General features: G+C 42.3%; 3 protein-coding genes across 13 annotated transcripts; 2 read left to right on the plus strand and 1 right to left on the minus strand.

Annotated features, from left to right (window-relative positions):
- The first annotated feature begins 1,016 nt into the window (after positions 1-1,016).
- On the plus strand, positions 1,017-8,492 carry ZNF140 (zinc finger protein 140). 7 transcript variants are annotated; one of them, XM_069497407.1, is made up of 4 exons: positions 1,017-1,963; positions 3,553-3,679; positions 3,954-4,049; positions 6,589-8,492. In XM_069497407.1, exons 1-4 carry the CDS (start codon positions 1,955-1,957, stop codon positions 7,728-7,730), a joined length of 1,374 nt encoding a protein of 457 aa, XP_069353508.1. In that variant the 5' UTR covers positions 1,017-1,954; the 3' UTR covers positions 7,731-8,492. The 7 variants fall into 7 exon arrangements, with proteins under 7 accessions (XP_069353508.1, XP_069353511.1, XP_069353505.1 ...); XM_069497410.1 differs by having other exon boundaries at positions 6,704-8,492; XM_069497404.1 differs by having other exon boundaries at positions 3,475-3,679; positions 3,951-4,049; positions 6,589-8,302.
- Positions 8,493-12,214: 3,722 nt separating this feature from the next.
- ZNF891 (zinc finger protein 891) lies at positions 12,215-13,855 on the minus strand. The gene is given in 1 exon segment (XM_069497402.1): positions 12,215-13,855. A coding segment is annotated over 1 exon segment (1,641 nt).
- Positions 13,856-17,352: 3,497 nt separating this feature from the next.
- ZNF10 (zinc finger protein 10) lies at positions 17,353-58,381 on the plus strand. 5 transcript variants are annotated; one of them, XM_069497401.1, is made up of 11 exons: positions 17,353-17,469; positions 21,258-21,415; positions 22,186-22,277; positions 27,843-27,969; positions 28,345-28,440; positions 28,993-29,179; positions 39,316-39,400; positions 46,429-46,629; positions 49,603-49,729; positions 50,021-50,116; positions 50,664-50,745. In XM_069497401.1, exons 2-11 carry the CDS (start codon positions 21,349-21,351, stop codon positions 50,732-50,734), a joined length of 1,149 nt encoding a protein of 382 aa, XP_069353502.1. In that variant the 5' UTR covers positions 17,353-17,469; positions 21,258-21,348; the 3' UTR covers positions 50,735-50,745. The 5 variants fall into 5 exon arrangements, with proteins under 5 accessions (XP_069353502.1, XP_069353501.1, XP_069353497.1 ...); XM_069497400.1 differs by lacking the exons at positions 39,316-39,400; positions 46,429-46,629; positions 49,603-49,729; positions 50,021-50,116; positions 50,664-50,745 and having other exon boundaries at positions 28,993-30,556; XM_069497396.1 differs by lacking the exons at positions 17,353-17,469; positions 21,258-21,415; positions 22,186-22,277; ... (2 more) ...; positions 28,993-29,179; positions 50,664-50,745 and adding exons at positions 38,907-39,042; positions 55,323-58,381.
- The last annotated feature ends 3,581 nt before the right edge of the window (positions 58,382-61,962 follow it).

The following is a 61,962-nucleotide window of genomic DNA, read 5'->3' on the forward strand; positions in this document are numbered from 1 at the left end:
CCATCCCACGTTTGGGGCCCGCGGTGGTCTCTCAGAAGTGTGACCTGAAACCGGCGCTCTGCGTGTAGCGAGGCCAAGGGCGGGGCCGCGTTGCACCCTGGGAGTCGTAGTAGCGGAGGGAAACGATCCCACACAGGTACCCCGCGGTGGGTTTTGGGAAATGTCATTGTCGGAGGCTCGCGTTGGTTCCACTTGGCGCTGTGGGCGCCGCCGCGTTGCACTCGAGAGGCGTGGCTGGGGAGGGAAACCCTCTATCCCACGCACGGAGCCGGCGGTGGGCTCCTGGAAGCGCTGTGCGAGACCGGGGTTCTGGCTGTCTAGGCCCCGTGGTCGCGGCCGCGTTGTATTCTGGGATTCGTAGTAGGGAAGGGAGACCCTGTAGTTCCCACATTGAGCCTGCGGTGGGCTCTGGGAAGTGTAGTTGTCTGAGGCCCGCGTTGGTACCACTTGGCGCCCTGGGTCCCACGATGTTGCCCTTTTGGAGGCGTAGCAGGGAAGGGAAAACCTCTATCCCATGTTCGGAGCCCGCGGTGGGCTCTCGGAAGTGCAGTGTGAGAGCGGGCTTGTGGCTGTCTGGCCGCCCTGGGCGCGGCAGCGTTGCATTCTGGGAGTCGTAGTAGGGAAGGGAAACCCTCCATTCCACACATGGAGCGCGCGGTGCACTGTGGGAAGTGTAGTTGTCTGGGGCCCGAGTTGGTGCCCATTGGCGCCGTGGGCCCTACCATGTTGCACTTTTGGAGGCTTAGTCGGGAAGGGAAACCCTTTATCCCACGTTCGGAGCCCACGCTGGGCTCTCGGAAGTGCACTGTGAGACCGGGGATGTGCCTGTAGAGGTGCCGTGGGCCCAGCCGCGTTGCATTCTGGGAATCGTAGTACGGGAGGGAGACCCTCTATTCCACACATGGCGCCCACAGTGGACTCTAGGAAGTGTAGTTGTCTTGGGCCAGAGTTGCTACCCCTTGGCGCTGTGGGCCCCACCAAGTTGCACTTTAGGAGGCATAGTAGGAGAGGTAAACCCTCCATCCCACGTTTGGGGCCCGCGGTGGTCTCTCAGAAGCGTGACCTGAAACCGGCGCTCTGCGTGTAGCGAGGCCAAGGGCGGGGCCGCGTTGCACCCTGGGAGTCGTGGTAGGGGAGGGAAAGGATCCCACACAGGTACCCCGCGGTGGGTTTTGGGAAATGTCATTGTCGGAGGCTCGCCTTGGTTTCACTCGGCGCTGTGGGCGCCGCCGCGTTGCACTTCGAGAGGCGTGGCTGGGGAGGGAAACCCTCTATCCCACGCACGGAGCCGGCGGTGGGCTCTTGGAAGCGCTGTGCGAGACCGGGGTTCTGGCTGTGTAGGCCCCGAGGGCGCGGCCGCGTTGCCTTCTGGGAGTCGTAGTAGGGAAGGGCAAGCGTGTATCCCACACACGGAGGCCGTGGTGGTTCTTGGGAAGTGTAGTCGCCTGAGGCCTGCGGCCTGTTGGGTTTGGCCCCTGGCGTTCTGGAAGGCGCAGTTCCGGCGACTCCCGCGGCGGAGTCCTCGGGGGCGGAGCCGAGTGTCTAGCCACGGTGGACCGCAGGCAGGTAAAGGGTCCCGCCCTGTGTAACGGGAGCCTGGCCGGATGACCAGTGGCTGCGATTCCGTCCGGAGCCCGGAAACACTTCGCGAAAAGCACAGAAGAAACATCCCTGCCCCGGCCACGGTTAAGTGAGGAGGTGCTGGGGATGCAGGGCAGGTTTACGGTCCCCGGAGCCCAGGCTGTGGCCGGAAGGGAAGGGTCTCTCACAGGCGCCCCGGGCACTCTGGGCCCCTGTCTGTCGCGAGGCAGGGGAGCGGGAGAAGACGGCACTCCCTAGCTGGGGGCCAGTGACTGCGGCTCGGCCCGGCCGCCTTCTTCGCTCAGGGCTCCTTTCTGTCCCCGCCAGGTCTGCCGTTTCGCACTGTCGATCTCCGCGATCCCGTCTGTGAGCCATGCCTCAGGTATGCTGATGTTCTCTCTTTTCTTACTGAAGCGTAGCAGTATTTCTCAGCATTTGGAGACTTAGGCTTTCTTTCTCCTGAAACTACGTGCTTGACAGAACCCCAGGCCCCTACCCCCATTGTTCCTCTTTAGGGGTTTCTTATGTTTTATGGTGAGCGGATAGGGTGTCAGCCGTTCCATTGCCCCCTCTGTTCTCCAGTTGTTAGAAAGAAGAGTGTTTTACTCTATGTTGCTCGCTCTAGCCGCCCTTCAATCCTGTATTCAGCGTATTATTTTTTTACTGAGCACTTATTTTCAGCACCCATATCAGTGGTGCTTACAGTGTGAAGATTCTTGAGCCCTACCTCACTCAGATCTCCTGAGTCAGAAACTTTGGGTCTGTGGCCTAGCAAGCAGTCTGGGCTTTCCGAGTCTGTCCAAGTGATTCTAACACATGACGCATCCTCTGTCTTGGGATTCAGCAGTGAGCACAACAAAATCTCTGAACTCACTTTTCAGACTTAACATTAAATTCCTATGGCAAGGAACACTGATTAGTTTTACTGTGATTAGTGTTAAATGCTTGGCTGGTAATTGTGCTTCACAGAGGTAGGGATAACAAGGCCGACCATTCCAAATGAGTCTCTCATTTTTAGCTCCATTTCTTTGTCCTACTTCCTTTGTCATTCATACTTGTCTCCAAATCCAGGGGCTGAGGTTTGCTGGGAAATCCAATTTCCATCTCTGCCGCAGATCTCACTGTATACCGTAGGAAAGAGTTGAGTTTATTAGTCAACAGTCTCCTGTCAATTTTTTTTTTTTTTTTTTTTAACTTGAAAACCGTGAACTATGACTCTGCCATACGTATGGGGCTGCCACTAGTTTGGGATCTTTTAAATTCCCATGCATGCCTTATGTTAATGGTCATGTCCATCACTCCAGTGGTGTGAAACCAGGCTGCAAAGCAAGGACTTGTTTATTATTCCCCTTCACCCTAAGGGAAGAGCTTTGGGCTCCATCCTGGGAGGTATTGGATTCCCTTCTTGGGAGATCCATGTATTTTTATAGCTTATCCTTTTTGTCCTGTGACATTGCTAAAATTACCACTAAGTTTCACAGCTGTTTCTTCACGATTGGGGATGACTGACAAACTTGACAATGCATGCCCCTTTTGAAGGGTGCTACAGCAAGTTATCACCACGAAGAAATTTTAACCAACTCATATTAAAATAGGCTGGTATGGAGGAAAATATACATTGCTTATTAAACATGAAAGAATAGTCATCACCATTTGTCAAGTAAGATCTTAAGAATTTTTACAACCCAAGGCAAAAATCCATGTGCTGCACCTGTATCATCCTTTATCATGAACAAAACTGTAAATTTTCTCAGAACAAATCGTTTATATTTTTTCTCCTTTTCTCCAGTTGTATGACAAAATATGAAAGCTAGCTCTTAGTTATATAATAATTACTCAGAATTCTGAAAACTCCCATTGCCCCTGCTTATACACATTGTCCTTCCTCCACAGTGAGATTCATTTCACTTCTTGATCAGGGCCTTTGAGGGCATGGGTGCTAGTTGTGCAGATACCTGTTTGCCGTTTCAGGGGTCAGTGACATTCAGAGATGTGGCCATAGACTTCTCCCAGGAGGAGTGGAAACGGCTTCAGCCTGCTCAAAGAGATTTGTACAGATGTGTAATGTTGGAGAACTATGGCCATCTGGTCTCACTGGGTAAGTATTCCTCCTCATCTCTGTCGAGTCAGAATTTGACCTTTATAATTGCTGTTGTAAATCTTGATTATCTGGCTGAATAATGCCAAGGGAAGGATGGCGGGGTGTTTTTTTTGTTTTTGTTGTTTTTTTAAATTAGTTTTAAAGATGGGGCTTGTAACTGCATCTAATCTTCAGACATCTTTCATACTTACTTCTGACATTTCTTTTCATGACCCTTCTTTTCTTAGGATTCAAGGACTGATTTTGAATTTATTTCATTTTCTGCAAGCAGGTCTTTCCATTTCTAAGCCAGATGTGGTTTCCTTATTGGAGCAAGGGAAAGAGCCTTGGCTCGGGAAAAGGGATGTGAGAAGAGATCTGTTTTCAGGTGAGTGAGTTAGAAGCTGGTAGGGAAAATTTTAAAAACCACCCAGTTAGTCAATTAGAAACCAGTAGCCCTTTTTTTTCCGTATGTTGGTTGAAATTTTTTTCCTTAAGATACCAGAGAAGTGGAGACCATAAGTCTTACCCACAAATCCATAAGGGACCACTTCAAACCCAATTCACGTCTTATACCTTCTCCACTTTCTCACAGATAGATATGTCTTTCTTACTTTCCATTGTTAGGTCTCTCTGGTCTCTGAATTTTGTTTCCTCCCTTTCTTCAAATTGGCATATGTTTCTATTGTCTAAATAAAAGGTATCTGTACTTTTTATGGTGCTGTTTTATTTCATCATCTTGGAAAGATTAACTCATTACTCTTTGATTAATCGATTTATTCATTGATTTACATATTGCATTCATAAGATTTACTAAAATTTTAATTTTGTCAGACTTCCTCTTAGATGCTACAGAGTCGACAGGGCATACGAAAGTTCAATAACTGTCGAGGGATTTTTGTCCTAGTGATGTGTCTATAAATAACTTGTGTTAGATGTGTTCAAATTAGCAGTTCAGTGGTGAGAGAAAAGGAATTTCTAGTTGATGTTTTAGGCCTAGATAATTTGGATAGGTATAGCAGTAATAGAAACATAAAACACAAGAAAAGGGTCAGTTTTGGAAAACAGGTGATGACTTAGTTTGAGACGTGTAAATGTATAGGTTCATTTGATGTATTTCAGTTCCCAGCTAGTTGGTTTGATGAAGCATTTCTAGATGAAACCTTTCTTAATCTGTTGCAATGGATTTTTATATCTTGTCCCTGGTCTTATGTAAGGCCAGAGTAAAAGACCAGAGAAAGTAAAAGAAGCTTTCTTATGTTTTATGTCATTAACTAACGTTTCCTGTGTTCTCTTTCTCCCTGTTTCTAGTCTCATCTCCTGAAGAGAATTACTCAGTTTATATCCCTAGATATTCAGTAGGTATGGAATTAATTTACAGAAGAGGCAGGAAAGGAATTTAATATTTCCCTGTTATTGAGATCATGATTTTAACAGAACAGCTATTTCACTGCATCCTTAATCCTATTCTCTCATGTATTTTTGTGTCCCTACCATATGGGTATACATCTTGATTCATTACTGAGCTGGGTACTAAAGAAATATGAGGTCTATTCACTTCTCCTTAATAGCTTACGGTCAGAGTGATAATAACAGATGGCGTTTCCCACTTAAGAAAATAAGTGTCGGCCCCTGTAATCCTAGCACTCTGGGAGGCCGAGGCGGGTGGATGGCTCGAGCTCAGGAGTTCGAGACCAGCCTGAGCAAGAGCGAGACCCCGTCTCTACTAAAAATAGAAAGAAATTATCTGGGCAACTAAGATATATATAGAAAAAGTAGCCGGGCATGGTGGCGCATGCCTGTAGTCCCAGCTACTCGGGAGGCTGAGGCAGTAGGATCCCGTAAGCCCAGGAGTTTGAGGTTGCTGTGAGCTAGGCTGACGCCACGGCACTCACTCTAGCCCGGGCAACAAAGCAAGACTCTGTCTCAAAAAAAAAAAAAAAAAAAAGAAAGAAAGAAAAGAAAAGAAAAGAAGTGTCAAAGTGTTTAGAGAAAAACACATTTTTAGATGTCATTGGGAAATGATTTTAGAATTACATAAATGTTGCAAGAATAGTACAAAGAATACCGACATGCCTTATACCCACATTCACCTTTGCTAACAATTTACCCCCATTTGCCTTATCATCTGGTATATGACTTTTCTTCTGAAACATCTGAGAATAAGTTGTGTACATCATGACCTTTTAGGCCTCAATTCATAAGTGTTCATTTCCTAAGAATAAGAACATGAATGTGTTTCTTAAAAAATACCTCATCCTGTGAAATGCTGTTCCAATTTAAAAGTGATGAAATCTGTTTCTGAAATTCACCCTGGAGAAAATCAGGACTTCTGTTTGTCAAAGGCATTTGATGGGAAGGTACTGTCGTACCAAAGATGAGCTTCATATCAGTTCAGAAGGTTCAGTTAGTGAGGATCATAGCAGTTTTCAGAGAAACGTTTTTTTCCCATTTAGAATAAATTATTGTAAGATGTTCCAAAGGCACTAAGTGAACGGAGCCAGACGTCTTTGTGGCACCTGAAGGACACCTGCTGCGTGTTTATTAGCAGCGTTGTGATATTGCCATTTTCAGATAGTTCTGGCAGTAAAAACCATTTAAATGGAGGTGAGAAAGACTAATGACCTATACTTCACAGTTACTTTTCTTCCTGAGTGTTCCACTTTTCCCTCTCCTTCAGTTACTAATATTTAATCTTTTTATTTAATCCACCCATATCTCTATTGATTTCTTCTGAATTTTGGGGCACACTTCTGAAATCAATATAAATCTTGATCTCACAGTCGTATATGACCGCTATGAATGCCATGCAATTGATGATTTTTTTTTTTCTCTACTTAATTCTCTCGTTATGGGAGGAACGGCTTTATTTTACTCTGCAAAGAAAGAAAAAAGAAACAATTGCTTTGTTTTTTGTTGTCTTTCAGTTTCACAGTCAAATGATGAGATCAAAGAGTTTTCTCCAAAAAATGTTGTTTATGATGACTCATCCCAGTATTTGATAATGGAAAGAATTCTAAGCCAAGGCCCTGTGTATTCCAGTTTCAGAGGAGGGTGGAAATGCGAGGAGGATACTGAGATGCTGCAAGGAAATCAGGGATGTGTCAGGCAAGTGGCAGTCTCTCATCAGGAAGCCTTGGCTCAGCATGTGAGTGTCAACAGTGTGGAGAGGCCCTATGGATGCCACGAGTGTGGAAAATCTTTCAGTAGGCGCTTTTCCCTCGTGTTGCACCAGAGAACTCACACGGGAGAGAAACCCTATGTATGTAAGGAATGCGGCAAAACCTTTAGCCAGATCTCAAACCTTGTGAAACATCAGATGATACATACTGGAAAGAAACCCCATGAGTGTAAGGACTGTAATAAAACATTCAGTTATCTTTCATTCCTCATTGAACACCAGAGAACACATACAGGGGAGAAACCTTATGAATGTGCTGAGTGTGGAAAGGCCTTTAGCCGTGCCTCAAACCTCACTCGACATCAGAGAATTCACATAGGAAAGAAACAGTATATCTGTAGGAAATGTGGAAAAGCCTTCAGCAGTGGCTCAGAACTCATCCGCCACCAGATTACACATACTGGAGAGAAACCTTATGAATGCATTGAATGTGGGAAGGCGTTTCGCCGTTTCTCACACCTTACTCGACATCAAAGCATCCATACAACCAAAACCCCATATGAATGTAAGGAATGTAGGAAAGCCTTCCGTTGCCACTCATTCCTTACTAAACATCAAAGAATTCACGCTGGAGAAAAACTCTATGAATGTGATGAATGTGGTAAAGTTTTCACTTGGCATGCATCCCTTATTCAGCATATGAAAATTCATACTGGAGAGAAACCCTATGCATGTGCTGAGTGTGACAAAGCCTTCAGTCGGAGCTTTTCCCTCATTCTACATCAGAGAACTCACACTGGGGAGAAACCTTATGTATGTAAGGTATGCAACAAATCCTTCAGCTGGAGCTCAAACCTTGCTAAACATCAGAGAACACACACTCTAGAGAACCCCTATGAATATGAAAATTCATTTAATTACCACTCATTCCTTACTGAACACCAGTGAATTGACACTACAGAGAAAACTTAAAGTGTATGGGATATTAGAAAACATAATGCCTTACCTTTCCTTCAGAGAACTCTTGGAAAGAAGCCTTATATGAATATGATGAATGTGAAGAAATGTGTCCCATATCTTCTCTAACATCTTGGAGAAAACCCCCAGGAATCCGTGAGAAAGCCTCGTAGCTGCTCATTCTTTTTGCAGTAATGCAAGATGGAATCAATACTGAGAAGATTCTTATCAGGTAATATTGAAAGGATTTCATGTGATAGGATTCCCTTACTCTACATTTGTAAATTCCTCTGAGGAAAGAGCACCTGTACAATAGGTGTGAGAAAGCCAGAGATCAGCCCTCATTCTGCCATCTGTCAGCTCACCCAGGACAGATGCATGAGTAAGGAATGAACTTTGCAAAGATGTACTTTGGACATCAGAAAATTCGTATGTAAGCAAAGTGATACAAACATGGTAATTGGGCAATGCCTTTATGATGTAACACTTATTACATTTTTAAATACTCTTTTAGTAGGGAAAGCAATTCTATAAGTGAATGGAGGGTAACTTTCTACACTATTTCAAACCCATGTTAGAGAATTATGCTAGGGGACAACTACCATTGTAATGAATGTAGCAAAACCTTAGATACCTGAGAAGTCATACTGGATGGAATCTGTGGGAAGAGGTCTTATTTTGGAGGAGGGGGAATTGTTTTTTAAGTGAATTCAGAAAAGAAAGTTATGAATAAATCTTTTGATGTATGATAAATTAATCTTGTATTTGCTGATTTTTTTCCCACAGCATATAATTCTGAAAATGTAACTACCACACTATCGACATCAACAATGAAGAGTAGTGTGCTTTTGTAGAAACAATATAGAAACGTAATTATAGAAGCACTTTTAGGTATCAAGGTTTTAACTTTGAGATAGTTTGGATTTAAGGTTATGCTAACTCACAGTTATCCTTCAATTTGACCATAGCCATTACTTATACAGTCTGAAATAAGTGTAAATACATTCGAGGAAAAAATGCCAAGGTAGATTTCCTTTTTTCTTCCATGTACAGTGAGAACAGGTCTTTTGAAAGCACATGTTTAAAAACTGTTCCGGCATTATCAGCTGCCCAGCTGGCAAAGCTCACATGATTGGAGCAAGTTTGTTTTGACCAGGAAGGTAAGTAATTTTATTTTATATAAAGGAAAATACAGAACATGAGTAGGAGTGACTTCACTGAGCATGACTGTCGTGGCCGCATTGAGGGCACATCTGTGGAAGGTATTACTAGATAAATATCATTTAACGAGTCATTTTGTAGGAGGTGGGATTTATTTAATAGAAGAGTTTTAATTCCAGTCAAAGGCCTTACTTACATGTACTAGAGTACTAAATACGTTATCAGAAGTGTATTTCCTCAAACCTGCCATCAGGTATGCCATTTTTGTACATACACTTTGAAGTGTTCCAGTTTTCCATAAGAGTTGTTTAGGAGTGGTTGACTTATCTTAAAATAGTGTACAATCTGGCTCAAACACTGATAAGCATACCTTCATATGCATCTAGTATCTTATTTGGTTTCCTAAGGTAACAGTGGTCTGTCTCAGGGTGAAAGTCAGGTTACCGTGAGCTGTCGGCAATGTTAGGACATGAAAAACTCCTTATTGATTTAAATTGATATTTTATTTCTTCAAGAATATACTGTATATCTTCAACTTTCTGCTCCCTGTCTGCTCTCCACTCTTCTCTGTAGTCTATGGGATTTCACCTGTTTGAACTATATCACAGGTCCTCAGTCTACAGCCCGTTGGCCAGGTATTCATTGACATAGTGTTTATGGCTGCTTATCTACTACAGCAGCAGAGCTGAGTATGTTGTCATATTGCCATCAGGCTAAAATTTACTGTCAAGCCCTTTATAGAAAAAGAGTTTGGCAAGTCCTGACTGCATAAAATCTTTGCCCTCTAGCTTTTGGTGGGGTGCTACCAGTGTGAGAACATTTACTTTATTTAGAAAGAGATGTGAATATCAGAATGGATCTATCATATGCATTGTGCTCAGCTGTCCTCTAGCCTAGGAAAGGCCAAAAGACACTCCCTTCAAGGAATTAAGAAGTAGGCTGGGTGTGGTTACTCCCCTTTAATTCCAGCACTTTGGGAGGCCAAGGTGGGAAGATCTCTTGTGGCCAGGAGTTTGAGACCAGCCTGGGCAATATGGTGAGACCCAGTCTCTACAAAAAGTAAAGAAAAGAATAGCTGCATGTATTGGTATGTACCTGCAGTCCCAGGTACTTGGGAGGCTGAGGCAAGAGAATTGCTTGAGCCCAGGAGTTCACAGCTGCAGTGAGCTATGACCATGCCACTGCACTCCAGCCTGGGTGACAAAGCAAGACCCTGTCTCTGAAAATAAATAAATATACAAACAAATAAATAAATATTTTAAAAATTCTAGAGGCAAAATAGATTAAATACATTATGGTACAGCCATATAATCAAACACTAAGCTATTAAGAATGAAATAGAACTATGTGCATTGACATGGAGAGATAGATACATTTAAAAAAAGGCTGTAGAATGAAAGGTATTCATTCCATTTTTACAGAAGGAAAACATGTTATATGTACATAAATTCCGACAGAATGTACACTTGTCTTCAAAATTAAATTTGTAAAGCACTAGAATCTGAGGAGGAAAGGCTTTCCTTTCTCCTGTATAGGGCAGAGGTTGTTTACATTTTTCCCATATGTATTAGTTTTATAATTAAAAATCACCAACAAAGTTTAAGAAACAATAGAAAGATACCATGGCAGTGGCATAGCATACATGCTGGAACACAGTAACATTCAAGCACAGGGAATCCTGTTATGAGGCTGTTGCAATAAAATCAGAAATGCTGATTGAGACCATGCCTGAATCTAGCTGCTGGTGTACTGGTTGAGTATCCCTTATCCAAAATGCTTGAGACCAGAAGTGTTTCACATTTCAGATTTTGGAATATTTGCATTATACTTAAGCAGTTGAGCATCCCAAATCCAAAAATCCCAAATCCAAAATGTCCAATGAGCATTTCCTTTGAGCATCAGGTTAATGCACAAAACGTTTTGGACTTTGGAGCATTCTAAATTTCACATTTTCAAATTTGGGATGCCCAACCTGTACCAAGATCATTTGGCCAAGATTAGTATATATTCCAATTCCAACCAAGCAAAGGACAACCCCTTGCTGAGTACCACTTAAGATGATCTCCACACTCAAGGACCAGATGCATTTGGGATCATTTTTAAACTGCTGACTGCTACTGCTGTACCCAGCAGGGCTGCTAACAACTAAAAAGTTAAGGAATACTTGGCTTCCCAGCATGATTGCAGATTTTCCATTCCAAGCTACATATAAACCCTAATTAGACCTAATTATCCATCAACTTCTTAGACACTGATGGGATTTAATCTATCTTCACTCTAAATTTTCTTTTCAGTAGTCATGGCTCAAAGTCTCAGCCCATTCCCCAGATCTCATCTTATTTTCTCTATCAATATTGTTGTTACAATCTTCTGTATTCCTTATGCCACACCTACAAAACCTAAAGTCCTGTCCTTCTGGAAACTGTTTTTGATGGTACTTCCTGAGATTCTCGAGTGATGAAGAAACTCCCTTAATATCTCAAACTACTTCTGTTAACATTCTGTTCATTTCTTTGCATTAACTTAAACTTGGCTGTCTGCTGAGAAGAAGAAAAAAAACTTGACAATAATCACATCAAAGAGGGGCTTATTCCCATATATGCCACGTATCTGTAGGTTGGAAAGTAGGAACAATGTCTTCCTTACTCCTTAATATCGTTTATAATCATTGCAGCCTTGTAAAGGCCACTCCTTCTTTGGGCTCACACCATCTAGTTATATCACCTTCTCTGTCTCTTCCTGGCTACTATTTTCTATTCAAATGAACTCTCCTTCTAATTCACTTAGACTTTGCTACTTGCTGTCTTCTTCACCGAAGGCCCTACTGATACCATGGGAGGACTCTCACACATGTAAGACCTTCACTGAAATCTCTGGCCAGTATTTCATCCACCTTACTCTTAGCAGACAATCTTACCATGAAACCTATAATCGTCTGTCTATATTTTATCAGCCAGGAACAGGGGAAATGATATCTCTTGGCTACAAGGAGGCTGGGATAAGGAGTTTTGTAATTGGATACAAAGAAGCAAAACTGAAGTTCCATTAATAAAGGAGAAGGAGGAAATATAAAGGCTAGCAACTAGCAATGTTTGCCACAATGGGCCAGAAAGTAGCTCTTCGGAAACACCAAACAGCATCATATAGTTCAAATATTCTGAAACAAACATACAACAAAGAGTGTTATATAGCTAAAGAGCTGTTCTGAGGGCCATTTATGGCCTTAAATGCTTATTTTAGAGAACAAAGACTGAAATAATGAACTTGGGCTCCACCTTAAGAAAATGAGAAAGGCAATTCCACATTCAAAACACTTACAGGGGTTCTTTCCCAGCGTGAACTTTCTTGTGTCCAATAAGTGAAGAGCTCTGACTGAAGGCTTTTCCACACTGGATACATTCATAGGGTTTTTCTCCGGTGTGAATTCTCACATGTCTTCTTAGGGAAGAGGAAACACTGAAGGCTTTCCTACATTTTTCACATTCATAGGGTTTCTCTCCAGTGTGTGTTCTCACATGCATTCTCAGGGATGAGAGACCACTACAAACTTTCCCACAGTCATTGCATTCATAAAGGTTCTCTCCTGTGTGTATTTTCTTGTGAACCTTAAGGTGAGAGCTTGTGTTGAAGGCTTTTCCACAGTCACTGCATTCATAGAGTTTTACTCCAGTGTGTATTCTCTTGTGCACTATAAAGTAAGAGCTTGTGCCAAAGGATTTTCCACACTGACTACATTCATAAGGTTTCTCTCCAGTGTGAATTCTCTCGTGAGCCTTAAGGGATGTTTTTTGACTGAATGCTTTTCCACACTGATTGCATTCATAGGGTTTCTCTCCAGTGTGAGTTCTTACGTGTCTCCTTAAGGTTGAGGAATCACGGAACACTTTCCCACATTGTTTACATTCATATTGTTTCTCACCCATGTGACTCTTCCTATGCAAAATTAGATTAGAAATCCTTTTGAAGGCTTTTCCACATTGATTACATTCATAGTGCTTCTCTCCATTATGAGCTGGCCCTTGCTGCTTAAGGGATGAAAGATTACAAAAGGTTTTGTTCTTATTAAATTTATAGGAATTCTCTGCCACAGGAAAATTGTTACGTATAGGAAACATATTATGTTTGAAGTGCATACCATCCTTGGAGCATGTGTATTCCTTTTGTGCTGTTTCAGTTCTCTCAAGATGCCATAGAGCTCTGTCACATTCATGACTTTCACAGAGGTTCTCACTTACAGAGTTCTTCTGAAAATTATTTAAGATTAAATTATGTTTCAAACATTCAATCTCTGAGTAACATTTTTGGCAATGTTTACTGGTGGAAACTCTCTGTGAAAAAATAAGTTTAGATCTAAGTTTAGAGTTTTCCTCTAATTCATGGTAGTCACAGAATATCTCCTGAGACACTGCATTCTTTTGGGTATATGTCACTTGCCTCAAACTTCCCTCTGTAGTCTTGAGCTGTTTTCTGATCTTATAGCATTCCTTGTCTTCTCTTAATGTGTAGAACAAATTATCCACTGTGACTCTTATCATTTTCACTGCACTGGATGGTATCTCCCCAAAAATATTCTGCTTAGGAGTTAATTCTTTGTTTTTAAGTGGAATCTTCTGGTCTGGAAAGATGCCTTGGGGAATTCTCTTTTTCATAGTTTTTACCTCTTCTTGATCCAATGGGGAGATCACAGTAAGTCTGCATAATTGATATTCTACTGATGTGAGATTTCTATAGTTTTCCCGCATCACATCTCTGTACAGACTTCTCTGAGCAGAGTCCAGCAACAGCCACTCCTCCCGGGTGAAGTCCACAGCCACATCTCCAAAGGTCACTGGTTCTTGCAACCAGGTTATTGGAAACCCAGCAGCCATCTTTTCATCTTCAGTATTTCTCACACAGAAACAAGGAGAGTCCTACGCAAGCAGAGCCCATGCTGGGGAGAGGCCAATGACTGCCATCTTGTCAATTTGAAAGTGACATAAACCTGCAAAACAGAGAGATCAGGATGTTTCTCCTCTTGTTGCTCCAATCCAATCATGGGAGGCATGCATTCAACCAGCAGTCTTCCCTGTAGCCAAAAAGGCAGGTTCAGGAAATAGATGAGAGATAGAAAAAGGGCTCCACTGGGGGCAAGGCGAAAAAAATTATAGAACCTCCCCCACCTCTCAGCAAGGTCTAACCAGCTTAAAATCTTTACCAGGATTTGTACTGACATGCAATATAGTCATACTTGGCCTCTTCTAAAACTGCTATCCTGCTTATTTGTACTGGCTTCTCCTGCAGGCCTGGGTGGATCAAGCATGCATTATGTAAAAGAAAATAGAAGTTAAAGATAAAGAGACCCAGTCAAAAATGCATGGTCAATGAAATTTCATATATAATTTCTTACTTTTTTAGTTAAAATTTTGGGATTGAAAAATAATTTTCCTGTTAAACATGACTGTTTTAAGTAAATTTATTTGTTCTACATCTTGGTATTTATCTGAATAACCTTACATATAGTAATTAGGACTGATGATTTGGCTGCCATCTTACTAAGGTATTTTATTGCAGTTGTCAAAGGTACACATGTGACTTTGAAACAAATGTTCATTTGATTATCTCCAATTTAATCTCCCTCCTCAAAGTCCATATTTTTTTTTTTTTTTTTTGAGACAGAGTCTCACTCTGTTGCCCAGGCTAGAGTGAGTGCCGTGGCGTCAGCCTAGCTCACAGCAACCTCAAACTCCTGAGCTCAAGCGATCCTCCTGTCTCAGCCTCCCGAGTAGCTGGGACTACAGGCATGCACCACCATGCCCGGCTAATTTTTTCTATATATATTTTTAGCTGTCCGTATAATTTCTTTCTATTTTTAGTAGAGATGGGGTCTCGCTCTTGCTCAGGCTGGTCTCGAACTCCTGAGCTCAAACGATCCGGCCCAAAGTCCATATTTTTATTTATGATAATTTAATGTATCTAAAACTTGAATGGGATCAAAACACAAAGGAAGATGCATGAACTGCATTCCAAGCTTTGGGAGTGAGGCCCTAACAGTGATAATAACATCAGATATTGTACTTTCTTGAACAACATTTATAATGGCTTTAATACAAATAACAAAACACATAGTGTGATTACAAAAGATACATGTTGGGGACTTTAAGGATTACAACCAATTCCAAGATAATTTATCACAGTAGTAGGTTTTTTCTTTTTTTTTGAGACAGAGTCTCACTCTGTTGCCCAGGCTAGAGTGCCATGGCATCAGCCTAGCTCACAGCAACACAGTAGTATTTTTAAAGGTCTCACTTTTTGAAAATTAGGTGATAACCATCAAATTCAAGCCTTCTCTATAGTATTGAACTTCAAAAGAGTTCACTTTTAATGGGCAAAATTATAGAATTGGCATTTTTATTTAGACAAAGGTCTCTGACAGATAGAGTCTATGTCTCTAACCCAGAAGTACGTATAGGTCTGTCACTTGAATGGAAGTCAGATAGAAATAGATTTTTGTCTGATTTTTTATTGCTATATTCGTAGTACCTAGAAGAGTCCCCAGCACATGGCAGAAACTCAACAATTTATTGAATAAATGGAATGAAACTGTGGTAATTAAGGTTTTGTGTGGGGGGATATTTTTTCACACTCACACCCTTCCTTCAGAAGGAAAAGAAAATCAGAAAGCTAGGCTTCCTCTTCAAGAAAAGAAATCAGCTTGCCTTCTGGTTAAAGATGTTAAGCTAAGAATTGTGCTGTGAGTTTAATCCTCCATTACCCATGGTTTTCTTTTCTAGCTACAAAACTAATTAAAAACACTAAACAACTTTACCAAACAACCAAAAAAAATCTAAATAAGTGGAGAGATTCACTAGGTGAATCACCAAGGGATTTTGCATAATCTACATATTTAACAGGCATTTCCTGAAGTGTGATAAGTGCATTTTAAAAGTTTTATAGAAAAACAGTGGTACATGAAAAATCAAGGAAATTATTTTAAAAATGACTTATCCTGTTATATTTCAAAATGCATTATAAATCTCTAGTAACTTAAGCAGACTGATAATAGGGCAATAATAGAAAATGGAGTATTTTCAGAAAGAATTCCTGTGTAGCTATACATTTAGTACATGCAAAGGCAGCACTTTAAATCAGTGAGGGAAAGGATGAACTAGTCAATAAATGGTATCAGGACAAATGGCTATCTATTTAGGAAAAACATACATCTCACATTAACAAATTCCAGATGGATTAAAGACATAACTATGTGTCTAATAAGAATTCTAGAAGAGAATGATATAGGGAATAGAAAAGAAGCAATATGAGATATAATGATTGTTTTTATCCCAAGCTGAAAGAAAACAACATCATCACATTCAAGCAGGGTTTAACCAGGAATACAAGAATAGTTTAGAAGCAGAACTATGCCTGTGATTCAACTCAGTAAATCATTAGGAAGTTAAAACGGAGTGAGGCAAAGCTGGTGGATAAAATGAAAAGCATTTGCAGGACAGCCGTGCCCCCGCGCTCGCACAAAGAGAAACGGGTTGCCCGGGCCCGCCCCGCTCAGCCTCGTCCCGCCGCCGGCGGCAGACCCGCCCGGCCGGCGCCGGCCCCGCACTGGTGGGCAGGCCTTCCGCTTCCAGCCCCAATTCCCGGGCTCCGTGGAAGGCAGGGCCCTCCCGGCACGCGAGGACCCGCCCCGCTGCCGCTCGCCCTCCGGGCGCTCCGGCGCGCTCACCGCCCTAGGGCTTCCGCTTCCCGCGGCCGCGGCCTGAAAGCGGCGGATCGGACTACACTTCCCAGGAGCCCTCGCGCCGTCGCGGCCGCCGTTCACAGCGCAGAGTCCGCGGTGGCAGCGGTGGAGCGGCTACTGGGGAGTGGGCTGGTCGCTAGGGCAACAGCTGCTCGCGCCCCAGGGGCCGGGTGCCAGGGCGTGGCTGGCGGGGGCGGGACGCGTGCGCGTGAGTGACGGCCCGGGTAGCGGTGCGGCGGCGGGGCGTGGCCTGAGAGCCAGGGGCCGGGGCGCGTGCTCAATGGGGCGGAGGCGGGGCTTGTGTGCGTACGCGGGGGCAGGGGCGGGGCGCCGCGTGAGCAACAGTGGCCGGGAGAGCGTGGGTAACGGGCCAGGGGCGGGGCGCGTACGGGAGCGCGGGAGGCAGGGGCGGGGCGCAGCGTGTGCGCCGCTGGGGAGCGGGAGAACGCACGGCGTGTGGGGCAGGGGCCAGGGAGCGTACGTAACGGACCGGGCGCTGGACTTGTACGTTAGCCAGGGCGGTGGGGCGCGGCGCGTGCACGAGGTGCTGGGGCGCATGCGTCACAGCTGAGGGCGGGCGCGTCCGTGAGCGTCCGTGCTTCCGTGAGCGCGGGCGGCGGGGCGGGGCGCGACGTGTGCGAGGGGCCGGGCGCGTCTGTGACGTCAGGCCGGGAGGAGCCCGCGGCGAGGTGGGGCGGCCCGCAGCTGTGGCGGCTGCGGCTGAGGTGCGCTGAGTGGTGCTTACTAGCCCAGTGGGGCCGCTCCGTTGATTTTGCTGTTGCTGCTGCCTTTGTGAGGTGATGACTTTCTCCCGTCGAACCTTCTAGTTGCTTATTGCAGGTATATACGAACCGTTCAATTTTGTGTATGTGATTCGTGGCCAGACGCATTGATCCTTTTAGTAATAGTGCAGTATATTAAGTTCAGTTTTGTAGGCAGACGGTAATTTCATCAATAAATAATTTTGTCTTAACGGCGATTTTTACCCCTTGCATGAATATGTTCCCTGCGTGTGGTATTTGGATTCACGTCCTGGCGTTAATAACAAACGTTCTTGTGAAGAACAACCAGTGATCCGAGTTACTGAACGGGGTGGGGGCGGTGGTGGTGAGGTTGAGTCAGATACTCGGAGCAATACAAAATGAGGTTTTTAATATTCCTAGCATTTTGTTCCCAACGGGGAATAGATGATTAAAATTTTGCATGTGGCGTTTCTACCATTTGTTAAATGACCATGTTCTTCTCTGTTAGCGTAGGAAATTTCTTAATAGTAAACGTCTCAGGTTCCTGGAGAAATCCAACGTGGTCACACTGGTTTTAAAAATAGACACTACTGTATTCTTTTCATAGCTATGTGCTGCTTTCATTGATGAAATAGGTCTCCTGCTAGCTTTGTGGCAGAAGGGGCAGGATAGATTTCTATTTCTTGATGTGATCTGAAAATATTCCTTTTAAAAAAGCTTTTGCCTTATAAATACAGTTTATTTGGTTCAAGGTTTTTTTTTTTTTTTTTTTTTTTTTTTTGAGACAGAGTCTTGCTCTGTTGCCCAGGGTAGAGTAAGTGCCTTGGCGTCAGCCTAGCTCGCAGCAACCTCAAACTCCTGGACTGGAGCAATTCTCCTGCCTCAGCCTCCCGGGTAGCTGGGATTACAGGCATGCGCCACCATGCCCTGCTGATTTTTTCTATATATTTTAGTTGGATAATTTCTTTCTATTTTTAGTAGAGACGGGGTCTCGCTCTTGCTCAGGCTGGTCTCGAACTCCTGAGCTCAAACGATCCACCCGCCTCGGCCTCCCAGAGTGCTAGGATTACAGGCGTGAGCCACCGCGCCCAGCCTGGTTCAAGTTTGAGGACTAATCCAGGATCATAGATTCAAGTTGCCCTGAATATACACCCCCCAAAATCTTTCTTCCTTCTTGTTGTAGTTATTTTGGCAGTATTTTGTGCAAAATTTCCCTTCTCATTAATATTTTCAGTTAAGGTCAAGCAGCTTTGTGTGTGGTCTTTCAAAAACAAATTCTTTATCTCTATTCCTAGCTTCCTCATCTTCAGATTAACTGGAGTATGTGTGTGTATTTAACCTACTTTTTAAATTTTGGGGTACAGTTCATATGTTTGATTATTTTTATTTTCTCTTGATGCTAGATTTGTTAAATTAGCATTAAAATTATATATACTATCGAACATCTAGAATAAGCATCAAAGATAAGGTTAACCCCAATTTGGCATATGTAGATTCCTCCGTAAGTATATGGAGAAGGCAAAGAATTTCAACTTTAGCTATACATTAATAGCAGAAGAAGGCTATTTAAAAAATAAAAATAAAAGGAAGTAAAAGGGAAGGGAGAATGTCACCCAGAATGCCAGCCAACAAGTGGTAGGTTAGAGTGGCTGGCTGCAGTTAACTGAGAACTACGTAGCACAACTCCTCCTTAACCCCTTTTTAAACCACCTCATCACTACACTCACTTTTCTCTATGATGTAACTAATCTTTTGTTTCATCAAAAATTATCCGTCAGTCTTGCAAAGCCTCCTGGATGGTGAGTTGAACACATTCCTGTCTCTTTTTGAAAATTATTCATTTGTTATTTCATTACTTTTCTCAGCACATATTTCTTGATTTCTTAGCATCTGCCAGTCACAAGGGCAGGGATTTGAGATATACATCATAATTAAATGAGGCTGTGTGCTTATCAGTATTTTACATAAGCATTGTCTGGAAATTCTGCTTAGGACAATATTTAAGTAGATATGGGGCTTACCATCTAGAAAAAAAGATTACAAATTATCCTTATTAATTAATTAACAAATTAAGTTCCCAAAATATAGGGAAGACTCAATTACCATGCAGGATCTTTGCCTTTTGTGTCTTTAAATATATCTTTGCCATCTCTGTTGGCTACGGGGTTTTAACTTCGTGGCTGCTAAGTTCTTTTTGCTGATCATTCCTTACCCTTTCAGATGCCATTTACTGGTAAACTTACTCAGAATTTGAAGTGAATCTGTTCTCTTTTTATGAAGAACATACACTCCAGCTGGGCACAGTGGCTCACGCATGTAATCCTAGTACTCGGGGAGGCCAAGGTGGAAGGATTGCTTGAGCTCAGGAGTTTGAAACCAGCCTGAGCAAAAGGGAGACCTGTTTCTCCTAAAAATAGAAAAATTAGCCAGGCATTGTGGTACGGGCCTGTAGTCCCAGCTACTAGGGAGGCTGAGGCAGGAGGATCGCTTGAGCCCAGGAGTTTGAGGTTGCAGTGAGCTATGATGATGTCACTGCACTCTACCTGTGGTGACAGAGTGAGACTCTGTCTCAAAAAAAAAAAAAAAAAAAACACCAAAAAACAAACAAACAAACCTATATACTCCATATCCCTTTCCCTGACTAGGTCTTACCCGTCATGTGGGTGCTGGGTAAGTATTGACAAATGCCAGAGTGAATGAACATGGTGTGCAAAGTACTATCTTTCTAGGATTTAGAAAGATTTTCAAGTGGTTTGTTATCTCCTGAGGGAGACAAGCAAATAAATAATGGTAGTGTAAGGTAGTGTTGAAGTGCTAGAATAGAGCATGGGCAGAGTGCTCCATGATTACTGGTAGGGGAACTATTGATTATCTCTGGGACAACAGAAGGGCTTTAAAACAGAGGTGGCATTTAAGTGAGGCCAGAGAGTATGGGGCAAATAAATGGGAATTAAGTTGAGAATGTAGACAGTTGTGAAGCCTGTATACTGAGTGATTTGATCAGAGCTGTGTTATAGAACCCCTTGTGCCTCAGGTAGTAACTTTTGTAGCCTTCTTTCTGATAATTTGAAGCTTCTTTCAGCCCTTCTCTGCCCCTGTGATAGGCAGAATGGTAGCTCTTCCAAAGTTATCCACAGAACCTGTGAATATTTTATTAATACCTTATATTGCAAAAGAATTTGCAAATATGATTCAACTAAGGACTTCAAGATGGGAGAAATTACACTGGATTGTTCTGATGGGCCTAGTGTAATCCAAAGGGTCCTTAAAAATGGGAGAGGGAGGCAGAAGGGTGAGAGTCGGGGAAATATGACTGTGGAAGATAGAAACAGCGATGTGTCATTGCTGGCTTTGCAGATGGAGGAAGAGTCAAGAGCCAGGGAATAGGTGGCCTCTAGAAGGAATTGGAATCTTCCATGGAGTCTCTACGAGGATTATAGTTCAGGCAACACCTTAATCTGAGCTCATGGAGACCTGTGTCAGAATTCTGACCTACAGAACTATTAGATAATTTGTGGTGTTTGAAGCCACAAAAACTGTGATAATCTACAGCAATAGAAATTCTTAAATTTTTAAGAGTTTACCAAAGCAAAAATGATCTCCCTTTCTCTTCTCTGGCATTATATTCTGACTTTGCCTCAGGAGAAAAGCAGAATGATTGTAAACTAAATGTTGTTTTCTTTTGTAGCCACATCTGGTAGAAAACTTTATTGTAACATTCATGTTCACATACTGAATTATCATTTTTGTTTCCAAGGAGATTTTACCATTTGGAAGTGGTAAAAACAAAAATCTTCTCTTTGCAAATATGAAGCTCATGCTGTGGAATGGCTTTGCTGTGCTTTCTCACTCCCAACATTAGACTTTTTCTCATCCTTTTTCCAGTTCCTCACTGCGCAGGAAGTCTTGAAGCTGAAAGAATATATCACCCCCCATTACAAGAAATGCTAAAGAATGTCCTTCCGGGAGAAAGGAAATGAAACCAAATGGAAATCTGGATCTACACAAAAGAATGAACAGCACTGGCAATGGTAACAGCATAGGTAACTATGCAGTATTTTTTCTTAGTATTTAAATTATCTTTAAAAAGTAATTGACTGTGTTAGTTTTCTCTTGCTGTGTAGCAGATCACCACAAACTGAGCAGCTTCGAACAGCGCTGACTTCATGGCTCACAGTTGCGTAGGTCAGAAGTCTCACACGCATGGCTGGCTTCTCTGCTCAGTGTCCAAAGGCTGAAATCAAGGTGTCAGCTGGACTGAATTCTCACCTGGAGGCTCTGGGGAAAACTTTTCTTGGAGCCTCACTCGTTTTCCTGGCAGCGTTCAGTTCCTCGTGGCTGCAGATTTGCTCCCTGGCTGTCCGAGGGTGCTCTTTGCTGTGGGGTCTCCCTCCTTCCACCTCCCCGCCAGTAACCGTGTGTCACGTTTTCCTTGTGCTTCAAATCTCTGACTTTTCTTCTGCAGCCACTTGGAGAAAACACTTATTTTCTTATCTGTAAATGAGAATATTAGATCAGGTCAGGTTTTATATTTTTAATGTTTTCCTCAAAAAAGAGGATTTGTAGTGATAGGTAGAACTAGTCAACTCCAAATGAAATGTACCGTGGAACCCCAGAGATTAAGGGGTGAAAATGCAATTTATGTAGCTTTTGTCTTCCGAACCTTGGGGAGTTTCTTTTGGAATATCTCTGATGTTCCTTTCTGTAGTGGGTATTTGTGTCCTACCCAGCTGGTCTGAGGGAGTTTAGGCTGACAATTTAGGGAGTCTCCCAGTCGTAGCAAACTTCCCTTATGTTTCTTTCTTTTCCTCAGCTTTGCCTTCTCAGTACTCTCCTGTTACTCAAGAAGGTACCATCGAGAGCAAGGACAGCATGGAAGCCAAGTCGCTAACTACCTGGTCCCAGGTAAGCTGGGCTGCTTTCTTCTTTGTTTTTCAGCTGGGAGTTCCTTTTTGCCTAAGTTCCGAAGTCCTTGCCCTGGAACTTCAGAAATTGTATCTTAGACACTCTCCTCCAGGAGATGAGGACTACATGGTTTGTTCACTTTATTTGTAGTTATAGTTTTATTTCCTTTAATACAAAAGAAACACAGCATAAGTTTAATAGTAATGTGGGTGGGAGTCAAGTGAGGTGACATCAGATTTCTTCCCTCAGCGGGGATGAGAGAACTGAGAATGTTGATGCCTCTCTGGGGATTCTCTGATCCCTGAGTGTCCTGGGTGTGGTGCTGGCTATGTTAGCTCCTCCTCTGGGAGCTCCTTTCTGGAGGAGCTCAGGGACACGTTATGTAATTATCAAAGGGTAACTGTCACCAAGGCACAAAGAGCTCTGAGGAGGACGGAACCTCTGGGAGCATCCAGAGTGAGAGACGGGCTCTTATGCCTGTTCAGCTTCTTCCTCAGGAGGGTCCTTCATGCAGGTCCGGACAGGTGATATGGGGAAGCAGAGTGAGGCTGGAGCTGAGGTTCCCTGGTCTGGAGGGCACAGCCCCACCCTGGAGTGCTCTGGACAGGTGTTTGGTGTGTGCATTTAACACGAGGTGATTTAAACAGTTTAAAGGTTCTGAAGAAAATGCTGAAATGACATTTATGCCAAGACATTAAGGATGACTTTTGATTGTCGGAATAAATATGAGAGAGCTGGATTTGTAAAGCCCCCGTTTTTGAGAGAGCATGTCCTGTTTGAAGAATTAGAAGCAGTTCCGTGTGCAGCCCAAACACAGAACCAAGGGGAGCATGTGGGCAGCGCAGGCCTTCTGGGCCTGTCTGGCTCTGACTGCGGCACGGATGCCGTGTTGGCAGGGGCTAGTGGGAGAGTGCACAGTGCAAGCAGGGCTGAGCAGAGCTGAAACAAACACAAAGAGATCACCGGTAAGGCTGGTAGAGCTGATGAGCTTGGAAAGGAGGCGGAGTCAGTCTTCTGTGAGGTAAGATTGTAGGCCAGGTGTGTGCAGGGTTAGGGAAGATGGTTTTTCAAGGATGAGAATATGACTAAATTATAACATGCTGTTAAGAAGTTAGGCTATATTGACTGACAAATGAGTTAGTGAGAAAAGAAGTCACTGTAGGCTTTGGTTTTTCCCTCTTTATTATGGAAAGTTTCAGTCTGGATGCAGGCAGGGTGGCTCATATCTGCAATCCCAGCGCTTTGGGTGGCCTCACTTGAGGCCAAGAATTCGAGACCAGCCTGGCCAACATAGGGAGACTCTGTGTCTACAAAAAATTGAAATATTAGCTGGGCATGGTGGCATGCACCTGTAGTCCCAGCTACTCAGGAGGCTGAGGGCAGAGGATCACTTGAGCCCAGGAGTTCAAGGCTGCAATGAGCTATGATTGCACCACTGCACTCCACCCTGGGCAACAGAGAGACCCTGTCTCTAAAAAAAATTAAATGTAAAAATCAAAAATTAATTATGGAAATTTTCAGATGTACACAAAAGTAGAAAAATAGTTTGATATGACAGAGGGAAGGAGATAATTGTTATATCTGTAATGAACTGGAGTCTAATGCAAGATCAACTCTTGCTAATCAGAAAATTCAGAAATCTTTCTCTGCTAGCAACATATTCTTTTACAGCTATATTCATCTGGGGTAAAAATATTAAAAAAAACCAAAAAACAAATAAATAACACAAGTCAGAATGGTGCTTACTTCCAGCAAAGAAGGAGAACCACACAAAAGTATTATTATTATGGTTATTTTCAAAGTATACTTGGGTTATATACCCTCTAAATTAATACTAAACTGTGCTAGTGTATGGAATACAACGAGGCAGATAGTATTTTACAGCTAAGAGAACTAACTCTTGGTGAAGTTAAATAACTCAGACGAGCATTATCCAACCCAGAATTTAAGGTATCCAAGTTCAAGCCCAGGTCTGCCTGATTTCAAATCCAGCTCTTGACTGCCATCTCACACGGCTTTTCTTTCAGTGGCATCCACATGACTTGCTTTGTTTCTGTGTTTCCAGGGAAGGTGCAGGGTATTTCTTATGGGAGCGCTGAAAGCACCAGGCCAGAAATCAGATGGCCAGTTAAATTAAAAATGGGCAAGTTTCTTAGAAACAATTAACAACATTGAATGAGTCAAGGACTAGTTGAAAACCATGGGCACACCTGGAATTGAGTGATGAGAGTGAAGTGGGGAAGGGTGTGTTCACCTCCAGGCCTGCAGGGGCAGCAACAGGCACGGGTTCTGGAAACCAGACCAGTGGTTCACAGAGGCTGTTACCATCTATCAAAAGGATGCACCCCCCCCCCACCACATGGGGTAACTTTATTGCTGTATCCAGCTGGTGACCTCAGTTGGTGAAACATTACAAAGGCAGAGGGCAAGAGAACACTTGGACACAGTCTGTGCAGCTAACCCTCCCCAGAAACAACAGGGTGGAGCCGGTATCTGGAGGGAATGAAAGGAGGTGTCTACCGTACAGATTTCACAGAGCATTCCTTTTAAAACATTTGTATGAATTTTTAAATTTATAATACAGAAAAATTCTCTGCTTTTGATGTACAGTTCTGTGATCTTTGACAAATGCATGCAGTTGATTGAATGGCCCTTACTTCAGTCAAGATACAGAGCAAACCCATCACCCCCAAATTCCCTGTGTGCTACCCCTTTGTCATCAGTGCTTACTCCTCCTCTCCCTCAACCCCTGGCAGCCACTAACCCATTGCTTTTGCCTTTTCCACAGTGTCATATAATAAATGGAATCATATAGTATGTAGTCTCTAGCTTCTTTCCTATAGCATAATGTATTTTAGATTCATCTGTTTTTGCGTGAATCATTAGTTTGTTCCTTTTTGTTGCTGAGTAGATTCCATTGTGTGGATATACCACACTTCGTTCATGCATTCCCTGTTGAGGGACATTTGGGTTTCTTCTAGTTTTTGGCAGCTATAAATAAAGCCCTTTATCAGGTTTATATATTTGCATACAGGTTTTTTGTTTGAACGTAAATTTTCATGCTCTTAGATATTTGGCCAAGGGAATGATGGCTAGAGTATATTCAAGTTTATGAAAAATGTGCAAGTGTTTTCCTAGTCTTTTGTTTAGTTTTCAACTAGTCTGTTTTCTTACTGTTGAGTTTTGAGAGTTCTTACATTGTGCATACAAGTCCTTGGTCAGATAATGTGATTTGCAAATATTATCTTCCAGTCTGTGGCTTGTCTTTTCATTCTCTTAGCAATGTCATTTGAAGAGAAAGAGAAGTTTTTAATTTTGATGAAGTCTACTTTATCAATTTGTTCTTTTGTGGATCATGCTTTTGATGTTATTGCTAAGAACCCTTTGAATAACCCAAGATTACGAAGATTTTTTCATATGTTTTTCTATAGAAGTTTAATAGATATGTGTTTTACATTTCAATCTATTTAGGATTTTTTTTTTTCAGATTGTCCCATTTATCATTGTGTAATATCCTAATTTATTTCTGGTAATATCCTTTGTTCTGAAGTCTCTGTTATCTGATAGTAGTAATATAGATACTGTAGCTTTCATATAATTAGTGTTTCCATGGTATATCTATTTCTATTCTTTTACTTTTAACACCTCTAGGTTATTAAATTCAATGTGATTTTCTTTTAGGTAGCAAATAGTTGAGGCTTGTGGTTTGGTGTTTTTTTTAATACAAGCTGTCATTCTCTTTTTTAATAGTTATGTTTAGACCATTTATCTTTAATATTAATATGATTGGACTTAAGTGTGTCATTTTATTACATGTTTTCTGTATATCTCTCCCCTCTTCTCACTTTACTGTCTTTATTTGGATTATTTGAATATTTTTTAATATTTCATTTAATTTGTATCTTGCCTTTTTGGTTATACATTTTTTTATATTTTAAATGGTTGCTATATGGATTTAAATTTGCATACCCAATCTTTTATAGTGTACTTATGAGTTAACTTTTATCACTTCAAGTAAAATCTAGAAGGCTTACAACATATGGGTCCCTTTACTTTCCTCTCTTTATGTTAAAGGTGGGGTATGTGTGTGTGTGTATAAATGAAAATGTTGCAGTTTTGCTTTCAACTGTCGTATGTGTGTATGTGTGTGTGTGTGTGTGTATATGTGTTTTAGAGATGGCATCTCACTCCGTCACCCAGGCCGGAGTGCCATATGGGATGATCATAGCAGATTCAAAAATCCTGAGCTCAAGCAGTCCTCCAGCCTCAGCCTCCTGAGAACCGAGGACCACAGGTGTGCACCACCACACTTTTTTTTGGGGGTGGGGGGAGATCTCACTGTATTGCCCAGGCTGGTTGCAAATTCCTGGTCTCAAGTGATCCTTCTGCCTTGGCCTCCCAGTGTTTTGGGATTACAGGCATGTAATCCCAAATGTAAGCCTGGCCTGTTCTATATATTTTTGAAGAATTCAAGAGAAGAAAATTAACCTATTGTATTTACCCAGATATCTATCGTTTTTGTTATTCATTCTTCATTCCTGAGATTTCAGGTTTCTCTCTGGTATTATTTCCCTTCTGCCTGAAGAACTTCCTTCAGCACATCTTTTAGAATAGATCTTCTGGCAGCAAATTCCGTTAGTTTTATTTTATTTGAGACTGTCTTTTTTTTTTTTGCATCATTTCTGAAAGGTATTTTCACTGGATCTAGAAATTCTCTCTTGACAGTTCTTTTCTTTCAGCATTTAAAAACAAGCAAACATTATTCCACTGTCATTGTCGTTGTGTCTTTTTTTTTTTTTTTTAGAGGTGAAGTCTCATCATTACTCTCTGCCCAGGCCAGACTCCTGGGCTCCAGCAGTCTTCTCACCTCAACTTTCCTAGTCGGTGGGACTTCAGGCACATGCCCCTGCACCTAGCTTTCCATTGTCTTCTGACCTTCACAGTCTTTGATAAGAAACCCTCAGTCACTCAAATAGGTTTTTAAATACATACAATCAAGACTTCTTTTTGATGTGACTGATAAAGGCCTTGCATCTGTATTTCTTGTTCTTTGTCAAATTGTTTTGCTGCTACTAAAATATAATTCTCTGATTTCTCCATTTTATTGATACCTACTAATGTTTAGGAAAAGTGTTTTGGGTAATTGTTTTAGGTCATAAAACATGGTTAGGATGGTAAGTCTCTTAAACATTAAGATGTACGTAAACTCAGTAGTCTTTTTCCCTTCTTTTCTTGCCTTGAGTTAGGTTCGTTTCATATACTATAAGCATGGGTTGACTTCTGGTGTCTGATTCTCCCTGCTATAGCTGTTTAAAATATACTTGATTTAAATAAAAATTCTTATGACGGTTTCTTAAAGCATAAAATGGAACTTGTTTTCAGACATGCTTTTAAGACTTGACTGGAATTCCTCAAAATAAATACTGGTCACTCCTAGAATAAATTCTGGTCTGTCCTGTTTTCCTACCCTAGTGCTATCAGCTGAATTTCTCTTCACAGTAGGAATTGGGAAAGGGAGAGCAAAGATACGCAGGAGGTTCAATGTAGATGTGTTTGATGTTGTAGACACTGGTGACTTTTGAGGATGTACTTGTGGGCTTCACCAGGGAGGAGTGGAAGCTGCTGGACACTGCTCAGCAGATCATGTACAAAGATGTCACGTTGGAGAACTATAAGAACCTCCTTTCCTTGGGTAAGACTAACTGTGTTTGAAGTTATACTCATTGAGGTGGTTTTGGTTCATTCATTTTGATCACATCATTGATCAACATGTACAGAGACCTTGAAGCATATATCAGAGTGTGGGCTCGGGGTTCAGGGACCTAATTTCTTTCCAGTATAAAACAGTGTTGTTACACTGCTTTTATGGGAAACCTGTTTTAATATATTGAGTTTTTAAAATGCATATTTCTTTTGTTGCTTCTGCGTCCTCACACTGTCAACTCTTCAGAGTCCTCCCAACTCCTGGAAGGGGTTTGGGGGTTAGGCTGAATCTGACATATTGCTTTGTGTCTACCCTGGAGCTTTCCCAACTCTCACCCAGTTCCTTATTTTTCACTGTGAACAGGGCCTCAGCTTCCTAAGCCAGATGTGGTCCTTCGGTTGGAGAAAGGGGAAGAGCCCTGGCTGGCAGAGAGAGGGATTCACCAAGAGACCCATCCAGGTGAGGACCAGACAAGGGTCATCATAGGCAGTAACCCAGATGAGCTGTGCGGGTTCTGCTATGTCAGTCATCTGGGCATTGTTCTTTAGTGCTTTGGTGATGTGGATGAAAGGCATTGTCTAACATATGGCTGTATTCACAGTTTAAGAATATTAAGTTGGGAGTCATGTGAAGAATGTTTGTTAGGGGAAAGTCCTGGTGCAAAGTAGACAGATTAGGAATTTATATTGTTAGTATCTGGATTGGAAAGTGGAGGTGTAGTCCTTTATGTGGGAATTTTCTTGTTCATACCTTCACCACTGAATATGCCGATCTCACATGTCATGCTCTGTTCTATGCTCCTCCTTACTCTTCTTGCTCCTTTTCAATACTGTAGAGCCCAGTGCATTTACTGTTTGCTGCTCCAGCCTTTCTTTTCTCATTCGTTGTCAAGGTTATAAAATCACATATGAAAGTAATCTACACATGTCTCACATACTTTATCTCTTCTGACATCCCACCATTCTCACCTTAATGCTTTTCTTTATTTATGCAAAGTTTCATTTCTTTCAGATTTGGAGACTGCAGTTGAAATTAAATCATCAGTTTCCAGTAAGAGCATGGCTAAAGATAAGCAATCCTATGACATTAAAAAGGAAGGAATGACAAACAGTGATCTCTGGTATTTATCATTAGAAGAAGTCTGGAAATGTGAAGACCAGTTGGACAAATATCAGGAAAACCAGGAGAGACATTTGAGGCAAGTGGCATTCACCCAAAAGAAATTAGTTACTCAGGAGAGAGTCTGTGAAAGTGGTAAATATGGGGGAAATTGTCTTCTTCCTGCTCAGCTAGTACTGAGAGAGTATTTCCACAAACGTGATTCACATACTAAAAGTTTAAAACATAAGTTAGTTCTTAGTGGTCATCAGGAAAGCTGTGCAAGCAACAGTAATGAATGTGATCAAACCTTCTGTCAAAACATTCACCTTATTCAATTTGGAGGAACTCACATGGGGAATAAATCCTACCGATGCCCTGATAATGGTAACTCTCTTGCTCATGGTACATCTCTTAGTATATCAAAGGGCATACATAGAGAGAAACCCTATGAATGTAAGGAATGTGGAAAATTCTTCAGCTGGCGCTCTAATCTTACTAGGCACCAGCTTATTCATACTGGGGAGAAACCCTATGAATGTAAAGAATGTGGAAAATCTTTCAGCCGGAGTTCTCACCTCACTGGACATCAAAAGACTCATACCGGTGAGGAACCCTATGAATGTAAAGAATGTGGAAAATCCTTCAGCTGGTTTTCTCACCTTGTTACCCATCAGAGAACTCATACTGGGGACAAACTGTACACATGCAATCAGTGTGGGAAATCTTTTGTTCATAGTTCTAGGCTTATTAGGCACCAGAGAACTCATACTGGAGAGAAGCCCTATGGGTGTCCTGAATGTGGGAAGTCTTTCAGGCAGAGCACACATCTCATTCTGCATCAGAGAACTCATGTTAGAGTGAGGCCCTATGAATGTAATGAATGTGGGAAGTCTTACAGCCAGAGATCTCATCTTGTTGTGCATCATAGAATTCACACTGGACTGAAACCTTTTGAGTGTAAAGATTGTGGAAAATGCTTTAGTCGAAGCTCTCACCTTTACTCACATCAAAGAATCCACACTGGAGAGAAACCATATGAGTGTCATGATTGTGGAAAATCCTTCAGTCAGAGCTCTGCCCTCATTGTGCATCAGAGAATACATACTGGAGAGAAACCGTATGAATGTTGTCAGTGTGGGAAAGCTTTCATCCGTAAGAATGACCTCATTAAGCATCAGAGAATTCATGTTGGAGAAGAGACCTATAAATGTAATCGATGTGGCATTATCTTCAACCAGAACTCTCCATTTATAGTCCATCAAATAGCTCACACTGGAGAGCAGTTCTTAACATGTAATCAGTGTGGGGCAGCACTTGTTAACAGCTCTAACCTTATTAGATACCAAACAAATCATATTAGAGAAAACACTTACTAGTATTAATATAATGAATATGGAAAGTTCTTCACAAAGAACAATACATTTATTTTGCTTTAGAGAACTGGAAATAAGCTGTACAAATGGAGTCTATCTGAAATGCTTTCAGTCATTTTTACTATCACATTGCACACTAGAGAATTCATCCTGGAGGGGTAAAAAAAAAAAAAAACTCACAAATTTTATTTGAACACACAGATAAAACAGATTGTCTTCTTTCCACAAATTCCTACAAAAGTAATTGGCCTATGAGCATTCTTGACCAACTCTTAAATGCTAAAATCTGAGAAGGAAACATTAAGTAGGTGAGTTGTTGAGAGATAACCCAGTTTCTTTACTTTCTTCTGAAAGGTAAATGAGTATGCTGCTGTAGGGAGAGTTGTGGGAAATAATATTCCAGTGAATTAGTGTGTCATGGTTTACTTGATTGTGCCTCTCTTCTGGGGTACTTAGTAGTGTTTAGTATGTTTTATGTGTCTGGTATAAACAACATTTTGGTTAACAGCAAGGAAAATGTAAAGAAATTAAAGAATAAAACACTTATACTACTATTAATCCCCATTTTAAAATATATTTGCATGTGGGCGAGAATTGAAAGTATTTATAGATAAATGAACAGGATTTATTTGTTAAGATAGTGGGATTATGAATGAGTTTTATAGTTTATTCAGTGTTGCTGTGATATTTATTTTAAGACATTTCTAAATATTAAAAAAGGATATCTAGTTTTTCTCTTCTGCCATCAAGGAAGGTTCAGAACCACTTGCTAGGAAACTTTTCTATTGTTTCTAAGTTGTTTTAGGTCACAGAGTTCAACTTTTTAAGATGTGCTGATAAAGGCTCCTGAGAATTTAAAAACATAGTAATTGTCTGGATGTTGGGACCTGGGGAAACATTGATCATTTGGACACATCGACGGGTGGAGGGGTGCTCTCTACTTTAGTGGGAACAGGTATCCAGGGAATATTTAGACCAAGTGTGCTCATGAGACAAACAGCACTGCTCAAGACACCTTCTTTCTCAAGGTAGTCTTTTATCTTTATAAAGAAAACTTAGTGGTTAGGAGCATAGACTTGAGCCGGACTACCTAGGTTGAAATCCCACTAGCTACGTGATCTTAGGCGTGCTGCTTAGCTTGTCTGTGCTTAACTTATATTCTCCTCTGTAAATTAGAAATAATAGTACCTCATAGGATTGTGGTGAGTATGAAATGAGTAAACGTAAACAGCTTAGGATAGTACCTGACATATATTAAGTCCTCTGTAATTATTAGCTGTGATTGTTAATATTATTGCCCCACCTAGTGTCTGTTATTTAATTTAAATCTACTTGTGTGCATATAAGAACTCATGGAGTTCTCACTTCTCTTCCAGTCATACATGTTTATAACTTTTGCTTAAATCAGAATTTATCAGCCTGGGAAAATCACTGATAAATAGTGGATATATGGTTTCATTTCTGAGGGTCAATAAACAACTTTTAATATTGTATGCAAATTTGTTTTGTTTGTACAAAGGTTTTCCTTTCTAGCGAGAGGATCCCAATTTTCAGATTCTCTGGTAAGTGCATAACCCTAAAAAGATTCAGGAAGAGGATCTGTTTTAATTTTCTGTTTTATTCTATAAGTCAATCTCTCGTGTGTAGAGACTGAGCATGATTTGCCATTTTCTAGCATATACGTTAGATGCTCAAATGTTGGTAGTTGAATGATGGATGAATATTGTTGAGACCAGACAGAGAGATCTTGATCTCTCTCTGAGGAAGAGTCTAGAAATGATGATTAGAATCATGAGACTTGAGAACTACAAGGAACATGAGAGCACCTTACTCGTACTCATCATACACAGCTGAGATGAAGCGAGTCGGCTTAGGTGTCACCTTGTCTGTGAAGTCGGACCCAGAATGTGGTCCTGGGTTTGTCGTTTCCCATTGCTCCTCTTGGTGCTTATGCACCATGCAGACATCTAAGGCACCTATAGAAATGGTTTTCATTGTAGTAGTGGTTCTTTATAGGAGTAGAATAGCTCCTTAATTTGGCCTCTCAAAATTTCAGACAACCTGTGGCTCAACCTCCTCAATTGTATAATGATGATACTACTGGTTTCTACCTCAGAGGATGGTTGTGTGGATTAAGTGACATGATACATACGAAGCATACACATGTAGTATGTGCTATATGTGTGAGTTAATAATATTACTCTTAACACCATAAGGACCTAACCTATAATGTTTGGAGACATTTGTATCTGTGGATAAGCACTGAAACATTGCTTATCGTAGTGTACAATTTGCAAAATAAAAATATATAATAGTATAATAGTTGTTTATGGCATAAGCCTGTAATGGAATATTATACAGACATTAAAATTAAGTGCACAGAAAGTTTGATACTATAGGGAAAATGTTGATGCTGTTATATGTTATACAAAAGTATGAAAAATAATTATGAAGTAAACTCAAATATATAGAAATAATTGCATTGTAAAAAACAAGTGAATGTTGCTCAAAATTGTAAGGAAATTTGTTAAAAGATTACTAGCAGTTAATGTACATATTGGGAAAATGGGAGTTTGCTTTTCTAGTGTTTTATACTTTACAATTCTTGGCAAAGTCTCATCAAAGAGTATATATTACTTTTAGAATCAGGAAAACAGTGTCTTCAGTGATAGAATTTTGTTTCTACTCAAAAGCTCATATCTACAAATAAGCTACTAGAACCTTAATAAGGGAATTTAGCAAGGCAGTACCTTGTCTCAAACAAACAGAAAGTCTGTAGAAAATCAGGAATTGCTGGGAAAGAAGAGAAAAATCTGCAGCTTCCACTGAATGCCAGTAGTAGTAGTGGTAGTAATTGCTGATTTTCATAACTCATCTCCATAGCCAATGTGCTGGCCCTTTAATTGGGTAGTTTCATAATTTCATCAACCCTATGAGGAAATTAACATTATTCACCCATTCAAATGTGGTGTATATATACCATGGAATACTACTCAGCCATAAAAAATGGTGAACTAATACTCTTATATTAAACTGGATGGAATTGGAGGCCATTCTTCTTCTTTTTTTTTTTTTTTTTGAGACAGAGTCTCACTCTGTTGCCCAGGCTAGAGTGAGTGCCGTGGCGTCAGCCTAGCTCACAGCAACCTCAAACTCCTGAACTCAAGTGATCCTCCTGTCTCAGCCTCCCGAGTAGCTGGGACTACAGGCATGCGCCACCATGCCCGGCTAATTTTTTCTATATATATTTTTAACTGTCCATATAATTTCTTTCTATTTTTAGTAGAGATGGGGTCTCGCTCTTGCTCAGGCTGGTCTCGAACTCCTGAGCTCAAACGATCCGCCCACCTCGGCCTCCCAGAGTACTAGGATTACAGGCGTGAGCCACCGCGCCCGGCCGAGGCCATTCTTCTGAGTGAAGTATCAGAAGACTGGAACAATAAATACCACATGTACTTACCATTAAATTGGAACTAACCAATCAACACCTATGTGTACATATGGAAATAACATTCATTGGAAATCAAGCAGGTGGGAGGGGGGAATTCATACCTAACGGGTACAATGCACACTATCTGGGGGATGGGCACACTTATAACTTTGACTCAAATGGTACAAAGCAATTTTGGTAACCTAAATATTTGTACCCTTATAATATTCTGAAATAAAAATAAATAAAAACTAAAAATTTTATAAAAAGAAAAAAAAAATGAGATACTGCCTGGCATTAGTGGGCAGCGGGGGTGAGGAGGGGGGATATCATAAAATTAGCTGTGTAGTATAACTTATGTTTATTACTCTCCCCAGAGACACATTCACTCAGATTTCCCTCAGACAGTGTCCTCAGTCTACCTATATATATTGCCATTGTGATGATTATGTCTTTAAAATGACACAGCTGAAGTGGAAATTAAAATCAAAAGGGAAGAAAGTACACTGTGCTAAATAAGTCACATGTGGCATGTGAATTACATGTATAATCTCACTTGAATTTCACAACCTGGTTAAGTGTGTATTGCTTCCTACAGTTTTATTAGTTCACAGTGAGTTATATAATAAGAAGTGGAGGAGGTGGGATTCAAACCCAGATTACTTTGGCTCCCATGTCTGCACTTTTTCGGTGACTTCTTCCCTCCATATCTAGCTAAAGATCTTGGCAGCATCCTGAGAATAATGAGAAGGCGTTGAAGAGCTTTAAGCGAGGCCATGGCGTCATCAGTTACCAATGCTATAGGCACATGAGGAATCAGAAAGTGTTTTCTTAACACTCATCCATGTTCTATGTGCACATTGATGATCTGCTGAGTGTGTGTCTAGCCCTGCCTGGGCATAAGATGTGGATATTTGACTTTTATTTTCTGAATACTCTAGCATATTTGTTTCTAGAACTCTAGGAATTCAGTTGCCAACTCACTCTATGCGTGGTTATTCTCAGGTGTCCCTATCTGTACTCTTGACTCTGCTTCTCTCACTGTCAAAGGAATGTTCTGACTTTTATAACCTGATACCTAAATTTATGTGATATAGAATCAGAAAAAACAAGGACAGAAATTGGACAATAAAGGCAAGAAGAAGTTCCCAGCCAAGACAGTGTGAGTGTACTTAATACCACTGAACTGTACAATTAAAACGGTAAGTTCTATTACATGTATTTTATCACAATTAAAAATAACCTAAGGAGACAAATCAAAATCATGCTTCACCTGATAGGATGTAATGAAAAGAACTCACTCGTTTCATCCCATGGAACCCATGGCTGAAGTTGCCCCGAAAGTAAAGGCAATGGCATTCCTGAGATGGGGCTGGTAGCGATTCCAAAGAAGGAAGTGCTGAACGCCAGGGTGGTTAGTCCAAAGCATATATTAGGGAGATTTACGTACAGAGTGCTGCAGCATATCTTTGTGACCGACAGTGAAAGCAAAAGGGTGTTCTACCTGGGTATGTCTATGATGAGGGTGCCAGGGTATGAAGGGTTTAAGGAATTTGGCTCAGGGCCAGGGCAAGTTTCTTTCAGTGTTTTGGGCAGCAACCTAGGTAGCTTTGTCAGTGGCTGGGAATGTTCAAGGTCCCGGTTTGTGTTCAAGCCTGCTGGGAAAACATGCAGCTGGCTGGGTCACAGAGTAGCCAAGTACTCCGGTTTTCAGCCAGAACTCAGAAAGCAGGGGCAGGAACTAGGAAACCCTACATCAGCATAATTTGTATGACATTCTTGCCAAAGGTGCATAGCCTGCATTTAATCGTGAGTAAATATCAAACAAAAATTGAGGGTTATTCTGCAAACATCTGGTAATAACAACGATGTATAGGCACATTGTAGACCCAGAGTTGCCAAACAGTGGACTATAGACCTAATCTGGCCTGCTACCTACTTTTATAACTAAAGTGTTACTGGAGCATAGCTATGCTTATTCATTTATATCGTATCTGTGGCTTCTTTGTGTTACGATGATACTGAACTCTGGGTCAGTAGTTGTGACAGCATGTATGGCCCACGAAACCTAAAATATTTACCAACTGGCTGTTAGGGGACAAATTGTGTCCCCGCTTCGTATGTTGTCCTAACCCCCAATAGCGCAGAACGTGACTATACTTGGAGATACGGTCTTTAAAGAGGGAATTAAATTAAAATGAGGACATGAGGGTGGGCTCTGATCTAACATGACTTCTTATAAGAAGAGGCGATTAGGACATAGAAGCACATAGAGGGAAGACCATGTGAAGACACTGGAGGAAGATGGACATCTACAAGCCAAGGAGGGAGGCCTTAGAAGAAACCAACTGTCCTGACATCTTGATCTCGGACTTCTGTCCTCCAGAACTGTGAGAAAATAAATTTCTGTTGTTTATCACATGAACTGCCATGTACATTGTATTTAAGGCATGCTAGTTTTTAGCCTGGGGCCTTGTTCACACATCTCTTCACCTTGAGAGCCGTGAGAACTATTTTTCAAGTTGCATATGACTCACGCACAGAAAGCAGTAAAAAGTAACAAATTTTTCATTAAATTAGAAAGGATCATTTTGTTTTTGAAGTTTTTATTTATTTTCATAATAAAATACCATGGCCCCAAGGGGAAAAAAGGTTTTTTTCTTGGGGGGCCGTCAGTGTGGTAAGTCACCCAATCTGTGGTACTTCATTATAGCAGCCCTAGCAAACCAATATGCTGGCTTCTTATAGAAAAGTTTTGTTGACCCCATTGTAGACAAATATCAACTGAACAAAATAAAGAGATTAGGCTGGGTGTGGTGGTTCACACCTGTAATCCTAGCGCTCTGGGAGGCTGAAGTGGGAGATCACTTGAGTTCAGAGCCGGACCCATCTCTACTAAAAATATAGACAATAAGCCAGGTATAGTGGTGCACGCCTATAGTCCCAGCTCCTAGGGAGGCTGAGGCAGGAGGATTGCTTGAGCCCTGGAGTTTGAGGTTGCAGTGAGCTATGATGAGTGAGCACTCTAGCTGGGGGACAGAGACTCTGTCTCAAAAATAAAATAATAAAGAGACTAGAAATGAATACACATATGCATATGGTAGGCAGAATAATGGATCCTGAAAGATGTCCACATCCTAATCCCTGTAACGTGTGGATATATTATCTTACATGGCAAAGGGAAATTAAGTGTTCTAGTCAGTGATACATTTTTCTAAAATAGAAAGATTGTCCTGGATTATCCAAATAAGCCCAATGTAATCACAGATTTCCTTAAAAGTGGAAGAAGGCTTTAACTTGATTACCTCTGAAAAAAGAAAAAAAAAGTGTAAAAAGAAAAAGACAGAAGAGGAGGCCAGAGCGATACAATTTGAGAAGGACTAAACTCTCTGTTGCTGGTTTTAAAGATGGAGGAAGGGGGCTATGAGCCAAGAAATGCAGGTGACCTCTAGAAGCTGGAAAATGTAAGAAAAAGGCAGGGGCCTCCAGAAAGGAGTGCAGCCCTGCCAACACCTTGATTTTAGGCCAGTGAGACCCATGTTGAACTTCTGATATCCCAAACTGTGAGATAATAAGTTTGTGTTGTTTTAAGCTACTGAATTTGTGGTCATTTGTTATAGCAGCATAGAAAACTAACATAATATGGAAACTTAGTGTATAACAGAGATTGTTTAACAAATCAGTGGGCAAAGGATGCTAAATCTATATTTCAGTCTAAAACTTTTAAAGCCTGCCTTTTCACATTTGGTATTTAATCTACCTGGGATTTATTCTAAATATATTGTGATACAGCAATCTTTTTTATATTATTATATAGCCACATTGTTGTTCCTGTACAATTTATTGAAAACATTATCTTTTCTGCAAAGACTTTTCCCCTAACATTTTATTATGAACAATTTCAAACTTAACAGAAGTATTGAAAGAATTTTACAGTGAAGACTGATATTCCTAAATTTAATACATTATTTGCTGTGTTGACATTTGCACTGCTGGTCCAAAAACAATGGTAGGTAAAACCATTGGCACTTTAGTATGCTTCAGGGTAATGGAACCCAACTGTACTTGTTAGTAGCCATTGATTGTATCCTTCATCACTACACATTCATAGTTTTTTTTTTTTTTTAAATGAGGCTAATTTAACTTCAGGATGTCTTTGATAAAGCAGCAAAAAATAATTTTATTAAATTTCGACCCTTGAGTGCATTATCTTTTTAATATCTGTGCAATGAATATTCTATGATGTATACTGAAGGTCCATAGTTGTCTCAAGAAAAAATACTTCTGTGATTATTTGAATTAGGAGCTGAACTTTTACATTAAAGAAGGACTGAGAGACTTTGGCAGACAATTTCTCAAAAACCAACCAAATGAGCTTGTCATTTCCAGGATCAGAAATGAGAGTTATCTTTTTTGCTAATATAAAAATAGAATTTTCAACTGAAAAACATAACTTTGGAAAACTTTTATCTCCACTGTGAACTTCACAGCTTCTCAATGATGATATTAATGAATATGATTTTTTGCGTGATCAAATATGTCAACATTTGGAAGATATCCATAACTCAGTGAACCAATATTTTCCAAATGGCCAATGCATGATGTTACGAGATCATGCATGAAAGACTCCATTCAACGTGCAAGGTAGACCAATGGGTTTTAATGTAATAGAGTAGAAAAGTTCACCTACATTGTCTCTGAAAAAAAAAAAAAATCCCTGTTCAGCTTGCACTGTCTTTAAATACTTCCACAAAATCAACATATGCAGGAGATTGAATACGGAAGCAAATACGAGAATCCAGCTATTTGACATTAAAAAGATTTTCAATGTCACGTAAGACGACGCCACTCCTCACTAAACCTTTCTCGTTCCCAGGAGCGGCGCTCGCAGGAGCCCGCCTCGCAGAGCCTGCTGGGAGTTGTAGTTTCCCGCCCGCGGCCGCGAGACGCAATTCCTTCGCGTCGGTAACGGCCGCCATTGCTCGGCGACCGTGGGCCGAGACGCGTTTCGGCGGCGGCGGGGTCCGTTGCGTTTCGCGATCACCCTGTCACCCGAGTCTGCCCCGGGCCGCTGCCAAAGCGCCTGGGCCGGGCGCCGCAGAGCCAGGGCGAGGACGAGCCGATCTGGCGCGACCCCTGCCGGCTGCCGGTCGGCAGGTGAGGCTGTCGGTCTCCCCGGCTGCCCATTCGGCGGTCGGAGGAGCCGGGGGCGCCGAGTCCTTCCAGTTTCAAGGCGGCGGGACGGCACCGAGCCCACCTGGCTCCACGCCTTCCTGCGCAGACCCGGGCGGCTGCCGACTGGGTCCCGGGTGGCGGCGGGGGCCGGAGACGGGCCGTGCGGCTCTGGGGAGGGCCGGCGTCCCGGTGGGCTCGGGCCGTCCGCGCCGGGGCTGCGGGAGGCCGCCTCCCTGACGGCGCTTTCTCTTCCAGCTTCCCTCGCGTCCTGCCGCCGCCGCCGAGGCCCGCAGAGCCGAGCGTGGGGATGGCCGCCAGGGTCCGCACGGCCTCCGTCTGGGTGAGCAGTTGCCTTTCGCGCCTGAAACGCCTCCCTGGGCGCCGGCCTCCCTGAGCGCCGGCCTCCGCGCTGCCTCTGAGGGGCCCGTGCCCCGCCGCCCCGCTTCCCGCCGCCCCCGCCGCCCCCGCCGCCCCCGCCGCCCCCGCCGCCCCCGCCGCCCCCGCCGCCCCCGCCGCCCCGCGCCCCGCCGCCCCCGCCGCCCCGCGCCCCGCCGCCCCCGCCGCCCCCCGCCGCCCCGCGCCCCGCCGCCCCCGCCGCCCCCCGCCTAGCGCCCCGCTTCCCGCCGCCCCCGCCGCCGCCGCGCCCCCGCGCCCCGCGCCCCGCGCCGCCGTCCCGCTTCCCGCCGCCGCCGTCCCGCCGCCCCGCTTCCCGCCGCCCCCGCGTTCGGGGTGCTGGAGGCTTCTTGCCATCGGACTTGCCGCTCCCTCCCGCCTTCAGTCTGTCTTCTGGGAACTGTATACCGCGAATTTCGAGTTAACAAGGGGCAATCGTCTTTCAATTTTTTTTAACCCATGTTTAGGGAGTATCTTCTGTGTCTCAGATCTTTGAGTCTCATTTTGGAAATGAGCTTTTATTTATTCACTTATTCAACAGTTTCTTTGTTGTCGTTGCTTTGTTTTTTGTTTGCTGGACCCGGCGCAGGTTCTGAGAGTGCGAGGATGGGTGGCTCGTTAACCCTTCGCTGGAAGAGCGGTGGTCTGATGGGGCGGGTGGATGACAAGCCACGGTGGCCAATTAGCAGGTGCCCGGGGAGCGCCGTGGACGCGCACGGGGGACAGAGAGTAGAGCGTCAGTTTTAGAGGTAAGGACACCCCAAGAAGTGCTTCAGAGATTAGCAGATTTTTAAACCGACGTTTGAAAGATGAATGAGGTGAACAAGGGCTCGAAAATCAGCCTGGGAAAAAGAAGCAACATGTGCGCATTTGAGAGGCTTAAATGACCTAGTCTGGTGAGCTTTGAGTGCTGCCGGGTGGCCGGAGTCGATGATGATGGCAGAGGCGAACATGAAGAAATGAGGCCAGAGCCCTAGGCAGGAGGTCATAGAGGACTTTGAAATTCCCATTAAAAATCTGGATGTTTAGTGCGGGGGGAGAATTCTTGAAGTGTTTTGTGTCACAAAGGACTTTTGGATTGGACAGTCTGCAGCAGGCAAGGGAAGATAAGAGTTTAAGTAAACTGGTGGTTTTCGGAAACTAGAGGCAAAGAGGCAGAAGCAGCCAGATTTGGGGAGTAGTTGGGTGCTGGTGGTTAGGGGAGTTGGAGGAGCCAGGGGTGAGTGCTGGAGTCTGCTCCGTGGGCCCGAGTTGGGGGTGGCATCGTTCCCTGAGCAACGTGGGCGAGGCAGGGGTTATTTCAGTTTTGTATGGATTGGACCCTCCAGGTGGAGGTTGCTGCCGGACAGGTGGGTAGGCAGGTGTCTCAAGAGAAAGATCTGGATGGGGTTACACTGATTTAGTGTGGCCGAATGGGAAAAGAACTGAGTATACACAAGGGAAGGCAGGGGAAGAGGTGTTGGAAACCGAGATGGAGCCCAAGAGAAATGAGAGAAAATAAGGAGAGACTCGTGTTTCAGAGTTAAAGAAAAGGAAACTTAAAAAATGATTCTCATGTAAGATACATCAGGGAAATCAATTAATATTAGGTCACTATCTTAGTCCTTTGTGCTGGTGTAACAAAATACCACAAACTGGGTCATTTATCAAGAAAAGAAATTTATTTTCTCACCATTCTGGATGCTGGGAAGTCCAGGATCAAGGTTCTGGCAGATTTGGTGTCTGATGAGGGTTGCTCTCTGGTTCCAAGATGGCGCCTTCCTACTGCATCCTCACATGGCTGAAGGGGACAAAAAGGGAAGAAGGCTGTGTTCTCATGTGGCAGAAGAGATGGAAGACCCAGCTAGCTCTCCGAAGCCTCTTTTGTAAGGACATTAATCCTGTTCACGACGGAGAGCCCTCATGACTTAATCACTTCCCCAAAGGCCCCATCTCCTATAGCACCACAATGGGGATTAAGTTTCAACAAAAATTTTGGAGGGATGCACACATTCAAACCATAATGTCATAAAAGTCTAAATTGGATTTTGTGGTGATGGTAGTGGTGGGTGTTGCTGGTGATATTTCCAGACCGGAGTGTGAGCGTGTACATGTGGTCAGGGGAGGAGGGGGAAGGGGTGTGATAGTGGGAGCAGCAGCTGGCAGCAGAATGGCAATGAGGCAGGAGAGACAGTGGTCTAGACTTGATCAGGGTGCTCTGTCATTATGGGAAGAGATTTAGCTGGAGGAGAATGCACTAAGGCACCCTACTAGAAAATCAGTCTAAAAATTAATAGGTTTTCTACTTATAAATAGTACGTTTTTAGAAAATATAATGAAGGAAATAACTTTGTTTACAATGGCACTATAAAAGATAAAATTACAACCAACCTGAAAAATGTAGAGAACCAATATAAAGAGAGCTTTAAAACTTCAATACTACTAGTCAACATTTATATAGTGTTTACTGTGTTCCCGCTACAGGTCTAAGCACTTTATGGATACTAACTGTAATGCTCACAGTTAGCCCCATTTTACAGATGAGGAAATCATGACAAAGCGAGGTAAAGTGATTTCCCAGTATCACACAGCACATAAGTAGCAGAAGACAGAATTAAAACCAAGGCAGTCAGGCTCCAAACTCAGTTCTTAATACTACAGTATACACCCTCTCAAGATAAAAACCACCCTGGTAGATACAAAATGTACCCCTTGGCTTTTGAAATGTTTGTCTATTCATTCTCTAGATGTTTACTGAGCACCTGCTATGTGTCAGACTCCCTTGCAGGTCCCAGGCTTGTGACGGTGAGCAAGACTGATGGAATCCATGCTCTTGGGAGGGAGACAGATAACACATAGATGATGAAGAAACTATTCATAAGTAAAAACAAAACATCAGAATTGTGTTATACACAGAATTAAGTTAGTTAATGGGAAAGAATGAGTGGTGGCTACTTCAGATTGGGTACTTAGGGAAGGTCCCCACGGAGGAGGTGACATTTAAGCCAAGGTCTGAGTGACAAGAGCAAGCCAGCCTGGGGGAGAGCAGGTAGAAGAGCAAGCAGGATGGAAACAGCCAGGGCCAATGCCTTTGTAACATGGAAGGAGGGCCTGTGGCTGGGGGTAGTCAGTGAGGGAGAGGCCAGATCAGGCCAGGAAGCCACCTGTGGGGTGCTGAGAAAGGGAGCAACGTGACCTGCTTAGGCTTTTCAAAGACCCTGTGGCTGGCCGGGCGCGGTGGCTCACGCCTGTAATCCTAGCACTCTGGGAGGCCGAGGCAGGTGGATCGCTCGAGGTCAGGAGTTCGAGACCAGCCTGAGCAAGAGCGAGACCCGATCTCTACTAAAAATAGAAAGAAATTATCTGACCAACTAAAAATATATATAGAAAAAATTAGCCGGGGATGGTGGCGCATGCCTGTAGTCCCAGCTACTCGGGAGGCTGAGGCAGTAGGATTGCTTGAGCCCAGGAGTCTGAGGTTGCTGTGAGCTAGGCTGACGCCATGACACTCACTCTAGCCCAGGCAACAGAGCGAGACTCTGTCTCAAAAAAAAAACAACAACAGGCCGGGCGAGGTGGCTCACGCCTGTAATCCTAGCACTCTGGGAGGCCGAGGTGGGCGGATCGTTTGAGCTCAGGAGTTCGAGACCAGCCTGAGAAAGAGCGAGACCCCATCTCTACTAAAAATAGAAAGAAATTATATGGACAGCTAAAAATATATATAGAAAAAATTAGCCGGGCATGGTGGTGCATGCCTGTAGTCCCAGCTACTCGGGAGGCTGAGACAGGAGGATCGCTTGAGCTCAGGAGTTTGAGGTTGCTGTGAGCTAGGCTGACGCCACGGCACTCACTCTAGCCTGGGCAACAGAGTGAGACTCTGTCTCAAAAAAAAAAAAAAACAACAACAACAACAAAAAAACACAAACAAAAAACAAAACCCTGTGGCTGCTGAGCAGAGAACAGGCTGTAGCGTGAACAAGAGCAGACACGGGAAGAGGTGGGAAAGCGGAGTCCAGGGAGATGATTGCAGTGAGACAAGAAGGGCATTTTGTTCAGGGCAGAGAAATAGAGACACTGGACAAAGTGGAGAGATGTTTGAAGGTAGAGTCCTCTTTTCTAAGACCAGCTTATTCTTTTCATCTCGTTGATTGTCATTTTTTAGAGGGTTTATTTTCTCTAAGTATTTTTGTTTTTTGCCATTTCAGCCAAATGTTAATGCTCAGTGTCTACGATGTGTGAGGTTGTGTACTAAATCTTTTATTAGGTATTCACACCTTGAAACCTCACAGGAGCCCCAGGTGGTGACACTGTTGTCCTCCTTTGATGCGTGAGGACACTTAGACCCAGAGGGGAGTCAGAAGCCCAGGCCGCACCCTGGGTCAGGGCAGAGCCGAGCCTTGGACCCAGGTGGTCTGGCCCTACACCCAGTGCCTTGGCCAGTGTACCCAGTTGCCTCTGCATGTAGTCTGAGAATTTCTGAAGAGACAGAGACTCCGGGATTCTGGGCCCTAATAGTAATTACCATTTACCCACAAAGGGTCTTGTCCTTGGACCCAGGACCACATGAAAATGACAAAAGGTCCAGTGAAATAGCTCAGTGTGCCCGAGGCAAAGAGGGTGGACCTTGCCTAGCATAAACGGAAGAGGCTCGAGAGGCCAACAGTTGTTCTCCAGGGAATAATCTGAATGTCCGTTAACTGGTGAAAGTATAAACAAAGTGGATTACTACTCAGCAATAAAAGGAACAAACTATTGGTACATGCTGTTAACAAGAATAACCCTTAGAAGCATTATGCTAAGTGAAAGAAGCCAGACACAAAGGACTAGACGTGTTACGATCCCATTTATATGGCAGACACACACATATATACATACAGGTAATCTCCCCTTCTGTTTTTGCACAAAAGCGACTTTCTGTGTGGACTGTTCCTAACCCTGCCGTCATATCACCAACAGTGTGTATTGATCGGTCACTGTCGGTACGTAGAGATTGTCCTCTCTGTCCCTTCTCTCTCTCTCTCTCTCTCTCTCTCTCTTCTGTTGGCTGTATGATCTTTCACTGTGGATGGACAGTATTTATTCAACCATTTTTCTAGTCATAGATATTTGGGATATAAAAATGCCTCTGTGAACAGCCTTTTCATAAGTCATTTCATTGATTGTTTCTCTTTCTCTCAAATTCTTTCTTATATTTAGGCTTTCTTCACTTTTCACCTGTACTATCCTCTAGGTCCTGTGGTGTTTCTTTTTATGTTCCTTCTAATTTAGTCTTCATTTCTAGATTTTTTTTCTAATTCGTTTCTTAGTTCTAGTATTTCTCACTTCACAGTTTCCAGTTTTCTGCTCATGTGCTTTCTAGGCTCTTTTATTTTTGATATATCTGTCCTCTCCAAGTTTTGTTTTCCTGATTTCTTTTAGTTCATTTTGAAATACTGGGTTGTAGTTTGGGTGTGTGCGCGTGTTTGTGTATGGCAGCAGACATTTGGGGTACGTTTTCATTGTCTGTCAGAGCCTCGTTTAGTTCCTTTCCCCCCACAATAATAATGTGTTTTTTTTCCAGTTTAAGTCAGAGGGGTTTGCTGGCCTACGAAGAAGCCATTCTGTTTGGGGGAAGAAGTCCCTGTTTGCGGGCTGTGACGAGCCAGGATGTCTTCCTCTTGCTTTACGCTTTGAGATTCCTACCTCTGTGGCCATGAAGGGCCTAAAACATGACTTGACTCTTGGTACGAAGTCTTGTCAGGAAGCCCCTCTTTCTGCTTCTCATCTGGTGATTCCTGGGGCTCGACATACCTTGTTTTCTAATGTGTTTCTCTCACATTTACATGTTTTATTTTATTGTTAAATAATTTCTGGAATAAGCTTCCTCTGGATCCTTCCCACTTACTGTCTAAACCTTCTCTCCCCTCCCTCTTGCTAATAGTCTTTCTGTCCTTCCTTCTCTCCGTCTGGTCCTCCTCTCTCCTGTCCCCACTGTGAGTGCCCCCTCTCTCTCCCCTCTCACTGCCTGGGTATTTTTTCTCTTTTCTTGTGCTGATCAATATGGTATATCCTTCGAGCAGCGTTCCCTGAAAGTGAGGGTCTGTATTTCTGGAAGGGACTGTTGGCCCATTAGTTCTCGTATTTTCATGGCTTTAGATGGCCACAGTACTGTTAGGTCACTTAGTGACTTTAGGAGTTTGTTTTTATGGTCACCTGCAGCTCCGAACCTGAGAGGAATTCCGCGTTACTTGTTGTAAGACTTGCTTGCTCACTTCCCACCAGGGGAGGGCACTGTTGGGGACAGACATTTGTCAGGGACTTCACAGATCCTGCAGCGATGTGGCTTGTCAGCATCTACCCTCGTTTCCCACCGTGTCCTCTGCGGGCGCTGCCCTGGGCCGTGCCTGCTGCTCCTGTAGTTGAGTCACAGCTGCCCGTGTGCCGTGACCCTGTCCCTTAGTTTGTTTTTGTTTTTGTGTATGTAGATATCATGGTTTTGTCTTTACTGTTCTGGTAGGTCTCTTGTTTTCATAAGTTCTGGGGAGATTAAAAAACAATCCTGCCACCCTGACTTCATCCTGCTCTCAGTGTTTTAACAACAAAAGTAAGGCTGAGAGAGGTGAAGTGAATCGTTCACAGACGTCTCAATGGCAAGCGGAGAAGAAATCTCACACTGACGTGCACCTGCTTAAACCTGTGAGTTGCTCACTCCTTAGCATCTAGCATCGTGTTCTCACTTAAGTAGCTGCCCAGCAATTGTTTAAAAATCGAGTGAATCTCAGGTGTGGTCATCGCACTTTGAGGGGTCCTGGGGGCCCCTGCAGAATCTGCGGGTGGAACTGTCGTCACTGTGCCGGGTTCCTCCTGTGCGTTTCTTCTCACGGCAGCAGCACTGAGCTCGGCTTCCAGAACGCCCAGCCCAGCCTCCATTTACGTGTGAGTCCCCAGCCTAGGAGATGCAGGCTGAGGCCCAGAGGAAACGTGCTCACTAAAGTAGGTTTGCTCTTGCGTCCACAGGTCCCACCTCTCCAGGAGCCAGACGGTTCATGTGACAGGGTCAGAAAGCTCCAGGTTCAGGAATCCATCCTTGGCCAAGGGACCCCTGACCCGAGACCTCTCCCTGGAGCGTCCCAGCAGAGGCAGAAGAGTCCCTGGACAGACCAGGCCCCAGAGTGGCTGTTTATCTCCCAGGAGCAGCTGAAAATCACCAAGTCCTGGGTGAGTTTCTTATTTGTTTATTTCCACTTTCCTTTATTACTTTTTTTTTTTTTTGGTAGGGAGACGGATAGGGATCCTTAGGTCAAATGGCTCAGTTTATGGCCTTTTTAATCGTTGGTTCATATAAGTTCTTTGTCTACATTAGTTTATATATTCTCTAATTCATACTCAATTTCCATCTCTTTCCCCAACTCTCAAAAATTATGTTGTGTTTTATGTGTATTATTTTCTTAATGTGTATTTACAAAATATGTATTGTTCTAGAAACTTGTTAGAAAAGCAGAATATCAGAGTTCATCCCAGTCCTGTTAATATCAGAGTCTTCATTTTGAAAAGATTCAGTGATTCGTGCACAGTAAAGTTCAGAACACACTGGATCGGGAAGCCATATTCAAATTTTTAACTGGGATGCTTCTTTTACTTCCAACATTTTATTATGAAAATTTTCAAACACAGAGCAAAGTTGAAAGGATTTTACTGGTGAACATCTGTATATCCCTCACCTAGAATTTACTGTTAACATTTTACTGTACTTGATTTATCACAGTATCCATCTTTCGAATCCTCTATACATCCATTATTCTTATTTTTGGAGTATTTCATACAATATTTTAGACATCAGCACTCCTCTCTCTAAATGCTTCAGTGTGTGTAATATTAACTGGTGTTCAGTATTTGTTTACAGTTTTGGGTTTTTTTTGTTTTTTTTTTTTTTTTTGAGACAGAGTGTCGCTTTGTTGCCCTGGCTAGAGTGAGTGCCGTGCCGTCAGCCTAGCTCACAGCAGCCTCCAACTCCTGGGCTCAAGCAATCCTCCTGCCTCAGCCTCCCAAGTAGTTGGGACTACAGGCATGCGCCACCATGCCCGGCTAATTTTTTCTATATATATTTTAGTTGGCCAGATAATTTCTTTCTATTTTTAGTAGAGACGGGGGTCTCGCTCTTGCTCAGGCTGGTCTTGAATTCCTGACCTCGAGCGATCCACCCGCCTTGGCCTCCCAGAGTGCTAGGATTACAGGCGTGAGCCACCGTGCCTGGCCCAACAGTTTTGGGTTTTATTTATTTATGTAAATAGCTACAAAAACCTTGCTGTGATTTTAATTGGAATTGCATTGAATCTATATATCAAATTGAGGAGAATTTATATTTGAACAATACGGAGTTTTCCAATCGTTGAACAAAGGGTATCTCCCCATTATTTACATTGTCTTTGATTTTTAAAAATCATTGTTTATAGTTTTGTGTATACAGATCCTGCACATTTTTTTTACATTTACACTTCTTTATACTTTTTGTTATTATAAACAAAATTGGTTTCTTAATTTCAAATTTTAATTATTACTGGTGCTGTATAGGTATATAGCCAATTTTTGTGTCTTGACCTTATTTTCCTGTGACCTTGCTATACTCACTTGTTAGTTCTGGGAACTTTTTTTTAGAGTCTTGGGGATTTTCTTCATAACAGTCATGTCATCTTCAGAAAAAAGTTTTATTTTTTTCTTGCACTATGTATGCCTTTAACTATAAATTCTATATTTCTTTAATAGACACAGAGTTATCTATTAAGGTAATCTATTCTTGAATGAGTTTGGTAATTTGTGTCTTTCAAGGAGCGTATCCATTTCATCTAAGTTATTGAATTTATGTACTTAGAGTTGTTAGGCTTTTCATGTCGTGGGATCAATGGGGATAGCCTCTCTTTCATTTCTGTTATTTGTATTTCTGTTTTTGCTTGGACATAAGTTTTAATTTCATGTATGTAAATACCTGCGAGCATAATTGCTGGATTGTATGGTAAGATTATGTTTAACTTTGTAAGAAACTGCCAGACTCTTTCCAAAGTGACTGCGGCTACACACTTTACATTCCCACCAGCAACCAATGAGAGCTCCTGTCACCCCATGTCCTCTCCAACATTTGGTGGCATCGGTGTTTTGGATTTTAGCCATTCTGACAGGTGTGTAGTGGCGTCTCATTGTCTTAGTTTGCGATTCCCTGATGACACGTGATGCTGAACATGCTTCATATGTTCGTTTGCCATCTGTGGATCTTCATGTTCGGGTCTTCAGTCCCACAGGCTGGCTGCTACTCACAGCAGTTGCCTTTTTAGTCCACCACGTTTTAACTTGTCTTCTCTTGTGTTGGTCACTGCTGGAGTTCCCTTTCACCAACTCCACCTGACACTGTCAAATCGCATTGCTTACTTCTTCCTTTGCGCCCGTGTACTTTGTATTCTTTTATCCTAGCTTCTGTGACTTCCAATTTCATTTGCACGTTTAACTTTTCTTCCCTCTGCAATGCCGAATGCTTCTTGAGTCAGGACTGTATTTCATTCATTTTTGTGTCACTTGGACCTAGTTTAATACCTGGAACCTAGAGGTCAGTAACTGTGCTGCAGATGTGGTGTGACCAGCCCAACCTGTTTGCCTGTGACAGTCTTGCCTTTAGCACTGAAGGGCCCATGTCTGGGGAGCCGTGTACAGATGGTTCCTAGGATAGCTTAGAACTTCAAAGAGAGGCTATCCCATGCTGGGTACAGTGGCTCATGCCTATAATCCCAGCTATTCAGAGGCTGAGGCCGGAGGATCACTTGAGGCCAGGAGTTTGAGACTAGCCTGAGCAACATAGCAAGACTCTATGTCTAAAAAAATTAGCTAGGCAGGAGAATCACTTGAGCCCAGGAGTTTGAGGCTGCAGTGAACTGTGGTCCCACCACTGCAATCCAGCGTGGGTAACAGAGCAAGAGCCTGGCTCTTTAAAAAACGAAATTAAATTAAAAAGGAAAATAGAGAGTATCCCAGTTCTCATATATTCAATGAAAGGAGGACTGAATTAATACACATCAATGGATGTGTTCGATATGCTTTTTATCTTTCTCGCGAAGTTGAATGTAAATAATGGATGCCCTAAGTAGTCTGTTGTTTTCCACAAACCTAGTAAAACAACTTGAGATTGGACGGGGTATTCTGTTTCAGGGACCACTGTCATTCATGGATGTGTTTGTGGGTTTTACCGTGGAGGAGTGGCGGCTGCTGGCCCCAGCGCAGAAGCGCCTGTACAGGAGTGTGATGCTGGAGAACTACAGCAACCTGGTGTCCCTGGGTAAGCGCAGCCTCCTGGGGGCGGTGGGCGCAGTCTCCAGGCTGCCCCTTGTTGGTTGCTGAAACCTGGGGGGCTTCTGAGAATAGCTGATGATTTGGGGCTTATGTTTAAAGGCCAGACTTTCTTAGACGCCAGTCGGTATCCGAGTCTGCCGGCTGAGTGGTCTTTACTTAGCCAATGTGCAAAGGGGCAGCTTTTCATGCCACTTCTAATCCCCATCTTCTCCATTCTTCAGAATCCACGAACCCCAAGCAGTTTCGTTCCAGGTTGTCTGTAATTTTCTATTTACAGGGTATCAACACACCAAACCCAACATTATCTTCGAGTTGGAACGAGGAGAAGAGCTGTGGATGGTGCAGGCCCAAATCCCAGGTCAGGGCCGTCCAGGTCAGTGATGCAGACATTTGGCTACTTTCCTCCTTCTTTAGAATTGGCGTGAACTCTGATGTGATAAGCTCCTCTCATCTCAGTTATAACCGTGCACTCTCAGTTAATCTCCTCCTTGTCGTCTTCATTTTCCTTCTTAAATTCCATGTACTTAAATTCAACAACCTCAGCCCCAGCCGTTGGTAGGTTGTGCCCCTGGGAGGTTTCCCCATGCTACATAAAGCTTCCCTGTCATCACTGTGTCCCTTAGGAGCACTTCCCTTAATATTCGATGATGTCCGTGATCCTGCCTGAAGCCTTCGCCCCCACTCCTTGCTTCAGTCACCCCTGTTGACCCTGTGCTCACACTGTGGGACCAAACACTTGTTCGCCTCACTGTCTGCTGGGCTTCTCTTGCTCGTCTGGGTCCAAAGGAGTCTTTTTTATTCTCTTTATTTTCCTCATATATTCTAACTGTAAAGGGCTTCTGTTTTATGTCATTTGTGCTGCTATAAAAAAATACCACAAACTGGGTAATATGTAAAGAACAGAAATTTATTTCTCACAGTTCTGGAGGCTGGGACGTCTGAGACTAAGGTGCTGACAGGTTTGCTCTCTGGTCTGCTTCCTGATTCGTAGATTCTGTCTTTTTGCAGCATCCTCCTGGGGTAGGAAGGCTGTGGGACAGAAAGGGGGCACAGAGGGCCTAAGACGGTTCCCTCCAGCCCGTTTAGAAGGCACTAGTCATAAGGGCCTGACTGAATCACTTCCTGAAAGGCCACCTCTTAATATCACCGCAGTGGAGATTGAGTTTCAGCATGCATTCTGGAAGGGGTACATTCAGACAGTAGCAACTTCCATGCTGAAGATTTAAACTCTTGTTCCTCTGCTCATAATCAATAGCCACATTGATCTCTCATCTGCCTTTTGGTCCTGGTTTGGTTTGTTTTGTTTTATTTTGTTTTTTAGGGATGGGGTCACGCCATTTTGGCCAGGCTAGTCTGAAACTCCTGGACTCACGCAGTCCTCCTATCTCAGCCTCCCACGGTGCTGGGATTGCAGGTGTGAGCCGCTGCGTCTGCCCTAGTCCTGGTTTTGGGTGACACACTGGCATCTCCTGTGTGCCACTGTGTGGCGTCATTTTCAGAAACCAGACTCACCTCTTCCACTGCTCCATAGCCACAAACCTTTCTTCTCACCTTTCTTTCCACAGTGTGTTTGTCCTGCTGTTTCTAGTTCTTTTTCCTGGCACCAGCGAGTAAGCTTGAATCTTCCTTCTACGCAGTTGCCTCTTTCTGGTTTTGGTACAGTCTGTCGGTGTTTGGGTCCTTTAAAGAGAGGTCTTCTAAAGCCTTCGTCTTCTCGGTTCCCACCCAAAATGAAGCAAATATTATCTCCTGCGTGGAATGTTGTACTGATCAGCCAAATTTCTTCGTTTTACCTTTATTCCAATTCATCTTGGATGTTATTGTCAGGTATGTTTCCCTGAGCACCTGAGACAATTCCTTATATTATTGGGGTTATTTTAGCTGCAATTTTTGATCAGTCCTAAACCACCCAATGGAAGCAGAGTGATTTACTATTACACATCACACAAAGCCTTGAAGCAGGGCAACTTCAGGCCCAACTAAGTGATTGACTCACTAAATCGTCGGGGGCCCATCTAGGTAGGTCAGCGTTTTCCTCAGGGGACCCCCTCATGGTCAGCAGGCGGCTGTTGCAGTTCTCGCTGACTCCTGCATGTACCCATGGCTGGCAGAATGACGAGGAGGGCTGTTTTTCCCATATGACTCTGTCGAGCAGTCAGACCTATTGCAGGAGGCCCCCAGCAGATGTATCATGTCTAACCAGCCAGGTTTTTATCACATGCCCCTGTCTAGAGAAGCCTCTGGCGAGGGAAATGGGACTATCCTGTCAGCTCCCATAAACTGTGCTTTACCTTCTGGAGGTGGGGATGGGGATAGGGTGGGTCCTCACTGCCCTGACCAAAGCACGTCACCTTAAGGAGGGGGGTGGAAAAAAATTAGGTTTCTGCCAGTCAGGAAAAGAGCAGAAGAACCTCTGGGTCGGCAGCACTGTCTGCCTGCGCCTCCTTGCCTGTCCCAGCGGCACCCGTCACACCCGTCTTCCCAGGCAAATGCATACTGTAACCCATGTTTGTGTTCTTGTACTACATTAACGGAAGTCCAGGATCCTGTTCCTATTCAGACCTGGTGGTAGTTCTTCTTCTGGAGACCTGTAATTAATGATCCATCTGTGTATAGCCATCCACATATAGAAGCATAGAGAGAAGTACATGGTCCCCTTGTCCCAGAGGACCACAGCAGTGAACACCACATAGCAGACACTGTTTTATACTATACTGAGACCCTGGTCAGGTAGACTTTGCCAGGACATCTTTCCATGTCAGTGAAGTAAGCTTCCTGGTGAGGGTTTGTTTCTGCTCTCTGGCATGATTTCCTTTTCTGTCATCTTTTGTGGTTAAACTCAACATGTTTATTCTGGAAAATGCTTTTCTGCAGCTTCAGAATCTCCCCAACCCCAATGGTGCACATTGGGGTTCCCAGTGATTACCTTTGGACCCCAGCCAGTAATTATGTTTAATATAGTCTTAAATCATGTTTACATAATCTTTAAGCTTATCTTTAAGCTTAAGAATTCCTGTGTTCTGGCTACTGAGTTTAGTATTTTTTCCTCATTTCCTGAATTTTTAGAGTCACCAACCATAATCTTACTTTTGCCATTTATCTATAATACAAAGAGCCTGTTCAACAGAAGATGTATTAGATTTCCTGGGAAATCAAATGATGATTTGATGTGGGATCCAAGCAAAGATAAGAATGGGTGTGGTACCAGCAATAGAAGAATCAGAAGGATAAAGTGTAGGATTTGATGGTTAGGACAGCTTCAGTGTCCATGAATTCTGCAAGTCGATGGGGGTAATACAGCCAAACCCAGGAGCAAATCTGATTCTAGGGCAAAGAATAATTACTCACTGACCTATTTTATTTTTCATAGAGACATTTTTGACTATAGGACCATGTAATAATCAGTAATACTCCTTCCCAAGCCATTGTGATAGCCAAAAGTGCCCATATTCGTTTCTCAGTGTATCCCGAGGAAGATTCTGTACCAGTTAGGAAGCGATGTCTGGGGAGATATAATTTGGTGTTTGTGTACAAAATGAATAAGACAGATCAGATTTGATAGGTAGGAAGACAACTTGCTTATTTTTTCACAGGAAACCTTGAATGAGGTGTTAAGATTCCCTGGGCTACTATCTCCAAACCTGACTTGCTGCTTTGTTATCTTAATGCCCTTTGCTGTTCGTTACCCTGATGAGCATGTTACTTTGGGGCATCAAAATTGACTCTACCTGTTCTCTCTTCTATTCAACCTCCAGATATTTGCTGTTGTGCCTTAAGGACTCGATCCTGTGTCTTACTTCCTATCTCCTTTGCATATTTGACTTTTGTTTTTATGTTAAAACAACGGTCTGAACCTAAACTTTTGTACCCCCATAATATGCTGAAATAAAAAAAAAAAAAAAGAGAAACAGAAACAACCATCTGCTTATCTTGTGCCCTCTCTGTTTTCCATTATTGCCAGAGATAACTACTTTCATCTCTTTTAATGCTTTCCTATAGTGTTTGCCTCCATATTTCCACCGCACCTTGGCTTTTCCCCCTAATATTAGTCAGTATAGAAAGGTGATTTAATTCTCTCTCACCCTGCTCCCTCCATACCTTCCCACCATATGCACACTGTCTTTTCCCGTGTATAGATCATTCTAATACAGTAATTTCATAGCTTTGGTTAGATGAGTCTTCAGTTTTTACATTATGACTATGTAATTCCTGTTTCCAGGTAAATCATGCAGGTATGCAATGATTAAGTTTTGCTTATAGATTTTTATTTTTCTGTAGTTTTTTTATTTGCCAGTTTAATTTTTTCCATTATCATTAATGTGTTTATCTTTAATTTAAGCTCAGACTCCTTTTGAGGTCTAAGTGTCTTTGGTTGGTGCATTCAATCAAATCATTAATTCTATGCATTTCATCTTCCCAGTGACATCACTCCCAACTCTTTCTGACTTGCTGCAGTGGCGCCTAGTTTTTCTCAATGCCTGCTGTACAATTTTTGTCCTGGGAGCTCCTCTTTGGTTTTCTTTTTTGTATCCTCTTTCATCTTTTCTCTTGGTTTGTTTTGTTGGAGCACTTTCCCCAGGAGCTTCCTGTGGAAGGCTGACACAAATGTGGAGACTTGTGCATCTGAACTTGTTTTTACTTTACTTGCCATTGCTCTATTTTTCATCCTTCAGGGATTCTAATAAGTCCGTTGCCATTCTAAGTTTTGGCCCATTATAAGAAGCTTTTGGGCTTTTTGTTCCTCTGAAGCTTTTAAGAGCTACTTGTCCCAAGTGTTCTGAAACTTTATGATGTGATGTTATCTGTGAGTCTGTTTTGATCCATTTGTCCAGGTATTCAGTGAGATGTTATTCTCACGAAGACTGAGAACTAATCTGCAATGTTCTCTGTCTTTTTTCTATAGGTTAGCAAAGAGTTTGGCACATAGTAGGGGTTTGATAATTATTTGACAAATGAATCTAATGTTCAAAGATCCCTTATAACCTCTTTATATTATGTTTATTGTTCTGTGTGCCTGTTTTGCCTTCTTTATCCATTATGTAAAACTTTTAAACTTAATCTCAGTTTACTATGCTTATTTTCAATTTTAGTTTTGCTTTGTTTTCCCCAGTGCCCACTAGTTTGGGTATATTTACACTTGAGGTTTTATTTTCATTGAGATCTGATATTTGAAACTGAAAGAGAAATCTCATGATATGGCATTTTAAGGCACTTTTATGCTATGCTAAGATCGTAGTTTTATCTACTTATTTACTAGATACAGGGTCTCTGTTGCCCAGGCTGGAGTGCAGTGGCCCAATCATTGCTCACTGTAACCTCAAACTCCTAGCCTCAGGTGATCCTCTCACCCCAACCTCCTGAGTAGCTGGCACTCCAGGTGTGTGCAACCATGCCTGGCAAAGTTTTAAATTTTCTTTCTAGAGGTTTGCTCTCGCTATGTTGCCCAGGCTGGTTTTGAACTCCTGGCTCAAGCAATCCTTCCACTTTGGCCTCCCAAAGTGCTGGGATTACAGGCATGACCACTATACCTGGCCTCATGTAATTATTTATAACATATGACTTATTATTTTCATTTCTAGATAAAGTCTGGGAAATTGATGATCACATCAAATGGCATCAGGAAAACGAAGGCAATATGGGAAGTATAGCAAAAAACTGTGTGTGCACTGCATTTGGAAAACTATGTTTTCTTGGTACAAATTATTATGTTTCCTCAAGGCAGAAACCTCAGACATGTGGCATACATGGAAAGAGTTTGAAATATGATACAGATTTCACTAGTAATTATGCTGGAAAGAATCCTAATGCATTTCATGTACATCAGGAATCATTCCTCCATTCTAAACATGAGCAAACTGTTATTGGAATAAAATACTGTGAAAGGAATGAATCTGAAAAAGCTGTCAATAAGAAGTCACAACTTATGTGCCAAAAAGCATACATGGGAAAAAAACCCTTTGAGTGTAGTTACTGTGAGAAAGCCTTCAACAGTGAGTCATACCTCATAGTGCATCAGCGAACTCATGCAGAAAAGAAACCCTGTGAATGCAACGAATGTGGGAAAGACTTCAGCAGTAAATCATACCTCATGGGACATCAGAGAATTCATACGGGAGAGAAACCTCATGAATGCAGTGAATGTGGGAAAACATTCAATTTCAATTCACAACTTGTTATACATCAGAGAATTCACACAGGTAAAAGTCCCTATCAATGCTGTGGATGTAGGAAATTCTTCAGTAGGAAAGACCAGCTTGTTTCACACCAGAGAATTCATTCAGGACGTAAACCCTATGGTTGCAATGAATGTGGCAAAGCTTTTGGTTTGAAATCGCAGCTCATTATACATGAAAGAATTCATACAGGAGAGAAACCATATGAATGCAGTGAATGTCAGAAAGCCTTTAATACAAAGTCAAACCTTGTGGTACACCAGAGAACCCATACAGGGGAAAAACCCTATGGTTGCAGTGAATGTGGCAAAGCCTTTACATTCAAATCACAACTTACTGTGCATCAGGGCACTCACACAGGAGTGAAGCCCTATGGGTGCGTTCAGTGTGGGAAGGCATTCAGTTTGAAGTCACAGCTCATCGCACATCAGAGAAGCCACACAGGAGTGAAGCCTTACATATGCAGTGAATGTGACAAAGCCTTCCGAAGCAAGTCATACCTCATTATACACACGAGGACACACACCGGAGAGAAACTCCATGAGTGCAATGATTGTGGAAAAGCCTTCAGTTTTAATTCACAACTCATTATACATCAGAGGATTCACACAGGAGAGAGCCCATATAAATGCCACGAATGTGGAAAAACCTTCAGTCGGAAATACCAGCTCATTTCACACCTCAGAACTCATGCAGGAGAGAAGCCCCATGAGTGCAGTGACTGTGGAAAAGGTTTTGGTTTAAAGTCGCAGCTTGTTACACACCAGAGGACTCACACAGGAGAGAAACCCTTTGAATGTGGTGACTGTCAGAAAGCCTTTAATACCAAGTCAAACCTCATTGTACATCAGAGAACCCATACAGGAGAGAAACCCTATGGTTGCAGTGAATGTGGAAAAGCCTTTACATTCAAGTCACAGCTCACTGTACATCAGGGCGCTCACACTGGAGTAAAACCTTACGGGTGCAATCAGTGTGAAAAAGCCTTTAGTTTGAAGTCTCAGCTCATTGTACACCAGAGAAGTCATACAGGAGTAAAACCGTATGGATGCAGTGAGTGTGGGAAGGCCTTCAGGAGCAAATCCTACCTTGTTATACACGTAAGAACTCACACAGGAGAGAAACCCCACGAATGCAGTGAATGCGGGAAATCATTTAGTTTCAATTCACAACTCATCGTACATCAGAGAATTCACACAGGTGAAAATCCCTACGAGTGCGGTGAGTGTGGGAAAGCTTTTAACAGGAAAGATCAGCTTGTTTCACATCAGCGAACTCATGCTGGGGAAAAACCTTACAGGTGCAGTGAATGTAGAAAAGCCTTTAGCAGCAAGTCATACCTCATCATACACATGAGAACCCATTCAGGAGAGAAACCATACGAATGTAATGAGTGTGGGAAAGCTTTCATTTGGAAGTCACTGCTGATTGTACATGAGCGAACTCATGCGGGGGAAAATCTTCATAAATGTGGTCAGTGTGAGAAATCCTTCAGTGGGAAATTACGGCTCGTTGTACACCAGAGAATGCACACAAGGGAGAAGCCTTATGAATGCAGTGAATGTGGAAAAGCCTTCATTAGGAAGTCTCAGCTCATTGTACACCAGAGAACTCATTCAGGAGAGAAACCCTATGGATGCAGTGAATGTGGAAAAACCTTCTCTCAGAAATCAATTCTCAGTGCACATCAGAGGACACATACAGGAGAGAAGCCTTGTAAATGTCCTGATTGTGAGAAAGCCTTTTGTTGGAAGTCACAGCTCATCATGCATCAGAGAACTCATGTAGATGACAAGCATGTTGATGAGTTAAATGTGTGAAACTCTTCTCTCAGAAGTCAGTTCCCAGAATTTACCAACAAAATCATATGGAAGAGAAACTCTGTCAGTGGAAATGTCTTATCCTCTAGAAAACGCATACCAAACAGAAACTTTGTGAATACACAGCGTGGGCAAAGGCATCCACAGAAAGCTGTTCTTTACATGCAAAAAGATATTATAAAATGTACGTGGGAATCCTGTGAATTTAGCAAACCCTGTGAAAATTTTCAGCATCAACTCATACCCTTTTAAACAGTTTATGCAGGTGAAGAACCATAGAAATGAAATAGATGTTGGAAAGTCATTAGTTTGTGGTAACATTCACAAAGAGGAAACTTCATGGAGCAAATGAAAATAGAATAGACTCCTTTGAAATTCATAGTTTGTTAAACAGCATTTTAAAGAGAGAAATTACAGAACCAATGAATGGCAGAATTATCAAAACTACAAACATTTTAGGTATCAGAAGTTCATATCTCTTAGGAATCATGCTATAAGGGAAGTTTTCATCTAAAAATGACAAACCCCTAGCAAAAAAATAGTAATATAGGAAGGAAGATCTATTATGTGTCAAATAAGGTTAAGCCTCAGCAGGAATGTTTGCCTCATCCTATATCAGGGTTCATTTTAAAAACACCTATTATTTTAATTTGGAGAAATGTCATAGAAATTATTTCAGGAAATTATGTTGCAGGTGTTCCAATTTTAAAAAAATATTGGAGAAAATGCTCAATTATAAATGTTTATAGAAAGTAAAGATTATTTTAGTATGTAGATAAATTTAATAATTAGGTTAACAAAAAGGAATTCATCCTAAGACCTACAAGAGTATTTAGATATCTTCTCATGTATGCACCACATAGTATGTATTTTGCATATTTTGACATTTTACTTGTGAATGCCATATGTGAGACAAATTAGTAGGTACAATGCCAGGGATTTCTACTGTGAATACCAACATTGTTTCTTCTTACCAAATGCAACTTATTACTAGAATAATATGGCTTATTAAAAGTACATTTCAACACTACGAATATTTCTCCTGTTATTTTCTACCCTGTGTAAACAGTCCTTGCAGCTACCTTTTTAGTTATAGGAATCACTATCGTGTACATTTCATTGTTTTGCGTAGCCTGGAATCTGTCCTACCTTCACTGGTTAGAATGTCTTGATTTCCTTTCAGAGAAATATGCCCTCACAGTCTATGAAGCCACACTGGAACCATCATTCAAGATGCCCTGCCAAGGACTTGGCACAATCACATAAGTGTGGCTGAGACATGTGGAACTTCACAATTTTAGTGGATTTCCGAAGTACAGAAAACAAACAGCTTTTATTCTATGGTCACATCTTGATGTGATTATTAAGTAGTTATTCTATGGAGATGTTCAAGAATAGCGTTAGTTACTGTCATTTTCTTCACCTACTTCTCTTGTCTTTTAATTTGAGCTACTTGTTACCTTTTTAATACATTGTGTGTTTGATGTGTTTCTATTGCTTACAGCTTAGTAACTCAGACTGCTTCAGGAATGGGTGCTAGAGTGGGAGGTGTAGTCAGAAGCTTGCGAGGATATATGGATATTTGGAAATGGTTGTTTCCCAAGACAAGATTGTAACCTTTGAGGTCTCCATTCATATTCTATGGCAGAAAGTAGTCCCATGATAAGAACTAGTGAAACTAATTGTTGTCATCTCCTCACTGAGGCTCTGTGACAATGGAGAAGTTGCTACTGAAAAATTTCAGACATAGTAAGAATTCTGGATTGTGGTGAAGTTGTGAATGTCTCTGATGCTCCTGGATAGCATGGAAAATAACGAGCTCAAAGTCTCAATTCAAGGCAGGGTATCAAGTCAGTGGACTTTAAGTGATACTGCTGAAATACTTACATGTAACTATAGCAGAGTGGTGAGAAGTCATTCTCCCAGTTGCTTACTCACAAAGTATGTTTTCTTCACAACTTCATCAAATTTCTCATCTAAATGGGCATTAATCTTGAAAGAGTGGGACCCTGGAATTAGATTTGTGCTTCTTAGAGGAATACGAGAATTCAGCACAACAAATATTTCTGAAACAACCTCCACTTTGTACTCTGTTAGAGAACCCTGTATCTTACCCAAAGAAACTGTTTCTTCCTTGAATGGGAAAGATTTAGTGATTTCTGAATGCCTAATTTACATTGTGTTCCACTCATTACACAGAATCCAATCTGAAGATACCTGGGGTCAAGGATGATGATTCACAGAAGGGAAGAAAAAGCTTGCATAAACAAAGAATTGCAGATTATTTGCTAAAGTATATTCCCTAAATCTGGGAAATATTGTTAAAGTGTACTTTTTCATGTATGTACTGAGGAAGACCAAATAAACTCACAAGAGAAAGTTTCAGTCTACTACTACCCAGGGTTAGTTAGAGTTTAGTTTGTTCTGTTTGATGAAAGTCTACATGCAGCCATGCTCAGGAGAAGCCAGAAATGCTGCCATAATACTGACAATAGAACTCAAACACTGTGGGAAAGAATAATGCCGGATTAGGCCTTTTTTTTTTTTTTTTTTTTTTTTTTTTTGAGACAGAGTCTCACTCTGTTGCCCAGGCTAGAGCAAGTGCCGTGGCGTTAGCCTAGCTCACAGCAACCTCAAACTCCTGAGCTCGAGCGATCCTCCTGTCTCAGCCTCCCGAGTAGCTGGGACTACAGGCATGCACCACCATGCCCGGCTAATTTTTTCTATATATATTTTTAGCTGTCCATATAATTTCTTTCTATTTTTAGTAGAGGTGGGGTCTCGCTCTTGCTCAGGCTGGTCTCGAACTCCTGAGCTCAAACGATCCGCCCACCTCGGCCTCCCAGAGTGCTAGGATTACAGGCGTGAGCCACCGCGCCCGGCCCGGATTAGGCCTTAATATTCTTAAGTGAAGTGAAAATTTTACCACATAAATGAAACTTAGAAATTAGTTGATCTACAGGCAGTAAACAAAATAAATGAACAGAAAGTGAATCACTGGCTTTATATATATACCTAGTCCCTCTCTTCCTACCCCAGTCTCTGAAAAGAAAGATTCCAGAGAATTTTCAGGAATAGTCTTAGTTGTAAGGAAAGATAACCCCAACATTTTACAACTTTCCCATGAAACAGACATTTGTGAGAAAAAATAACTTTCAAACTATGTTTGTGAACACAGATTATAAAATTTTAAATGGAATTATAGCAAACTATAGCTAACAACAAAAAATCATGATATAATTAGGTTTGGCAGACTAGTGGTGATCCCAATATCCCTTGCCCATTACCAACACAATCACTATTATTTATAATGGTAATGTGCCCACTCAAAAAGCTACATTTATCCCCTGTCTTTGTAGCTAATTGTGACCATGCTAATAATTTCTGACTAATGGAAATGGAAGTAGAGAAAGTCTAATGGGAAGGTCCCTTAAAAAGGAACCATAACTGTGGAAAGCCCCATTATGCCTATTAACCTTTCCTCTTTTTCATCTACATCAAACATGACGTTTGGAGATTAAGCAGTTATCTTAGACCGTAGATTCATCTTGAGGATGTTTAGCCCATCTGCTAGAAACAGAGCAGAGTGACTTGTCTCTCCGGAAACTGTGGATCTGCTACACCAGCCCTAGGCTACCTACATCTGATTATCTTTTACACACAAGAGAAATGTACTATCTTGTTTAAGCCATCTTTCCTTTTTGGGTGGGAAGAGAGTTGGTTCTGTTAAATGCAGCTGAAACTGCTACTAATTGAAACACAGTAATGTGTTTGGAAGATTTAATATTAGGAAATCTTTTAATGTAACCACACTACCAGATAATAGAAAAGCCATATTAGTATCTCAGTATGTGCAGATAAGTCACTTGATAGAACTTAATACCCAGAGATGACTATTAAGAATAGAAATTAATTCCATTATTTTGGTTTGGAATATATTTATGCAGATTTTTACCTACTCCCTTTATTTAAGAGACAGGCTCTCTGTCACCCAGGCTGGAGTGCAGTGGCATGATCTTAGCACATTGCAGCCTCCAACTCTTGGGCTCAAGTGATCCTCCTCCCTCAGCCTCCCAAGCAGCCGGGACTACAGGTGCAGCCACCACGCCTGGCTTCTTTATCCGTTTTAAATTTAGTTGTCTTCTTGTTGAGTCTTAGTTTCTTTGTATATTTTGCATGCAAGTCCTTTTTCAGATGTATTTATCAAATATTTTCTCTCAATTTGT

Source organism: Eulemur rufifrons, chromosome 21 (genome assembly GCF_041146395.1).
Source record: "Eulemur rufifrons isolate Redbay chromosome 21, OSU_ERuf_1, whole genome shotgun sequence".
Classification (NCBI taxonomy): domain Eukaryota; kingdom Metazoa; phylum Chordata; class Mammalia; order Primates; family Lemuridae; genus Eulemur; species Eulemur rufifrons.

Coding starts and splice junctions, on each gene's coding strand:
- ZNF140 (XM_069497404.1), top strand. CDS start 3,514: ATGGGTGCTAGTTGTGCAGATACCTGTTTGCCGTTTCAGGGGTCAGTG. Junction 3,680..3,950: donor TGGCCATCTGGTCTCACTGG/GTAAGTATTCCT, acceptor ATTTTCTGCAAG/CAGGTCTTTCCATTTCTAAG. Junction 4,050..6,588: donor GAGAAGAGATCTGTTTTCAG/GTGAGTGAGTTA, acceptor GTTGTCTTTCAG/TTTCACAGTCAAATGATGAG.
- ZNF10 (XM_069497396.1), top strand. CDS start 39,368: ATGGCCGCCAGGGTCCGCACGGCCTCCGTCTGG. Junction 46,630..49,602: donor TGAAAATCACCAAGTCCTGG/GTGAGTTTCTTA, acceptor ATTCTGTTTCAG/GGACCACTGTCATTCATGGA. Junction 50,117..55,322: donor CCCAGGTCAGGGCCGTCCAG/GTCAGTGATGCA, acceptor TTTCATTTCTAG/ATAAAGTCTGGGAAATTGAT.